This window comes from Ornithodoros turicata, chromosome 9, assembly GCF_037126465.1.
Source record: "Ornithodoros turicata isolate Travis chromosome 9, ASM3712646v1, whole genome shotgun sequence".
Classification (NCBI taxonomy): Eukaryota; Metazoa; Arthropoda; class Arachnida; order Ixodida; family Argasidae; genus Ornithodoros; species Ornithodoros turicata.
In genome coordinates, this window is record NC_088209.1 from 3743311 (window position 1) to 3815075 (window position 71765).

At 48.7% G+C, this 71765-nt stretch overlaps 5 protein-coding genes across 5 annotated transcripts in view; 1 reads left to right on the forward strand and 4 right to left on the reverse strand.

The window, feature by feature from the left end:
* Nucleotides 1-12847: 12847 nt before the first annotated feature.
* Nucleotides 12848-16861, reverse strand: LOC135369144 (uncharacterized protein K02A2.6-like). Its single transcript, XM_064602805.1, has one exon. It carries the CDS (start codon nucleotides 16859-16861, stop codon nucleotides 12848-12850), a length of 4014 nt encoding a protein of 1337 aa, XP_064458875.1.
* A 2326-nt stretch (nucleotides 16862-19187) lies between these two features.
* Nucleotides 19188-20885, reverse strand: LOC135369145 (uncharacterized). The gene has a single exon (XM_064602806.1). The coding sequence runs from the start codon at nucleotides 20883-20885 to the stop codon at nucleotides 19188-19190; it is 1698 nt and encodes a 565-aa protein (XP_064458876.1).
* Nucleotides 20886-21065: 180 nt separating this feature from the next.
* On the reverse strand, nucleotides 21066-24464 carry LOC135369146 (uncharacterized). The gene is made up of 2 exons (XM_064602807.1): nucleotides 24083-24464; nucleotides 21066-23869 (listed from the first exon to the last, which is right to left on the reverse strand). The coding sequence occupies exons 1-2, from the start codon at nucleotides 24462-24464 to the stop codon at nucleotides 21066-21068; spliced, it is 3186 nt and encodes a 1061-aa protein (XP_064458877.1).
* A 44211-nt stretch (nucleotides 24465-68675) lies between these two features.
* LOC135369147 (uncharacterized) lies at nucleotides 68676-69800 on the reverse strand. Its single transcript, XM_064602808.1, has one exon. It carries the CDS (start codon nucleotides 69798-69800, stop codon nucleotides 68676-68678), a length of 1125 nt encoding a protein of 374 aa, XP_064458878.1.
* A 345-nt stretch (nucleotides 69801-70145) lies between these two features.
* The window catches only part of LOC135369208 (uncharacterized), a 10917-nt gene continuing 9297 nt past the window's right edge, over nucleotides 70146-71765 (forward strand). The window contains exon 1 of the mRNA XM_064602840.1: nucleotides 70146-70181. The gene's annotated coding sequence lies outside the window, so the exon portion shown is untranslated. The remainder of the gene's footprint in view (nucleotides 70182-71765) is intronic.

Genomic DNA, 71765 nt, shown 5'->3' on the forward strand with positions numbered 1-71765 from the left:
CTTGTCACTGAGATGCAATAATTTCCCTAGTCACTGGAAGTCATCCGTTGTGATTCCTGTCCACAAGTCAGGAGACCGGCATATTGCGACCAACTACAGACCGATCAGTATTCTACGTGCGCCTTCTAAGGCGTTTGAGCACATCATATATACGCACTTGTCGTAGTTTTTCAAACGCAAGCTCGTTGACTCTCAACATGGCTTCATGACAGGCAGATCTACGGTAACAAATTTGGTATCCTTCATGTCCTCCGTTGCCCCTGTCGTCAGTGCTTGCAGTCAGATTGATGTTGTCTACTTCGATGCATCAAAAGCTTTCGATTTAATGAGTCACGGCCTCCTACTAGATAAGCTACGTACATCCGGTGTTTCTGACCCGCTGGTTGCATTCTTCGAGTCATACCTAAGTCAGCGTTCCTGTTCTGTTTTTGTCTCGGGCGCGTACTCAGATGCATATGTTCCCACATCTGGGTTCCCTCAGGGATCCAACCTAGGTCCTCTGCTTTTTAATATTTTTGTGAATGACATGTCATCCTGCCTCAAACATTCTACTCTACTTCAGTATGCGGATCTCTTCGGTTTCCGACTGCTTACAGCTACAGGCAGATATATCCAATATACTGTCATGGTGCAGTGCCAACGGTCTCAAAATTAACAGCGCAAAGACGAAGGTTGTCTCGTTCACACGCAAGACAAATATCTCAGTGTTTCGATACTTCTCCGACATTGCAATATGTCGTGTTGACAGCATCCGAGATTTAGGAGTTATTTTTGATGCCAAACTGCTATTCCATGAACATGTCACAGCGGTCCGTTCTTCCGCTCTTCGCACGCTGGGCCGCCTGTCATATACATGCAAGGAGTTTCCGACTCCTGCTGTCTTCGTTAAACTTTACAAGTCCTATGTTCTTCCTAGGCTTGAATATGCCTCTGCTGCTTGGAACTTCAGGTACTGATACAAAGCGTCTTGAGGCTGTACAAAAACGAGCGCTCCATATCATACACAATGGCTTTTTACGAAAAAAGTTATTGTATGACTATGACACACTATTGCAATATTTTCACCTTCACCCACTGGCCACACGTCGCTCTATCGCCGACGCCCTATTTCTGTACAAATGTGTCCATGCCCGTGTTAATTCGCCACTCCTGCTGAGCCTCCTAAACTTTTGTATTGCTCGCGCGGCTTTTCGTAATCCACCAGTCTTCTACGTTAAACGCTTCTGCCCCAGCGATCCAATTACCCGATGCCAAATTCTTCTGAACTCGCTTCCCCCCACATGTGATATTTTCTACGCCTCAAGCGCATCCCTTAAACGCGACGTTATTTCTTTCCTTCATCAGTGAATTTTCAGTCGTGATATTCTTTCCTTTGTTTTGTACACTACATCGTCTCATTCCATCTTATAACTTATGTGCTGCGCGTAATCTATGTATTGTAGTTTTGTTGCTGATATTTCATTGCATGTACTGCGTGGTATACTTGTCCGTAAATATGTAAGTACGTATGCGTGTCATGTAGTTTTGTTGCTGATGTTTCATCGCGTGTACTGCGTGGTATATTTGTCTGTAAATATGTAAGTACGTATGCCTGTTATGTTTGTAATGTACCTCTGTTAGTATCCCACTGTATATGTATTATATATATGTCTGTGCGTTTATGTCTGTATTGTATCCACTGTGAGTTATGTGTATTGTGTGCGCCAACACCATGGCCTTAGCGGCCGTTCTTGGGCACTAATAAAAATTATTATTGTTATTATCACCGACTGCTGTTCCGGCACGCGCTTTCTAGTGGGCAGTGGCGCTGAGCTGTGCGTCATTCCAGCATCCGCTGACGACATTCGACGCTGCGCACCTTCTAACACCCTGCAAGCTGTCAACGCAACCCCTATCACCACGTTCTGCGAGAAACTCATGCCACTGATCCTCGGGCTACGACGTGTTTTTCTCTGGGTCTTCATCCTCGCCAAGGTCCCCCACGCCATCCTGGGAGCTGACTTCTTAGCCCATTTCGGCCTACTTGTCGACATGAGCCGCCGCCGTTTAATCGACACCAACACTAACCTGTCTGTTCAGGGCGCCGTCCTTCCAGTCGTCGACCCAACCCTCCGGCGGCCGCCACCCCGAACCGCGTACAAGGCCGTTCTTCAAGACTTTCCGGCGCTTACTCACCCCCCTTACTGGAAGTTACCGGTCCAGCACGACGTCGTGCATCACATCGTGACCACCGGGCCGCCTGTGCATGTTCGCCCTTGCCGCTTGGCTCCGGAGAAGCTGAAAGTGGCCAGAGCCGAGTTCGAGCACTATGGCTTGACCTCGGCATCGTCCAACCGCCCTCCAGTAACTGGTCTTCACCTCTCCACATGGTCCCCAAGAAGACCGGGGATTGGCAGCCATGTGCAAACTACAGAGCCCTGAACCGTGTCACCGTGCCAGATCGGTACCCCATTCCGCATGTGCAAGATTTCACCGCTCATCTTCACGGCACCAGACTTTTCTCGAAGGTCGACCTGGTACGTGCGTACCAACAGATCCCGGTCGCGCTCGAAGATGTCGGCAAAACTGCAATCACCACGCCGTTCGGATTGTTTGAGTTTCTGCGGATGCCTTTTGGCCTGCGAAACGCGGCACAAACCTTCTAGCTATTCATTGACTCAGTCATCAGAGACCCCCTGTTTGTGTTTGCATACATCGACGATCTACTCATCGCAAGTTCTACGCCGCAGAAGCATGTCGAACATCTCCGTGCACTTTTCACCCGGTTCAGTGACTTTGGCATTGTACTCATTGCCGCTAACTCCGAATTCGCCGTAGAGCGGCTCGAACTCCTTAGCCACCTTATCACGAGCACCGGTATCACCCCACTACTACCCAAGTTTCAGGCCATCCGAGACTTTACCCAACCGCCTTCGGCACGCAAACTCTGGGAATTTCTCGGCCTTGTCAACTTTTATCGTCGATTCATACCCGGCTGCGCATCAACTCTTCAGCCTTTAGAAGCTTTACTTGTCTCAGCTACGAGTCGCTCTGCCGCCCACGACTAGCCGCAGTCCGCCATGGATGCATTTGCCAAGATTAAGCTCGCCCTGGCAAACGCCACTCTTCTGGCCACCCGACGCGCCCACTGTCATCATGGTAGATGCGTCAGCCTTGGCCGTCAGCGCTGTCCTGCAGCCACTACACCCCTCGGGAAATCCGCAAACTCTCATTCATTTCTGAATTCTCCAGTGATATCGCTGTCCTGTAGCAGCAAGTTTCCAACCAATGACAGCCCCTATCTTTCTTTTTGCGCAAGCTCAAGGACAGAGAGGTGCGCTATAGCACGTTTTCAGGTGAACTCCTCGCTGTCTTCCTAGCCGTGAAGAACTTTCGCCATTTTCTCGAGGGTCGGCCCGTCACCATCTACACAGAACACAAGCCGCTAACATAGGCATTTGTGTCATCTGGCACCGATTACATCCGTCGGGAAATCCACCAACTCTCATTCATTTCTGAGTTCTCCACTGATATTACTGTCCTGTAGCAGCAAGTTTCCAACCAATGACATGCACTATCTTTCTTTTTTCGCAAGCTCAAGGACAGAGAGGTGCGCTATAGCACGTTTTCAGGTGAACTCCTCGCTGTCTTCCTAGCCGTGAAGAACTTTCGCCATTTTCTCGAGGGTCGGCCCGTCACCATCTACACAGATCACAAGCCGCTAACATAGGCATTTGTGTCATCTGGCACCGATTACACTCGTCGGGAAATCCACCAACTCTCATTCATTTCTGAGTTCTCCACTGATATTGTCACGGGTAATAGGCGAGCGTGAGAGGACGAAGACGTTCTCTGGCACGGGTGGCGCTCTCTTCCTCTCGTGCTGGCCCGATAATAAACAGACTGAGTCACCTCCGTTTCTCTTAACATTTGGTGGAGGTGCGATTCCTTCCCCACGGCTTGCCCAGTACGTTACAGCCGTCGCCTTCGCGGCTTGTCTCCTGACACCACCATGCCGGCTGATGCCAATGGTCAGTCCATGCCAACCAGCGCTTCCGCGAACTATGTCTTCTCTAGGCGGGATAGAGAAGCCTCGACTTTTGCTGGAAAACGAGGCGAAGACCCCACCACCTGGCTCGAAGAATATGAAAGAGTCAGTGACGTCAATATGTGGGACGACTCGTTTCGCCTCGCCAATGTCATCTTTTATCTGGCGGGAACAGCAAAGGTGTGGTTTGAAAACCATGAAAACTCCATAACGTCCTGGGATGCATTTAAAACCCAGCTATCGGCCATATTTGGAAACGCAAAAAAAGGAGGCCGAAGGTTTACTTGCCACTCGGGCCCAGCAGCCCCAGGAGACCTGCACAGATTACATCGAAAACGTCCTGAAGCTCTGTCGAATCAGCAATCCCGCAATGTCACAAGAAGAAAAGGTAGGCCACCGGTTAAAAGGCATTGCAGAAGACGTATTTAATTTTCTTTCGGTGCGGAACGTAACCACTGTCGAAGCGCTAGAGACGGAAACACGCAAGTTCGAGGCGATGCGGCGAAATCGTATACGAAGCCCGGCCTTCGAGCGCCTGCCTAACGTTCACAACATCGCCGCTGTGGATCAGTGCGGTCCTGACCTGGAGACCATGGTGCGTACCGTCATTCGTCAAGAATTACAAGCACAACCAACACGGTACCCCTTCCCCTTTGCCGAATATCCGACAAGTTGTGAATGAAGAAATGCGTGAGTTTGGAGCCGACATCAGTCCCCATATCACCCACAACCAAGAGCTACCGTCTCCAGGCCCATTTCCGCAACAGCAACCTCGACCACCTGCCTGGCAGCCCCCAACATCAATTCCTGTCCAATCGAGCTTCCCGGTCCCTATGCCACAATATCAGTCCTTTCCTCCTAACGGCCCTTGGACTCCTTCTGCATACTACCCATCATATGGAAACTACAGGAGGTCCGGTACTTACGGACACACTCCCGACGACCGCCCCATTTGCTTTGGATGTGGACGTGTAGGTCACATTCGGAAGTACTGCCGCTCCTCTCCGCCTAAGCCTTGGAATACTCTGAACCCACGTGAAGACGCTTGGTATGACTCTACTGCTTTTGGAGGCATTTCGGGAAACCCGTCGTCCACTCCTCGCAGCATGCCACGACGTCGGTCCCGCTCTCTACCGCCACCCTCGCCTGTTCCCTACTGACCTACTTCTCCGTCACCGTCACGGCGCTCTAGGTCCCCAGCGGGAAACTAGCGAAAGCGACCTTCGGGGGCCGGGCCGCTACAAGTATTGACCAGGAAGTGCCCCTCAGCAACGTGCTTCGCATGTCCAAGAACATTGTTGATATCCACATTGACGGTACCCACATTCATGCTCTCATTGACACAGGCGCATCGGTTAGCGTGATGAGTGATCGTCTGCGGAGAAAGTTGAACAAGGTTGTGACCCCATGGACCAGTTCTTGCCTTCGAGGCGTTAATGCGCACTTATTGGACCCAATAGGACTTTGCACAGCACGTATCACCATCTCATCGCACGTCGTACCCGCACAGTTTGTCATTCTGGAACACTGCTCCCATGATATCATTCTAGGAATAGATTTCCTGCGTGCACACCGAGCCCTCATTAATTGTGCTTCGGACGAGGTGGAAATATTGGCATTTTCTAATCTGGAATACGAAAGCGACTTTAAGCGCGCAGGTTGTGATATATACCAGCTCACTCTCGACAGTACTACCGTGCTTCCCGCACAGGCGGCTCTCTGTGTACAAGCATCATCATCCCTTATGGCCGCACAGACGAACCCTCAAGACGTTATTACTGAACCAAATGATCGCCTCATGCTCCAAAAAGGGATTGTATCTCCCCGCAGCCTAGTGACGCTGGCAAACGGCCCAACTTCTCTTTGGCTCGTTAACCCAGGCTTCTCTCCACAAACGCTTCCTAAGGGCGTAACAGTCGCTTCATTTACAATGCCGATATTCTGCGCCGATGTCACCTGTCTCTCTGACGACTTACCTCCAGCTACATCACCGCCTCCTGACCCAGCTGAGGACATACTCCCGGAGCGCCTTCTGTCCATGATCGACGGTGCGCTCGACGACGAGAACCGAGTGAAAATTATGCGACTTCTGCATCCTTACGGTACTATCTTTGACTTCGAGAAGAGGCCCCTGAGACGCACATCCGTCGTCAAACATTCTATCGACACTGAGGGTCAGGGTCCCATAAGACAGAAGCCGTATCGAGTGTCCTTCGCTGAACGCCAGGTCATTCAAAAAGAAGTCGATGAGATGTTGAAAGGCGACATTATCCAGCCCTCTTGCAGTCCCTGGGCTGCACCAGTTGTTTTAGTACGCTAGAAAGATAACTCATGGCGCTTTTGTGTCGACTACAGAAAACTCAATAAGGTCACTAAGCGGGGTACCTATCCAATGCCACGTATTGATGACGCACTCGATTCCCTACAAAATGCAAAATACTTTTCCTCGATCGATATGCGATCTGGATACTGGCAAATTGAAGTGGACCCTAGGGACTGTGAAAAAACAGCTTTCGGACTTTTACTTTACTTTACCTTTTGCTTTACGGACTTTACTTATATGGACGACATTGTACGGTTGTCACTGACCATCACGCGCTTTGTTGGTTGGTCAACATTAAGTCTCCCTCTGGGAGGCTCGCTCGTTGGGCCCTTCAGCTTCAAGGATATTACTTTGATGTCAGGTATCGAGCAGGACTCAAACATCAAGATGCGGATGCACTGTCACGGACCCCCCTACCAGCTTGCGGAAGCAGCGGAACGGTCTCATTCATTGACAACCTCGATCTATGCACAGAACAAGCCCGTGACCCTGATCTGATGGAAGTGATTACCATCCTTTCTAGTCGTGAGCCCGTGACAAAGCAGCAAGCATCACTGGTGCGAAATTTCGTCCTTCTTGACAACATACTTTATAAGCAGAACTTTAACCCTTTCGGCCGACCGTATTTGTTAGTTATTCCCCACCACCTGCGAAAACCGCTCTTGCAGCACTTTCACGATGACCCCAGTGCCGGACATCTTGGATTTGCCCGGACGTACGGCCGCGTCACCAGTCGTTTCTTCTGGCCAGGCATGCGACGATTCGTCTCCAATTATGTGCGCACCTGCCTAGAATGTCAACGTCGCAAACACCCGTCGACTGCCCCTCAAGGTCTCCTGCAGCCCATCCCGCCGCCCCCAGCCCCATTCCACCGTGTTGGAGTTGACCTGTTGGGATCGTTCCCCTCGTCTTCTGAAGGGAAAAAGTGGATCATAGTCTGCATTGACCATCACACCCGTTACGCCGAAACGTCCGCTCTTGTTTCCTCAACGGCACCAGACCTCGCCAATTTTCTGCTGCATCAGGTCATTTTTCGCCATGGTGCCCCTCGTGAAATCTTAACTGATCGTGGAGCTGTCTTCTTGTCCACAGTCATTTCCGAACTCTTGCGTGCATGCAACACTGTCCATCGGACGACTACTTCATATCACCCTCAATGTAACGGCCTCACGGAGAGACTCAATCGGACGCTATGTGATATGTTGTCCATGTACGTGGACGCCTCTCATTCCAACTGGGACCATGTCCTCCCGTATGTCACCTACGCGTATAACACCTCCCGGCAAGACACTACTACTTTTTCTCCGTTCTTTCTGCTATACGCCCGGGAATGCGAGACCATGCTGGATACAGTGCTTCCGTATGCTCCTGACCACTGCCCCACCGACTATGTCACTGAGATTCTGGCCAGGGCTGAAGAGACGCGGCAACTTGCACGCACATATGTGCTGCTTTCCCAGGATAAGCGGAAGACCCGCTACGACTTAACGCACACGCCCGCTCTATTCGCGACGGGGCAATTGGTATGGATCTGGAAACCGGAACGGAAGGTTGGCCTGGCGGAAAAATTGCTCCGTCGCTATTTCGGCCCCTACGAGGTTGTAAAGCAGAACTCAGCTGTCAATTACGTCGTCGTTCCCACAAGCGCATCTCCTCCCGGCCGTCGCCGTCAGCGTAAAGTCGAAGAGGTGGTACATGTCTCCCGGATGAAACCTTACAGCGCCCCACTGCCGCCGTGATCAGGATGATCACACGCCTCAGCGGGGGGGGGGGGGGGGGGGGGGGGTATTGTCACGGGTAATAGGCGAGCGTGAGAGGACGAAGACGTTCTCTGGCACGGTTGGCGCTCTCTTCCTCTCGTGCTGTCCCGATAATAAACAGACTGAGTCACCTCCGTTTCTCTTAACAATATTACTGTCCTGTAGCAGCAAGTTTCCCACCAATGACAGCCCCTATCTTTCTTTTTTCGCAAGCTCAAGGACAGAGAGGTGCGCTATAGCACGTTTTCAGGTGAACTCCTCGCTGTCTTCCTAGCCGTGAAGCACTTTCGCCATTTTCTCGAGGGTCGGCCCCTCACCATCTACACAGATCACAAGCCCCTAACATAGGCATTTGTGTCATCTGGCACCGATTACACCTGTCGGGAAATCCGCCAACTCTCATACATTTCTGAGTTCTCCACTGATATCGCTGTCCTGTAGCAGCAAGTTTCCAACCAATGACAGCCCCTATCTTTCTTTTTTCGCAAGCTCAAGGACAGAGAGGTGCACTATAGCACGTTTTCAGGTGAACTCCTCGCTGTCTTCCTAGCCGTGAAGAACTTTCGCCATTTTCTCGAGGGTCGGCCCCTCACCATCTACACAGATCACAAGCCGCTAACATAGGCATTTGTGTCATCTGGCACCGATTGAACCCGTCGGGAGATCCATCAACTCTCATTAATTTCTGAGTTCTCCACTGATATTACTGTCCTGTAGCAGCAAGTTTCCAACCAATGACATCCACTATCTTTCTTTTTTCGCAAGCTCAAGGACAGAGAGGTGCGCTATAGCACGTTTTCAGGTGAACTGCTCGCTGTCTTCCTAGCCGTGAAGAACTTTCGCCATTTTCTCGAGGGTCGGCCCCTCACCATCTACACATATCACAAGCCCCTAACATAGTGATTTGTGTCATCTGGCACCGATTACACCTGTCGGGAAATCCGCCAACTCTCATACATTTCTGAGTTCTCCACTGATATTACTGTCCTGTAGCAGCAAGTTTCCAACCAATGACATCCACTATCTTTCTTTTTTCGCAAGCTCAAGGACAGAGAGGTGCGCTATAGCACGTTTTCAGGTGAACTCCTCGCTGTCTTCCTAGCCGTGAAGAACTTTCGCCATTTTCTCGAGGGTCGGCCCCTCACCATCTACACATATCACAAGCCCCTAACATAGTGATTTGTGTCATCTGGCACCGATTACACCTGTCGGGAAATCCGCCAACTCTCATACATTTCTGAGTTCTCCACTGATATTACTGTCCTGTAGCAGCAAGTTTCCAACCAATGACATCCACTATCTTTCTTTTTTCGCAAGCTCAAGGACAGAGAGGTGCGCTATAGCACGTTTTCAGGTGAACTGCTCGCTGTCTTCCTAGCCGTGAAGAACTTTCGCCATTTTCTCGAGGGTCGGCCCCTCACCATCTACACATATCACAAGCCCCTAACATAGTGATTTGTGTCATCTGGCACCGATTACACCTGTCGGGAAATCCGCCAACTCTCATACATTTCTGAGTTCTCCACTGATATTACTGTCCTGTAGCAGCAAGTTTCCAACCAATGACATCCACTATCTTTCTTTTTTCGCAAGCTCAAGGACAGAGAGGTGCGCTATAGCACGTTTTCAGGTGAACTCCTCGCTGTCTTCCTAGCCGTGAAGAACTTTCGCCATTTTCTCGAGGGTCGGCCCCTCACCATCTACACATATCACAAGCCCCTAACATAGTGATTTGCGTCATCTGGCACCGATTACACCTGTCGGGAAATCCGCCAACTCTCATACATTTCTGAGTTCTCCACTGATATTACTGTCCTGTAGCAGCAAGTTTCCAACCAATGACATCCACTATCTTTCTTTTTTCGCAAGCTCAAGGACAGAGAGGTGCGCTATAGCACGTTTTCAGGTGAACTCCTCGCTGTCTTCCTAGCCGTGAAGAACTTTCGCCATTTTCTCGAGGGTCGGCCCCTCACCATCTACACATATCACAAGCCCCTAACATAGTGATTTGTGTCATCTGGCACCGATTACACCTGTCGGGAAATCCGCCAACTCTCATACATTTCTGAGTTCTCCACTGATATTACTGTCCTGTAGCAGCAAGTTTCCAACCAATGACATCCACTATCTTTCTTTTTTCGCAAGCTCAAGGACAGAGAGGTGCGCTATAGCACGTTTTCAGGTGAACTCCTCGCTGTCTTCCTAGCCGTGAAGAACTTTCGCCATTTTCTCGAGGGTCGGCCCCTCACCATCTACACATATCACAAGCCCCTAACATAGTGATTTGTGTCATCTGGCACCGATTACACCTGTCGGGAAATCCGCCAACTCTCATACATTTCTGAGTTCTCCACTGATATTACTGTCCTGTAGCAGCAAGTTTCCAACCAATGACATCCACTATCTTTCTTTTTTCGCAAGCTCAAGGACAGAGAGGTGCGCTATAGCACGTTTTCAGGTGAACTGCTCGCTGTCTTCCTAGCCGTGAAGAACTTTCGCCATTTTCTCGAGGGTCGGCCCCTCACCATCTACACATATCACAAGCCCCTAACATAGTGATTTGTGTCATCTGGCACCGATTACACCTGTCGGGAAATCCGCCAACTCTCATACATTTCTGAGTTCTCCACTGATATTACTGTCCTGTAGCAGCAAGTTTCCAACCAATGACATCCACTATCTTTCTTTTTTCGCAAGCTCAAGGACAGAGAGGTGCGCTATAGCACGTTTTCAGGTGAACTGCTCGCTGTCTTCCTAGCCGTGAAGAACTTTCGCCATTTTCTCGAGGGTCGGCCCCTCACCATCTACACATATCACAAGCCCCTAACATAGTGATTTGTGTCATCTGGCACCGATTACACCTGTCGGGAAATCCGCCAACTCTCATACATTTCTGAGTTCTCCACTGATATTACTGTCCTGTAGCAGCAAGTTTCCAACCAATGACATCCACTATCTTTCATTTTTCGCAAGCTCAAGGACAGAGAGGTGCACTATAGCACGTTTTCAGGTGAACTCCTCGCTGTCTTCCTAGCCGTGAAGAACTTTCGCCATTTTCTCGAGGGTCGGCCCCTCACCATCTACACAGATCACAAGCCGCTAACATAGGCATTTGTGTCATCTGGCACCGATTACACCCGTCGGGAAATCCGCCAACTCTCATACATTTCTGAGTTCTCCACTGATATTACTGTCCTGTAGCAGCAAGTTTCCAACCAATGACATCCACTATCTTTCTTTTTTCGCAAGCTCAAGGACAGAGAGGTGCGCTATAGCACGTTTTCAGGTGAACTGCTCGCTGTCTTCCTAGCCGTGAAGAACTTTCGCCATTTTCTCGAGGGTCGGCCCCTCACCATCTACACATATCACAAGCCCCTAACATAGTGATTTGTGTCATCTGGCACCGATTACACCTGTCGGGAAATCCGCCAACTCTCATACATTTCTGAGTTCTCCACTGATATTACTGTCCTGTAGCAGCAAGTTTCCAACCAATGACATCCACTATCTTTCTTTTTTCGCAAGCTCAAGGACAGAGAGGTGCGCTATAGCACGTTTTCAGGTGAACTGCTCGCTGTCTTCCTAGCCGTGAAGAACTTTCGCCATTTTCTCGAGGGTCGGCCCCTCACCATCTACACATATCACAAGCCCCTAACATAGTGATTTGTGTCATCTGGCACCGATTACACCTGTCGGGAAATCCGCCAACTCTCATACATTTCTGAGTTCTCCACTGATATTACTGTCCTGTAGCAGCAAGTTTCCAACCAATGACATCCACTATCTTTCTTTTTTCGCAAGCTCAAGGACAGAGAGGTGCGCTATAGCACGTTTTCAGGTGAACTGCTCGCTGTCTTCCTAGCCGTGAAGAACTTTCGCCATTTTCTCGAGGGTCGGCCCCTCACCATCTACACATATCACAAGCCCCTAACATAGTGATTTGTGTCATCTGGCACCGATTACACCTGTCGGGAAATCCGCCAACTCTCATACATTTCTGAGTTCTCCACTGATATTACTGTCCTGTAGCAGCAAGTTTCCAACCAATGACATCCACTATCTTTCATTTTTCGCAAGCTCAAGGACAGAGAGGTGCACTATAGCACGTTTTCAGGTGAACTCCTCGCTGTCTTCCTAGCCGTGAAGAACTTTCGCCATTTTCTCGAGGGTCGGCCCCTCACCATCTACACAGATCACAAGCCGCTAACATAGGCATTTGTGTCATCTGGCACCGATTACACCCGTCGGGAAATCCGCCAACTCTCATACATTTCTGAGTTCTCCACTGATATTACTGTCCTGTAGCAGCAAGTTTCCAACCAATGACATCCACTATATTTGTAGTATCTTGACGTCTTCACTCCAGACAGACCAGCGATATCCAAAAGGTTAACGTAGCTTTATTTCTGCCCAAGTCGAAACATGCGGCTACAGCAAAACAGGGCTGCTGCCCAGAACGAAGATAGATGACGAAGTGTTCACGCGATGCACGCGCAACTGACCAGCTCGGCGAAGCGCCAACAAAACAAACACCACATTTCCTTCCCCTTAACAACGAAGTACAACTCGTACATAATTGGAGAAAATACTATAAGTGGGCACCTCGCACTTTCAGTCTAAATATTGTTATGACATGCACAAAAAATGAGTTATTTCTAAACCACCAAAACACTAAAGCTTTCACTGGTAGCACACTTCTCTTTTTTTTCTCTTTTTTTCTTTTACCACACAACACTTCTATGTACTTTGGAAACGTTCTGGTGGATGTCGCACACGTGTAGGGTACCTTCGAACCTGAGCCCCATTGATTGCTGAAGGTGACCCAACAGGCTCCTCTGTCAGTGCCGCTGCTGCCCTGGCAGGTGATGTGCTGACCAGTGGCTGATGGGACGAAGTACATTCCTGTGCGTCATTCTCCGATGTCAAAAGCTCCGGGACTGATGACACTGACACACCCCCGCTGACCGTCAAAGTTCTGCGTCGCAGGTGATCCTGGTGTCTCTTCCAGACGAATGGTCCCCTATCTGTACTGATGTGTACGCGGTATGTAACAGGTCCTGTCTTCTCCAGCACAGTTGCTGGTAACCAACGTGGTCCATTTCGGAAATTCCTTACATACACATGCTCTCCAGTTGCAAAGAAACGTTCCTGTGAACGTCTTCCCAGCATTTGCGTGAATTGCTTTCGTCGGACGACGTCTTCAGTTGACGGTTTGAGGCAATCTAGCCGCGTTCGAAGATTTCTGTTCAACAAAAGCTGCGCAGGTGACTGCTGCGTCGTGGCGTGTGCTGTGTTCCTGTAGCTTAGTAGGAAACTAGCCAGTCGAATGTCGGCCGGTCGATGCATGTCTTTGCGCAACGCTTCCTTTACAGTGCGCACAAACCTCTCCGCCAAACCGTTGCTCGACGGATGATAAGGAGCACACCTGACGTGCTTCACCCCATTTATTTTGAGGAATGCCTCAAACTCTCGGGAGCAAAACTGGGGGCCATTATCCGTGACTATCGTTTCTGGCATCCCGAATCTTGCGAACAGTTCACGCACGTTTCGTATTGTCGCCTCTGAAGTTGTGGACTTCATCTCGAACACTTCGGGCCACTTCGAATGGGCATCTACCGCAACCAGGTAGTTAGTTCTTTGAAATGGTCCCAGAAAATCTAGGTGGATGCGTTGCCACGGCTTCGTCGGCCAAGCCCAGGGGTGCAGTGGCGCGACGGTGCTGACGCTCCGTTGTTGTTGGCAGTCTTCACAAGAAGATACCAAGTCTTCGATATCGCAGTCTACCGATGGCCACCATACATAACTTCGTGCTGTCTCTTTCATTCGAACTACGCCAGGATGCCCTTCGTGTATTTCCTGGAGTACTTCCTTCTTCAGTTTGTGAGGAACCACTACTCGTATCCCCCACATAAGACAACCCCTGAAGTATGTCAGCTCCAGCTTCCTCACGTAGTATGGTTTGAGGTCACCATCAGTGGCCTTGCGTGGCCAACCTTTCAGGACGTAGTGTGTAACCCGTGCTAATACGTCGTCACGAGCTGTCTCTCGAGCTATATCTGAGCTCTGTACGGGAAAAGTATCCAAGCGAATGGAATAAAATTCGCTCACAACATCCGTCACCTTGCTTCCATCATTCTTCACTGGAAGGCGGGACAGACAGTCTGCTTCGTAGTTCTGCTCCCCTGCTCGGTAGCTGAGCGTGTAAGTGTAGGCAGATAACGTTATTGCCCACCTCTGTAGACGCGCCGCTGCAATGGGCGGAATCCCTGTCTTTGGACCAAAGATCGTCACTAGTGGTTTATGGTCCGTGACCAGACAAAAGCTTCTCCCGTAAATGTAGCAGTGAAAACGCTTCACTGCAAAGACTAAAGCCAACGCTTCGCGCTCAATTTGGCTATAGTTCCTCTCGCTTTCTGTCAGAGTTCTTGAAGCATACGCTATTGGCTTCGCAGTCCCATCACTATCCACGTGCGCTAATACTGCTCCAACGCCGTACGGTGAGGCGTCAGCAGACACTTGAAGCGGCAAACTAGGATCGTAGTGCTGAAGCACCGGCGCAGATGCCATAGCCTTCTTGAGGGCCTCGAATGCGCGTTGAGATTCTGATGACCACGTCCACTTTACTTTCTCGCTGAGAAGTCGATTTAATGGGTACGCAATCGAAGATAGCTTAGACAGGAACTTGGCATAGTAGGTGACCATGCCCAAAAATGAGCGAAGTTGCTTCCTGTCACTGGGAGCTGGCGCTTCAAGAATCGCTTGCACCTTCTCTGGTGCCGTGGAAATGCCATTCATCCCGATTACATGTCCTAGGAACTGCAGTTCTGACTTCAAAAATTCGCACTTCTCTTTCTTGACACGCACTCCTCTTGAGCTCAAACATTTCAACACGCTTTCTAAATTCGCCATGTGTTCGGCTTCTGTCCGTCCGGTTACCAGGATATCATCTAGGTAGCAAACCACTCCATCTAAGCCTTTCAACATGGTGTCCATGATGCGTTGAAATAACGCCGGGGCCGAAGCAACTCCGAACGGCAGGCGATTGACTTCAAACAGTCCTTTGTGCGTATTCACGGTTAAATACTTCCTGGACGCAGCGCTCATCAGTACCTGTAGGTACGCTCGGCTTAAGTCAATCTTAGAAAACAGTTTTCCTCCAGCCAGAGCACTGAGCATTTCGTCTACCTTTGGTAACGGGTAGTTTTCCACACTCAGGTATGGATTTAACGTGACTTTGTAGTCGCCACACAGGCGTACTGATCCGTCTTTTTTTACAACAGGAACAATGGGAGTGGCGTACTCACTGTTGGTAACTGGTGTCCATACCCCCATTTCTACCAGCTTGCCAATTTCTTGTTCAACTGCTGGCCTTAATGCCAACGGAAGGCTACGTGCTTTGACGAAACGTGGGGTTGCTCCCTCCTTGAGGACCAGTGTAGCCTCTACGTCCGAAATTTGGCCCAGTGCCTTCGAAAAAACGTCTTCAAACTTGTCCAGTAAATGAACGACGCTTTCTTTCCCACCAACACGGACGGTGTTCAAACTTTGCCAGTCCAGCTGAATACTTCGCAACCATTCTCTTCCGATGAGAGGAGTACCATTTTGTTTCAATGCGTACAAAGAAAGGTCGTCTTCACAACCATTGTGACTAACTTTAACTTTCACGACTCCGCAAGGCTTTACCGCTTCTCCTGTGTACGTCCTTAGAGTCAGTGACGTAGGCAGTAATGCCTTACTTGAAAATAATGACCTATAGTCATTCAACGAGATTACCGACACGGCTGCTCCCGTATCTAGTTCCATGCGTAATGGAATGTTTTCGACTACCATAGTGAAAATGATGGGACGTTCACCAACTCGAGTACCGAGCGTTTTCAACACCTCACTCGAGTGTTGTTCTGACGCCATGCGTTGCAACGTACGCTTCGCTCGCCCTTTCAGTCTCGAGTTCATGCCCGACTTCCTGCCCGACTGGCAAACCGAAGCTATGTGCCCTGTCCTTTTGCACTTGAAGCAGGTCGCGCTATGGAAAGGACATTTCTTGGAGGGGTGCTTATCGGACCCGCACCGATGACATTTCGCTTCAAAAACTTTCTTCTCAACACTGATGTTCTGAAGGGTGCTATCAGGTTGATACTTCACATCACATTTCTTTGAGTGACATTCTGCCGCATTCCTTGTAGCTCTTTCCAACGACATCGCCTTCTCAACCGCCTTTTTAAACGAAATCGTTTCAGGTTCCGTGAACAACGACTTCTGAATGTCGAGTCGTAAAAGGCCTGTTACAAATCTGTCTCTCAGCATCTCATCGAGAACAGTTCCGAAATTACATGTCTCTGCCAATCTCTTGAGTTCGGCTACGAAGTCCGCAATGGGCTCGCTGTCATGCTGAGCTCTGCTGTGAAACTTTGCACGTTCTGCAATTACGGATGGTGTCGGCGAAAGATGATCGCGAAGCAACTTTAACAGGTCGTCTAGCGACTTTGTTGCAGGCAATTCAGGAGACGCCAAATTTTTCAAAAGCTTGAATGTCATGCCTCCTACTATGCTCAGAAAAGCATCGACGCGATCGCTCTCTGGGATGCGATTAACGCGCAAAAACGACTTCAGTCGCTCTTCATAGGAAGGCCAATCTGACGCAGACTCATCAAAGGGTTCTACTTGCCCAATTAGAGCCATGCTTCTTTGCTGGACGCTGCTGTCTGTCGCCTCCGTAGATGTCGCCGCTGCCCTCTCGTCGCCGGCACTCATCCCGTCCTCGTCGCCAACATGTAGTATCTTGACGTCTTCACTCCAGACAGACCAGCGATATCCAAAAGGTTAACGTAGCTTTATTTCTGCCCAAGTCGAAACATGCGGCTACAGCAAAACAGGGCTGCTGCCCAGAACGAAGATAGATGACGAAGTGTTCACGCGATGCACGCGCAACTGACCAGCTCGGCGAAGCGCCAACAAAACAAACACCACAATATTTCTTTTTTCGCAAGCTCAAGGACAGAGAGGTGCACTAAAGCACGTTTTCAGGTGAACTCCTCGCTGTCTTCCTAGCCGTGAAGCACTTTCGCCAATTTCTCGAGGGTCGGCCCCTCACCATCTACACAGATCACAAGCCGCTAACATAGGCATTTGTGTCATCTGGCACCGATTACACCCGTCGGGAAATCTACCAACTCCCATTCATTTATGAGTTCTCCACTGGTATCACTGTCCTGTAGCAGCAAGTTTCCAACCAATGACATCCACTATCTTTCTTTTTTCGCAAGCTCAAGGACAGAGAGGTGCGCTATAGCACGTTTTCAGATGAACTGCTCGCTGTCTTCCTAGCCGTGAAGAACTTTCGCCATTTTCTCGAGGGTCGGCCCCTCACCATCTACATAGATCACAAGCCGCTAACATAGGCATTTGTGTCATCTGGCACCGATTACACCCGTCGGGAAATCCGCCAACTCTCATACATTTCTGAGTTCTCCACTGATATCGCTGTCCTGTAGCAGCAAGTTTCCAACCAATGACATCCACTATCTTTCTTTTTTCGCAAGCTCAAGGACAGAGAGGTGCGCTATAGCACGTTTTTAGATGAACTGCTCGCTGTCTTCCTAGCCGTGAAGAACTTTCGCCATTTTCTCGAGGGTCGGCCCCTCACCATCTACATAGATCACAAGCCGCTAACATAGGCATTTGTGTCATCTGGCACCGATTACACCCGTCGGGAAATCCGCCAACTCTCATACATTTCTGAGTTCTCCACTGATATTACTGTCCTGTAGCAGCAAGTTTCCAACCAATGACATCCACTATATTTCTTTTTTCGCAAGCTCAAGGACAGAGAGGTGCACTAAAGCACGTTTTCAGGTGAACTCCTCGCTGTCTTCCTAGCCGTGAAGCACTTTCGCCAATTTCTCGAGGGTCGGCCCCTCACCATCTACATAGATCACAAGCCGCTAACATAGGCATTTGTGTCATCTGGCACCGATTGAACCCGTCGGGAAATCCATCAACTCTCATTCATTTCTGAGTTCTCCACTGATATTACTGTCCTGTAGCAGCAAGTTTCCAACCAATGACAGCCACTATCTTTCTTTTTTCGCAAGCTCAAGGACAGAGAGGTGCGCTATAGCACGTTTTCAGATGAACTGCTCGCTGTCTTCCTAGCCGTGAAGAACTTTCGCCATTTTCTCGAGGGTCGGCCCCTCACCATCTACACAGATCACAAGCCGCTAACATAGGCATTTGTGTCATCTGGCACCGATTACACCCGTCGGGAAATCCGCCAACTCTCATTCATTTCTAAGTTCTCCACTGGTGTTACTGTCCTGTAGCAGCAAGTTTCCAACCAATGACATCCACTATCTTTCTTTTTTCGCAAGCTCAAGGACAGAGAGGTGCGCTATAGCACGTTTTCAGGTGAACTCCTCGCTGTCTTCCTAGCCGTGAAGAACTTTCGCCATTTTCTCGAGGGTCGGCCCCTCACCATCTACACAGATCACAAGCCGCTAACATAGGCATTTGTGTCATCTGGCACCGATTACACCCGTCGGGAAATCCGCCAACTCTCATTCATTTCTAAGTTCTCCACTGGTGTTACTGTCCTGTAGCAGCAAGTTTCCAACCAATGACATCCACTATCTTTCTTTTTTCGCAAGCTCAAGGACAGAGAGGTGCGCTATAGCACGTTTTCAGGTGAACTCCTCGCTGTCTTCCTAGCCGTGAAGAACTTTCGCCATTTTCTTGAGGGTCGGCCCCTCACCATCTACACAGATCACAAGCCGCTAACATAGGCATTTGTGTCATCTGGCACCGATTACACCCGTCGGGAAATCCGCCAACCCTCATATATTTCTGAGTTCTCCACTGATATCGCTGTCCTGTAGCAGCAAGTTTCCAACCAATGACAGCTGTGAAGAACAGAAGGACTCAAAGCCGGTCCAAGTATTCGCTTTAATCCGAACAAGTGAGCGTGCCCACGCTAGCTTAACTAAAAGAAGAAGCTAAAAGTCCATGCAGGTGAGCTGGCCACCAGCTCCTCTTTTTTTTCCACATACGAGTTTCAACATCCTCCCGCCGCGAAATATGGTGTTCATACTTCAAGATGGTAGAGATGCTGTGCGGGCGTTTTCGTTGTCTTGCCATCTTGGCGTTTAAGGAGGCACGATCTTACGTGACCATCCTGACCTTCGTAGGTTTCCATGATTCTGCCGATGTCCCATAGGTTCCTCGGCCTGTTGCTTTCAATCACAACTACGTCGCCCGGTAGTAGCCTCTTGGAGGACGTAGAATCAAAATGATGTGATGACCGGAGCTGCAAGAGATACTGGCGTCTCCAGCGTCTCCAAAAGTGCTGCATCAACTTTTCTCTGTAGAGCATTTTACGCGTCAGTTGATCTTTCGTTGATTGGTTTTGGTCGTCGTACTGTGTTGCTGGCTGCGTCGGCAGGGCGATAACTCTCTTGCCCACGAGAAAGTGAGATGGACATAATACGTTTGAGTCGTCCGGACTGCAGCTAGCATACGTGAGTGGCCTGGAGTTGACAACCGCCTCAACTTCGGTCATTACTGTTCTGAGTTCTTCAAAGCCGAGTGACGTTTTCCCCAGAACTTTACGAAGAGCAGTCTTCACTGTCCGGACGAGTCTTTCCCACCAGCCCCCCCACCAGGGGGCTCCGGGCAAGATGTATCTCCAGGTGATGTTTTGATGTGTCAGGTAGTCATTCACCTGAAGATCCTTTGTCGTGTTCCAGGGTGCCCGCAGCTCCTTGTCCGCTCGCTTGAAGCTGCGGGTGTTATCCGAATAGATAGTCGTCGGTACACATCTTCTTGCCACGAACATCCTTAAGCTCATGAGAAATGCTTCAGCTGTAATAGATGGTGTGAGCTCAAGGTGTACAGCCCTCGTCACTGCGCAGGTAAAGAGGACGATATAGTACTTGTTTGTGCTCTTTCTTCCATACAGGGGGCCCGCAAAGTCAACCCCAACAGTGCGGAATGGTTCACTTGCTGCTACGCGGAAGCCAGGTAGCGGAGCCGTTGGTACGGCTACTCTCCGAGCTCTAAATCGTGCACATAAGGTGCACTTCTTGGGAACTCTCTTGATCGTCTGGCGGGCCCGTTGCACCCAAAACTGTTCTCGTAGTTCCGCCAAGGTGGATTCCACTCCTCCGTGAAACACTCGCTCATGAGCCCACTGTACAAGCAAGGTAGTGAAATGATGCTCGGCAGGTAATATAATGGGGTACTTCACTCGGTCGCTATCTTCTAGGTGTTGCAACCGTCCCTTTAACCGAATGACTCGTAGTTCGTCTTCAAAAAATGGCAGATCTTTCAAGAGAAACGATTGTGAATTGTTTTTTCCTTTCTTGAGGTCGTAGACTTCATGCTGTACAACGCGGACCCAATAAAACTTCGCTTCATGCAGCTCGTTCGTAGAAAGAGGTCCCTCTAACTTCTGATTTAGGTTCCTGCAGTTTGACGTAAAACGGAGGGCGTATGCGGTCACTCTCATAAGCCGGTCCAACGAACTAAACCTCTGGACATCTATAATAGCTTCGACGAATTGCGAATAGACTTGGAGAACGAGTTCGTTTTGTTTCCCTGCGGAAGATTTTCGCAACTCGACGTCAGTGTCGTTGAAACCATTGGCATTTGGCCACTCAGAAGGATCATCCTTCAGCCATTTTGGACCGTGCCACCAAAGATCCTCCTCCACCAAACGATGTGCCGAGATCCCTCTGGTTATCAAATCTGCGGGATTGTCTTCACCGACACAATGCTTCCACATATCAGGATCGCTTAATGTGCGTATTTCTGAAACTCGATGGGCTACGAAAGGATTCCAACTGGACGGGTGGTGACGGATCCAAGCGAGCACAATTGTCGAATCCGTCCAGTAATGGCATTCAACTACGCAGTCCTCTAAGGCTGTTCGAACATAGTTGACGAGCCTTGCAGCCACGAGCGCTCACATCAACTCCAGCCTGGGAAGTGTGAGTTCTTTCAGAGGGGCAACCCTGGACTTGGACACCAGTAGATTAACATCTGAATGTGACTCTTGCGCGCAAGCGTACACGACTGCTCCGTACGCATGCATGCTGGCGTCTGAAAAAGCATAAAGAGTAACGTGTCTGGCTCCGTTCGAAGAGTATATCCCAACGTGTCGGCACACGCTGACGAGACGCAGAGTGGGCAATTCTGTGCACCACGCCTTCCATTCCAACTGAGCTTGGTCTGGAAGTTTGGCATCCCACTCCACTCCATCGATCCAGAGTTGCTGAAATAGTCTCTTCACGCGTATTGTAAACGGGCTCATGAAGCCCAAGGGGTCAAAGACCCTAGAAGAGGCTTGTAAGACGAACCTTTTTGTGTCGCCTGTCTCCAGGAGGAAGGTAAACAAAGACTTCAAGGACACTTGCAACAAGTCCCGTGCCTTATCCCACGACACTCCCAGAATCTTTTGTGGACTCAAGATCTCTGATACCGATGATGTTGCCTCGCAGGATAGCCCACCATCAAACATGACTTGTAAGTTCACGCTGTTGCTCGTCCATTTACGAAGGTTCATTCCAGCGGCTTTCATTATAAGCATTGTGTCTTCGTACAGTTTCCTTGCTTCTTCTTCCGAATCGACTCCAGTGACCAAATCATCGACATAAAAGGACTTCCGTAGCTTTTCGGCTGTTGCCTTTAGATTCCCGTCGATGCCATTGAGATGATGTTGAATGGTTGCTGACAGAAGGAACGGACTGGACGTCGCTCCAAAGGGTACTCTTGTCATGCGTAGTGTTTGGAGCCCTTCTGAGTCACCCACGTATGTCCCACAGTCCGGTTGTTGTTCAAACCAAATGTAACGGAATACATCCCTATCCTTTTCACGAACTTGAACCTGAAGAAAGGCCTTTTCAATGTCAGCCGTAAGCGCAGTCTTGAAACTCCTGAATCGGATTAACAGCTGTAGTATATCAGGGTTCAAGTTCACGCCTTTGTCCAAGCACTCATTCAACGACGGACACTGGGGGGCGTGAGATGAGGCATCAAAGACGACCCTAACTTTTGTCGTAGCGCGGTCTTCTCGGATGACTGCGGAGTGTGGCATGTAGTAGACCGGGCCCTTGCTTTTGGCATCAGTATCGACGACCTCTGCGTGGCCGAGGTTGAAGTATTCCCTTATAACGCCGTCGTACCGAAGAAGCAATCCTTCCGTCCGCTTCAAGCGCGCAACAAGCTTCTTAAGGCGAGTCAGAGCAACTTTATAGTTGTCTTCAAGGAAACCAACCGGATCACGTTTCCACGGTAGGGTTACGTCGTACCTTTGTCCATCTTTTTTTATGGTTTGCGAAAAGTGTTCAAACACTGGGTGGTCTGAAGTTGCCTTGCCGGTCGTCAGACCCATGGTTTCTATGTCCCAGAACGCACGAAGAGTTGGTTCCCATGTGCTGCTGTCGTCGGTAGAGCCAAGTACTTCCACCGAAGAATGAGCACGAAGAACACAGGCAACTGTTGCCATGTGACTCTGGGCGTGCCCTTGAAACTCGATCTGTGAGGAGAGTGGCGTAGGCCCTTGGATGGTCCAGCCTAATATAGAGTGCAAGGCCACAAGCCGCTCAGATTCACTCTTCCTCAAGATTTCACCGGTAAGAATGGCCCACATGTGATCAGAGCCGATCAAAATACTAACATCTTCGCACGACATGTCTCCTGGAAAGCAGAGCTCATCTGCAAGGTCCTTGCCTCTTTCTTTGAGCTCGTTGACGAACTGCAGATCAAAAGACGCCGATCGGATATCATGGCAGATCACCGGAATGACGACTGCCTGAATCTCCCGCTCTTGCATGTCATACTGAGATCGAAGTCTCAAACTTGCGATCTTCCTTCTTTGCGGCGACGTAGCCTTGTTAGAGCCGAAGGTCGTAATACTAAGGGATATTTCATCGACTATCGGCAAACGCAAAATGCTCGCCAAAGCCTCGGACACGAAGGTGCGATCGCTCCCACCGTCGATTACTTCCCTGACGTACATACATCTTCGCGGGGTGACAGCCCAAGCTCTGAACGTCTTCGGGAGGACTTCAACAGCATTTTCTAGTGAAGCGGTAGGCCTGGACCTCTCACAAGGTGTCGACTGTGCTGCAAGATTTGTACTCTCTCCAGCGTGCTTGGGTACACTCTCTTTCCTGCACACGGCAAGTGCATGCTTTCCTTGACATCTGGAACAGAAAATTCGAACTTTGCAATCCTTGGCTCTGTGACCCTTTAGCGTGCAACGGAAGCAGCGAAAGTCCTTTGATAATAAGGCTGACTTTCTATCCCAGAGCATGGGAGATGCACAGGTCTGAGTCTTATGAGCCTGCTTGCAGAACAAACGTTCCTCTTTTGTAGCAGACGATGAGTGAAGAGCAGAAGCAGATGGGAGGGCTTTAGGGCGCACTCCTTTCTTGTGGCCCTGCTCGATTTCATCTGTTTTATTATTTTGTGACCATTGGGACCCTTCTCTGGTCTCAACCTCTATCCTGAGGAAATTTAAGAGCCTTTTCAGATCTGCTTGGGCCACACTGGCTTCAGCTGAAGAACTTTCCTCAGTGCCAGCCACAGTGGCTGTGGATGAGAGGCTTGACTGAAGTGCCTGACGTTTGTACTCCACAGCCAGTTGACGAGGTAGAGACTGGGTAAGGATTTCTTCTAGCATAGCTGCATAAGAAGCAGGCTGCACACCGGCTGTTTCCAAGCTTCTCATATGAACATCGACGTGGTCGTAGAGGTTCCGTAATCCTGCAACGTCGTACACTCATTTAACAGTAGGTAAATTGCGGATCCGTTGAAGATGCAACTGGCGGATCTGTTTGATGTCTCCGAAACGTTCTCGTAGAAGACGTATTGCATCTTCATAACATGAAGCTGTGTCAGGTAACCCTGCTATGGCTGATGCGGCAAGACCAGTCAGATGAAGGCGCAGGTAATGAAACTTATCCGAGACGGACAGACCTGCGTTATCGTGAATGGTACCCTTGAACTGTTCCCAGAACAATGTCCATTGCCCGTAGTCCCCGTCAAAGGGGGTTATTTTAAGTACGGGCAGCTTGGGACCTTTAAACCTAAGTTCTGATCTCTGGCTTGTGACGTCCGTTGCTGTCGCGTCCTGTCCTAAAAGTCGCTGTCTGCTGCTTTCGCTTTGTGCTTGCAGTCGGCTGTAGTGCGCTTGCAATGTCGATATCATTCCGATAGCCTGATCTTCATATTCGGCGATTGCAAGGAACTCCGCTTCGGCTTCGGCTGCAGGTATGAACTCCTCATACTGAGCGTTGATTCGGTCAAGTTCTCCGTTGCTCTTTTCAAGTCGATCCTTGAAGGACTTGACCGCTTCCATTGTGAAATTCGGAGTAGCCAGAAGAGTAGTTGCATCTCGAATAATCTTGGTGTTCCGCGCTCTCCTGGACGCGCGCTTCGCCCTCAAATTCTCCATAGCTCTTTGTTCAACGGAAGGTGAAAGCCTGTCGCTGTAAAACTTGAATCGATGAAGAAAGGATGACGGCTTCACTCCCCGATTCCTGGTTTCGGCACCAAAATGTGAAGAACAGAAGGACTCAAAGCGGGTCCAAGTATTCGCTTTAATCCGAACAAGTGGGCGTGCCCACGCTAGCTTAACTAAAAGAAGAAGCTAAAAGTCCATGCACGTGAGCTGGCCACCAGCTCCTCTTTTTTCTCCACATACGAGTTTCAACAACAGCCCCTATCTTTCTTTTTTCGCAAGCTCAAGGACAGAGAGGTGCGCTATAGCACGTTTTCAGGTGAACTCCTCGCTGTCTTCCTAGCCGTGCAGCACTTTCGCCATTTTCTCGAGGGTCGGCCCCTCACCATCTACACAGATCACAAGCCCCTAACATAGGCATTTGTGTCATCTGGCACCGATTACACCCGTCGGGAAATCCACCAACTCTCATTCATTTCTGAGTTCTCCACTGATATCGCTGTCCTGTAGCAGCAAGTTTCCAACCAATGACAGCTCCTATCTTTCTTTTTTCGCAAGCTCAAGGACAGAGAGGTGCGCTATAGCACGTTTTCAGGTGAACTCCTCGCTGTCTTCCTAGCCGTGAAGAACTTTCGCCATTTTCTCGAGGGTCGGCCCCTCACCATCTACACAGATCACAAGCCGCTAACATAGGCATTTGTGTCATCTGGCACCGATTACACCCGTCGGGAAATCCACCAACTCTCATTCATTTCTGAGTTCTCCACTGATATTACTGTCCTGTAGCAGCAAGTTTCCAACCAATGACAGCCCCTATCTTTCTTTTTTCGCAAGCTCAAGGACAGAGAGGTGCGCTATAGCACGTTTTCAGGTGAACTCCTCGCTGTCTTCCTAGCCGTGCAGCACTTTCGCCATTTTCTCGAGGGTCGGCCCCTCACCATCTACACAGATCACAAGCCCCTAACATAGGCATTTGTGCCATCTGGCACCGATTACACCCGTCGGGAAATCCACCAACTCTCATTCATTTCTGAGTTCTCCACTGATATCGCTGTCCTGTAGCAGCAAGTTTCCAACCAATGACAGCTCCTATCTTTCTTTTTTCGCAAGCTCAAGGACAGAGAGGTGCGCTATAGCACGTTTTCAGGTGAACTCCTCGCTGTCTTCCTAGCCGTGAAGAACTTTCGCCATTTTCTCGAGGGTCGGCCCCTCACCATCTACACAGATCACAAGCCGCTAACATAGGCATTTGTGTCATCTGGCACCGATTACACCCGTCGGGAAATCCACCAACTCTCATTCATTTCTGAGTTCTCCACTGATATTACTGTCCTGTAGCAGCAAGTTTCCAACCAATGACAGCCCCTATCTTTCTTTTTTCGCAAGCTCAAGGACAGAGAGGTGCGCTATAGCACGTTTTCAGGTGAACTCCTCGCTGTCTTCCTAGCCGTGAAGAACTTTCGCCATTTTCTCGAGGGTCGGCCCCTCACCATCTACACAGATCACAAGCCGCTAACATAGGCATTTGTGTCATCTGGCACCGATTACACCCGTCGGGAAATCCACCAACTCTCATTCATTTCTGAGTTCTCCACTGATATTACTGTCCTGTAGCAGCAAGTTTCCAACCAATGACAGCCCCTATCTTTCTTTTTTCGCAAGCTCAAGGACAGAGAGGTGCGCTATAGCACGTTTTCAGGTGAACTCCTCGCTGTCTTCCTAGCCGTGAAGCACTTTCGCCATTTTCTTGAGGGTCGGCCCCTCACCATCTACACAGATCACAAGCCGCTAACATAGGCATTTGTGTCATCTGGCACCGATTACACCCGTCGGGAAATCCACCAACTCTCTTCATTTCTGAGTTCTCCACTGATATTACTGTCCTGTAGCAGCAAGTTTCCAACCAATGACATCCACCATCTTTCTTTTTTCGCAAGCTCAAGGACACAGAGGTGCACTATAGCACGTTTTCAGGTGAACTCCTCGCTGTCTTCCTAGCCGTGAAGAACTTTCGCCATTTTCTCGAGGGCCGGCCCCTCACCATCTACACAGATCACAAGCCGCTAACATAGGCATTTGTGTCATCTGGCACCGATTACACCCGTCGGGAAATCCACCAACTCTCTTCATTTCTGAGTTCTCCACTGATATTACTGTCCTGTAGCAGCAAGTTTCCAACCAATGACAGCCCCTATCTTTCTTTTTTCGCAAGCTCAAGGACAGAGAGGTGCGCTATAGCACGTTTTCAGGTGAACTCCTCGCTGTCTTCCTAGCCGTGAAGCACTTTCGCCATTTTCTTGAGGGTCGGCCCCTCACCATCTACACAGATCACAAGCCGCTAACATAGGCATTTGTGTCATCTGGCACCGATTACACCCGTCGGGAAATCCACCAACTCTCTTCATTTCTGAGTTCTCCACTGATATTACTGTCCTGTAGCAGCAAGTTTCCAACCAATGACATCCACCATCTTTCTTTTTTCGCAAGCTCAAGGACACAGAGGTGCACTATAGCACGTTTTCAGGTGAACTCCTCGCTGTCTTCCTAGCCGTGAAGAACTTTCGCCATTTTCTCGAGGGCCGGCCCCTCACCATCTACACAGATCACAAGCCGGTAACATAGGCATTTGTGTCATCTGGGACCAAAACCATCCTTCGGGAAATCCGCCAGCTCTCATTCATTTCTGAGTTCTCCACTGATGTCGCTGTCTTGCAGCAGCAAGTTTCCAACCAATGGCAGCCCCTATCTTTCTTTTCGCGCAAGCTGAAGGACAGGGAGGTGCGCTATAGCACGTTTTCAGGTGAACTCCTTGCTGTCTTCCTAGCCGTGAAGCACGTTCGCCATTTTCCCGAGGGTCGGCCCTTCACCATATACACACATCACAAGCAGCTAACCTAGGCATTTGTGTCATCTGGGACCAAAACCATCCTTCGGGAAATCCGCCAGCTCTCATTCATTTCTGAGTTCTCCACTGATGTCGCTGTCTTGCAGCAGCAAGTTTCCAACCAATGGCAGCCCCTATCTTTCTTTTCGCGCAACCTCAAGGACAGGGAGGTGCGCTATAGCACGTTTTCAGGTGAACTTTTCGCTGTCTTCGCAGCCGTGAAGCACTTTCGCCATTTTCTCGAGGGTCTGCCGTTCACCATCTACACGGATCACAAGCCGCTAACCTACGCATTTGTGTCATCTGGCATGAACTACAGCCCTCGGGAAACGCGTCAACTCTCATTCATTTCTGAGTTCTCCACTGATGTCGCTGTCCTGCAGCAGCAAGTTTCCAACCAATGGCAGCCCCTATCTTTCTTTTCGCGCAAGCTGAAGGACAGGGAGGTGCGCTATAGCACGTTTTCAGGTGAACTCCTCACTGTCTTCCTAGCCGTGAAGCACGTTCGCCATTTTCTCGAGGGTCGGCCCTTCAACATCTACACACATCACAAGCAGCTAACCTAGGCATTTGTGTCATCTGGGACCAAAACCATCCTTCGGGAAATCCGCCAGCTCTCATTCATTTCTGAGTTCTCCACTGATGTCGCTGTCTTGCAGCAGCAAGTTTCCAACCAATGGCAGCCCCTATCTTTCTTTTTGCGCAACCTCAAGGACAGGGAGGTGCGCTAAAGCACGTTTTCAGGTGAACTCCTCGCTGTCTTCCTTGCCGTGAAGCACTTTCGCCATTTTCTCGAGGCTCTGCCGTTCAGCATCTACACGGATCACAAGTCGCTAACCTACACATTTGTGTCATCTGGCATGAACTACAGCCCTCGGGAAACCCGCCAACTCTCATTCATTTCTGAGTTCTCCGCTGATGTCGCTGTCCTGCAGCAGCAAGTTTCCAACCAATGGGAGCCCTATCTTTCTTTTCGCGCAAGCTCAAGGACATTGAGGTGCGCTAAAGCACGTTTTCAGGTGAACTCCTCGCTGTCTTCCTTGCCGTGAAGCACTTTCGCCATTTTCTCGAGGCTCTGCGGTTCAGCATCTACACGGATCACAAGCCGCTAACCTACACATTTGTGTCATCTGGCATGAACTACAGCCCTCGGGAAATCCGAAAATTCTCATTCATTTCTGAGTTCTCCACTGATATCGCTGTCCTGCAGCAGCAAGTTTCCAACCAATGGCAGCCCCTATCTTTCTTTTCGCGCAAGCTCAAGGACAGGGATGTGCGCTATAGCACGTTTTCAGGTGAACTCCTCGCTGTCTTCCCAGCCGTGAAGCACTTTCGCCATTTTCTCGAGGGTCTGCCGTTCACCATCTACAAGGATCACAAGCCGCTAACCTAGGTATTTGTGTCATCTGGCATGAACTACAGCCCTCGGGAAATCCGCCAACTCTCGTTCATTTCTGAGTTCTCCACTGATATCGCTGTCCTGCAGCAGCAAGTTTCCAACCAATGGCAGCCCCTATCTTTCTTTTCGCGCAAGCTCAAGGACAGGGATGTGCGCTATAGCACGTTTTCAGGTGAACTCCTCGCTGTCTTCCCAGCCGTGAAGCACTTTCGCCATTTTCTCGAGGGTCTGCCGTTCACAATCTACACGGATCACAAGCCGCTAACCTACGCATTTGTGTCATCTGGCATGAACTACAGCCCTCGGGAAATCCGCCAACTCTCGTTCATTTCTGAGTTCTCCACTGATATCGCTGTCCTGCAGCAGCAAGTTTCCAACCAATGGCAGCCCCTATCTTTCTTTTCGCGCAAGCTCAAGGACAGGGAGGTGCGCTATAGCACGTTTTCAGGTGAACTCCTCGCTGTCTTCCCAGCCGTGAAGCACTTTCGCCATTTTCTCGAGGGTCTGCCGTTCACCATCTACAAGGATCACAAGCCGCTAACCTAGGCATTTGTGTCATCTGGCATTAACTACAGCCCTCGGGAAATCCGAAAATTATCATTCATTTCTGAGTTCTCCACTGATATCGCTGTCCTGCAGCAGCAAGTTTCCAACCAATGGCAGCCCCTATCTTTCTTTTTGCGCAAGCTCAAGGACAGAGAGGTGCGCTATAGCACGTTTTCAGGTGAACTCCTCGCTGTCTTCCTTGCCGTGAAGCACTTTCGCCATTTTCTCGAGGGTCTGCCGTTCACAACCTACACGGATCACAAGCCGCTAACCTACGCATTTGTGTCATCTGGCATGAACTACAGCCCTCGGGGAAATCCGCCAACTCTCGTTCATTTCTGAGTTCTCCACTGATATCGCTGTCCTGCAGCAGCAAGTTTCCAACCAATGGCAGCCCCTATCTTTCTTTTCGCGCAAGCTCAAGGACAGGGAGGTGCGCTATAGCACGTTTTCAGGTGAACTCCTCGCTGTCTTCCCAGCCGTGAAGCACTTTCGCCATTTTCTCGAGGGTCTGCCGTTCACCATCTACCAGGATCACAAGCCGCTAACCTAGGCATTTGTGTCATCTGGCATGAACTACAGCCCTCGGGAAATCCGAAAATTATCATTCATTTCTGAATTCTCCGCTGATATCGCTGTCCTGCAGCAGCAAGTTTCCAACCAATGACAGCCCCTATCTTTCTTTTTGCGCTATAACTCGTTTTCACGTGAACTCCTCGCTGTCTTCCTTGCCGTGAAGCACTTTCGCCCTTTTCTCGAGGGTCGGCCATTCACCATCTACACACATCACAAGCCGCTAACCTAGGCATTTGTGTCATCTGGGACCAACAACATCCCTCGGGAAATCCGCCAACTCTCATTCATTTCTGAGTTGAGGTGCCAATTCGGCGCTCCGTTTTGAGGACCTGCTGCTCCCAGGAGCCACATCGACTGTCGTTTGTGACACCTCTCGCATCCTCTTCGTGACACCTCTGTGCAGCCCGCGGCCTTTCGTGCTGGTCACTCTCCACCGGCAAGTTTTCAACACCCTCCACGCGTTGTCTCATCCTTGCATACGAGCAACGCAAAAGGTGATCGCATCGCGCTCCGAATGACCTCGCATGCGCGCCCACATCAAGCAGTGGACACGTTTCTGCTTGCACTGCCAACGGGCCAAAATACACCGCCACACTTCTGCACCTGTCGCAAGTTTTCTTCCGCCGGATCAACGTTTTCACAAGGTGCATCTCGACATCGTGGGCCCTTTATCTTCTTCGCAAGGCCACCGCTACCTGCTTACTGTTATTGACAGGTTCACGAGGTGGCCCGTGGCCGCTCCCATTCCTGACATCCCATCCTGACATCCCATTCCTGACATCCGTGAAGGCAGCACTGTCGTTGCTGCCTTCGTATCGTCGTGGGTGTCCCGTTCCGCGGTCCCCTCCACCGTGACTACCGACCGGGTAAGGCAATTTAAATCATCCATCTTTCCGCCCTCACTGCGCACCTTGGCACCCATCGCACTCGCACCACCGCCTACCACTCCGCATCTAACGGTCTGGTGGAGCGTTTTCATCGTCCCCTCAAAGCCGCCTTGCGAGCCCACTCCATCCCCTTAGCCTGGACTGAGGCCTTACCAGTCATCCTTCTCGGCCAGCGGTCGGTCTTGAAGTCTGACTTCGGATGCATCACCGCGCAGCTGGTGTAGTCACGACCCTTCGCCTTCCTGGCGAGTTCTTCGCGCCTGCGTCTACCAACACCGTCCCCGACCCCACAGGCTACGTCTCTCGGCTGCGAGCCGTCTTCGCCAACCTGCTCCCGACGCCCCCGCGTAGCAACTCTGGCGCTAAGGTCTACTTTCATCGGGACCTGCTCACGTGCACGCACGTTTTTGTGCGTATCGACCCTGTACGCAAGCCCCTTCAGCCGCCCTCAAATGAACCCTACCCCGCCATCAGCCGTACGCCGAAGCACTTCACGCTGCGCATCAACGGGAAGGACGACTCAGTTTGCATAGACCAGATTTTTTAGCCTCGGGCGCGCGCGCACTGTACTCTAGACGGCGTCTGCCGGCGCCAGAGGTCGGCACTTTGGACCGCCGCTCACTCATGCTCACTCACCAGCAACTCGACTCATTGCCCGCTCACTCATGCTCACTCACCGGCAGCTCAGCTCACTGCCCGCTCACTCATACTCACTCACCAGCAGCTCAGCTCATCGCCCGCTCACTCATGCTCACTCACCGGCAGATCAGCTCATCGCCCGCTCACTCATGCTCACTCACCGGCAGCTCAGCTCATCGCCCGATCACTCATGCTCACTCACTGGAAGCTCAGCTCATTGCTCGCTCACTCATGCTCACTCAACGGTAGCTCAGCTCATCGCTCGCTCACTCATGCTCACTCAACGGTAGCTCAGCTCATCGCTCGCTCACTCATGCTCACTCAACGGCAGCTGAGCTGATCCCTCGCCCACTCATGCTCATTCACAGGCAGCTGAGGTCATTCCCCGCTCACTCATGCACACTCACATGTTCATCGCTCGCTCACTCATGCTCACCTTCTTCAGGATGCTCACTCATGCTCACCTGCACAGGAAAACTTGTATTACACGTACGTACGAGGGCCGTGGTCGGAACTCGGGAGATATAGCTCCCGTTGGGGCGGTGGTAATCTTGCGGGATACAGGTTATAGAGTGTGGCGGCCCGGTGACGACGATGACGACGTGCCTCTGCTTCCACGCGCTACGGCGCTGGCACAGCAGTTCTACCGGCACTGTCCTAGCGTGAGGCCACGACCATCTGCCCGCTGGGACATTCCATCATCGCCGCTCAGGACTCATGTATAGGAACACCACCTCCTCTACATTTGGTGACCCGAACAACGAACACCATGTTCGCAATGCAGGACAGAGGAGTAGCAACAAGGGGGGGGGGGGGGGCTGAAGCCTTCTCTCGAAACCGCACCTTTGGTAGTACATTTCGGAGAGGTAAGAGAGAGAGAGAAATCCTCCCCTCCCATATAAACCGATTTTTTTTTTCTCTGGCTACGCCCTTGATGCAGGACGCTTATCACCAAAATGTAATGGGCTACACTCTTATGAAAAAGAGAGTCAAAATGAAGTCAAATGGTGCTCGGACACCATCGCCTACGGAGAGGGCGTTGCAGCGACTTCCATGATTGTATTTAATTAAGGGTGTATGCAACAGTGAAATCCCGTACTTTTATTCATTTGTTAAAATTATCGAGAGACACCTGCAACTAATGATAGAAGAGATGAATGAAGCGTTTTCATCTCAGTTCAGGCAAGCCGGTCCCCTTTGGTCCTCCGATTTCGTTGATTCTTTTTTATGCTAAAGCCACAGCTCTATGATGAACAGTGCCACTGTTCCGAAACTTGAGACCGCAGCAGTTGCCGGGAAAAAAATTGACGAGCGTGCCTGGATGGCGTCGTGCGCTTCACAGAATCTTCCTCGGGTGGTACTTTGAGGCCGTCTCGTCCGCACCACGAACGCGCTAGAGGAGCGCGAATTTTTTTGCGCGTTCTACGGATGCCGGACTACCACACAATTTTAAAAAACGGGCATTTCCTCTCACGAACTGTTCTATAAAAAATCGCGAAAACGCTCGTGAGCGCGATTTTGCGCACATTTTAAACTTCTATTACGGAAGAAGTACGCATGGTAGAATTACGACCTCTGCACCACATGAAAGATAATTAATTGCTCTTTCCAACGACGTATTACGCATAAATGTGAGTGTTACTAGAGAATAGGTAGAATGAGACGAACCATGCTCCCTCCGTGAAAATATGCGAAGTTCGTAGGTCAATTCCTCAAAAACCCCACCTTTAATTTTGGCAAAAAAAAAAATGCATGGAATCCTGATTATATTACCTTTCCAATGGTGTAAAATTTGGGTATTCTAAAAGTTTAGAACCGAAATGCTAGCGCGCATAAGGAGAGCATGTACAACGCGACCATGCGATTCCAACTCCGGCCACCCTCCGGCGTTTGTTCTGATCGTCGACTGGGGGAACCTGACTTCCACGTATCTATGCTACACTCCATTTCATCACCTGTTGTGGCTATGATGGAGATTTCATGCCATATCGTATTTCGACTACGGACAGGCTGCAAAGAAGAAACTTTGGTTCAGGTTGCGTGACGCGGAGGCTATATTCTCTTTCACCCAAACTTTGTGCCCGCGTCCCATCGCCTTTGCCGGATGTACATACGGATTATAAGTAATAAACAAACCCGCACTGGGGACACCAGACGCCAGACTTCCTAACAAAAATGACCTTGCTGCGGTGTGGACAGGTTCCTTTGGTCGCCGTGTGTGGCCAATAATGCACGGACCTGCCGTCGACGATGCAGCGGTTGAGTGAGGTGTCTGAATAACTTTGGGTTCGTCAGCGTTGGAAGTCGTCTCCATGGCTCGGGACATTTATAGTGAGGAACGTGTGTTTTGTGCTATTATGCACGTCGACATCGGAAAAGGATTCTTCGCCAGAGTGGATTCACAACAGTGTCAAATCTTGACATCGGCGCGCTGAAGGCGCTTTTCGACTCTGAGCGACGTGATGAAGTCAGCGGTGAGGACCAACTATGTAAGAATTGTGCTGCGCACTTTCGTTCAGCAATTAGTGACCTATCGTTTATTAGTGATCTAGTCCTCGCCCGTTGCTCTATCTGACACAGACTATGTTCAGAGCGAGGACATTATTGAAGAAATTGATAAGAGTATTTCGACGGCAAATATCGACGCAACTCCGCTGCGGCAGCCGGCGTCTCTCAAAAGGAAACAAATGCCGTCGTATGCGTCACGGAAACGGAGAGAAGTTGGCGACGCATTGGGCAGGTCAATAAGCCGCAGAATACGTGATGCATATGACGTAGACGAACCGACCACCTCCGGAACAGACAGCACGAGATGTTCTAGCCTTTTGCGCAACATCAGGACCGCTTATCAGAAGTGCACCTCCAATCAAGAAAGGTACCATATTCTTACGCTTCTTCCTGAAAACATGACGAAAAAAGAAATAGTAGGACTGATCCCGGATGCAACGAAATATGTGATAGAAAAATCAAAAAGTCTGAGAGGGAAGCAGGGCGTGTGGGCGATGCCGGACAAGTATGGTGGGCATCCTGTCAGCGAGAACGACGTACAGGTTGCACTCCGGTACTATCTTGAAGACGAAAAGGACTGTTCTGTCCAAAGTCCCAACAAAAAAGACGTAATTCATGTCACCAGAGACTGGAAGAGAGTCGCTGTTGCAAAGCGCTTTATGACTCGTTCAATACGGGAAACGTTTAGCCTGCTCAAGAGCGCTCATCCGGACATCAATATAGGACTGACGAAGTTGTACACACTTCGGCCTAAGTGGGTTCGCACAGACCCACGTCCGGAACAGTGCGTGTGTTTGTACTGCGCAAACTTTGATTTGATCATCGCGGCCATAAACAGTGCGTCATCCATCCAGCTAAGCAGAGACCAACTGAATGCGATGTCTGTATGTCCCGAGTCACAAAGGACATGCTTTTTGCAAGAGTGTCGCAGTTGTCAAGGGGTCAAAAGGATCAACCTACAGAAGCTAAGGATGGACCGTGCCAACGACGTTGATATGGCTCTCTGGGAATCTGGTGACCTCATTAGGAAGACGCTAAAGGCATCGGTATTCCCGAAGGCGGTCAGGAAATGTGCTGCTCTGTACACAAAGCATGAATATATATACAACATACAAAGAAACGCCATTTGGAACGAGAAGGCCTTCGTGGATCCAAGACATGTCGTCATGCACTTCGATTTTGCAGAAAACTGGAGAGTCAACTTCTCAAGTGAGGTCCAAGGGCGCTATTGGAAGGCGGACCAAATATCCTTATTCACCTGGTGTTGCAACCACCATGTCTTCGACAAAAAGTTTCGCAACAGTGAGTGACGACCTATCTCACGGTACTGCACATGCCCATCTTCCCTCCAAAACATAACCAAGGCTATACAAGACATCCTGCCCGCGTTTTCCCATGTGATATTCGTGTCCGACAGTGCTGCAGCGCACTTTAAGAACAGGTACCAGCTCTATGAAATGGGGAAAAACAACTTGTTACTGCGATAGATTTTCTCTGCCAGTGGCCATGGAAAAAATGCGTGCGATGGGGTCGGGGGCTCTTTGAAACATATCGCAAGCTTGTATAACTTGCGATGTCCACCTGCTGAAGCTATTCAAACCGCTGAAGATTTTGTGTACGCTCTCAAAAAGAAGGAACACGCCACGGAACTGCTGCACATTCTGTCGGCTCAGGTTGCAGCCTTTCGAAATTCGAAAAAGGATGAATGGGAACTGGTTCGGCCAGTGACAGGGATCCGTTCATGCCATGTGTGGTACAAAGCATCTGAAAGTCATGCAGTATCAGGAGTTCAGCTAGCAAGAACCGCCGAGGACATGTTTGAACCTCGGTCATAGCTGCGTTGTTTTCAGCACGTCGAACGATCCGCACACTATGTCTGGCTGGTGATGTTTTCGAGAATGTGCATACAAATCTGTTTTCCAACAGAATCAGTTTGTGATGCCGCTCACACATAGGTGACATTTGTTCCCGATTCCGCTTTCAGAGCTGTGTTTTGTATTTAAAATGTATGTATGGCTCTTTCATGCACCGCAACTATATCTTACTCTTGTTTTAGTGTCTTTCGTAAATTCTCTCTTAAGGTGAACAATAGCAAAGCCAGTCACCAAATAAACCACTCTACCGTCTTGCAATGTTGTATTATTCCTGTACTTCTATGCGTATCAATGTATTAGGCCAGCTGCCCTGCTTCAAGGTAGTTAAATACGGACCACATCTCAAGCGCCTGTCGACAGAAAACAAAAGATTAGAACGAAAGATGGAACCGTCGGGCCGCGTTGTACCTGCTCTCCTCATGCACGTAACATGATAGCAACGTTTATTCTTTGCACCCTGTCCTTAGTCGAAATACAATATGGCACGAAATGTCCACAGGAGGTGATGAAAGCCAGGTTCCCTTCGTCGACGATCAGTACAAACGCCGGAGGGTGGCTGGACTTGGAACCGCATGGCCGCGTTGTACATGCTCTCCTTATGCGCGCTCGCATTTCGGTTCTAAACTTTCGGTTCTAAACTTTTAGAATACACAAATTTTCCACAATTGGAAAGGTAATATAATCAGGATTCCATGCAATTTTTTTTTGCCAAAATTAAAGGTGGGGTTTTTGAGGAATTGACCCACGAACTTCGCGTGTTTTCACGGAGGGAGCATAGTTCATCTCATTCTACCTATTCTCCAGTAACACTCACATTTATGCGTAATACGTCGTTGGAAAGAGCAATTAATTATCTTTCATGTGGTGCAGAGGTCGTAATTCTACCATGCGTACTTCTTCCGTAATAAAAGTCTAAAATGTGCGTAAAATCGCGCTCACGAGCGTTTTCGCGATTTTTTATAGAACAGTTCGTGAGAGGAAATGCCCGTTTTTTAAAATTGTGTGGTAGTCCGGCATCCGTAGAACGCGCAAAAAAATTCGCGCTCCTCTAGCGCGTTCGTGGTGCGGACGAGACGGCCTCAAAGTACCACCCGAGGAAGATTCTGTGAAGCGCACGACGCCACCCAGGCACGCTCGTCAATTTTTTTCCCGGCAACTGCTGCGGTCTCAAGCTTCGGAACAGTGGCACTGTTCATCATAGAGCTGTGGCTTTAGCATAAAAAAGAATCAACGAAATCGGAGGACCAAAGGGGACCGGCTTGCCTGAACTGAGATGAAATCAAGTTGTATCCCTGAAGATCTTGCTCACTCATGCTCACTCAGCTCGCTGTTTGCTCACTCATGCTCACTCAACTCGCCACTTGCTCACTCACTCACTCAACTCGCCGCTTGCTCACTCATGCTCACTCGTCTTCCGCTCAACTCTTTGTTTGCTCACTCATGCTCACTCATCATCCGCTCAACTCCTTGTTTGCTCACTCATGCTCACTCATCCTCTGCTCAATTCTCTGTTTGCTCATTCATGCTCACTCATCCTCTGCTCAGTTCTCTGTTTGCTCACTCATGCTCACTCACTCGTCCCCGGCTGTCCGTTCGCTCACTCATGCTCCGCTCATTTGCCAAAATGAGCATGAGTGAGCGTGAGTGAGCATGCTCATGAGTGAGTTTTGCCGAGGTATGGCCGGCGCCTGTACTGCGGGTTGAGCCATTTTGGTTGAGCAGCTGATAGCCGGAGGCAGGCGTCCATGTGCTTGCTGTGTTGCAGAAACATTATTCGTCTGGGTGCCTCTGTTCCGTTGTTGGTTGCACAAATAATCAACGAAAGCGAAAGGTTCCTCTGGAAGAATTTTGCGACGTGCATAACGGGAAAAGGAGATCCTGCATGTGCGGTGTTTACTCGCTGCATCGATGTCCCGCAGCGCCGGAAAGACGTCGGCCATGGTTAGTAGCTGTCAACAGGAAAGACTTTGCATCCAGCAAGTCGCGCACGGGTAGGTATCGTGCGCATAGGTTTCACCTGTGCCGCTATAATATTCGACGTTTTTTCCAGGTATGTTCCGTTCACTTCGTAGACGGAAAGCCAACCGAGCTCAATCCGTGCCCTATGCTGCACCTTGGCTACCCAAAGAAGGTAAGCGTGAACGACCAGAATGTGTGACAGGTTCTGCTATTTCTGTTTCTTGAAACTAAGATTGACAAGGACTTTGTGAAACGTAGGTCACGCGTGGTAGGAGGCGAATAGCCAAGCATATCAAGACTAGGGCAGATGCCACTGCAGCAGCTTCAACTGAAGGTGATGTGAACTCTCAGGTATATGAAGTTACCAACAATATTCTCGTACCAACGTTGTAACGCACACATCACACGTGGAATCAAGTTCGGTCTACATTCTGTACTGAAAATACTCGGACAACACAAGAAGTTGCAAATGTGTTGCATCCATGATACCGGTTCGTTGAACTGTTTATGCCCATATTCATCGTTGTAGCAACATATTTGTTACTGTGTTTATGCTATGTTTCAAAGGCTGCGTAAAGCCAACATTGCAATGATGCTACTGAAGTAATGTTCAATATGTTACACTGAGATAATGTGTTGCAAGGAATATCAATGCTATGTTGTAAACGCATTTCTTTGAAAACGCTTAATCAGCAACGTAAATTAACGTTGGTGCCATATTTTTATTGTAATTTTTTTGCTGCACTTCAAGAGATGTGTAGAGCTAGCAGTGCAGTGTGATTGCGTTACTGAAGCAGTGTTGCGTGTGCTACACTGATGAAATTTCACAGTTACATTGCTGATGTGGTGTTTGGCAATTTTAATGCAGTGCTGCAATAGGCACTGCTCACAAAACACTGCATCAGCAACCTAATGTTAACATTGCAGGACTATATTGTATCAATGCTGTTGTATTTTATCTGCTGTATTTCAAAGCATGCGTAGAGCTAACATTGTGCTTTTGTTGGGAGAGCAATGTTGCACATGGTACGTTGAAGGAACGTCGCAGCTACAATGTGGAATAGAGATGTTACCTCTGTAACGTCTGAAACATTCCAGCAGAAACAAGCATATTGCTGTGGTGTTGTACTTTTCGCATGCAAGGTTCCCAACGCGCTTCAGTGTTTGAGTAAGCCAAGACACCAAGGCTGACATCTCTCACCCCCTGCTACGCAAGCAAGCAACACAATGGTTGCACCATGTTATTCTGTGATTCCCACCAATAAGCAATGAAATGACATTTTTGAAACTTCAGGAGATGTTCACCCAGCATTTATGAGCTAGTTGTTTATGATGCATTCAAAAGCTGCAGCAACGTTTCATGTGCAAATGGAATGTTACAGTAGTGATTCTCTTTAAGTGTTGGTGCAGCATTTCAGATGTCGCATTTTAGATACATTACGATTATGTTGCTGAGGCAATGTTTCACGTGCTGCAGAGAGGGAACATCACAGTTAGATTGCTGATGCAATGCTGTTGAAGTAATATTGTTGGAAATGTCAAGTCAACAACAGACCCATAGTGTTGCTTTGGTAACGTCGCTACAATGTAAAATAACTGGTCATGAGCACTGTTGCATCAACACCAGTGTCACACTTTTGCAATGTTGTTTATAGCACTGTTGCCACATAACAAATGCAGTCATTAGTAACATAAAATCAATATTGCGTGGCAATCGCACACTGCAATTCACGGGAACAGTTTGTGCTGATTGGGTAATTCCTTCTAAACATATATTAAAAGATTAATTAGAACAAAGTAGTTCACTACGGTACATCAAGGTTATAATCTAATAGTGTACATGAATATTTTGCTTCCTTCTAGGTAACTTGTGACACGCAGTCAACCCCTGATATAACTGCGGTTGCTGTGTCACCAGACTGTTCCACCAGGCGACCCTCCAATGTCATCTACTTCCCAAGTGGAACAAAGCTCAAGCACTGATAACAGCTGAGATACCTTGCGGCCAGGCGGACGCTCTGGACTTCAGCACTGGCAGGCTTACAACTCTAGTGAAGTGTGTCCATGAATGTGAGAAACATGACCAGAGTTGCCAGGCTCTGCCTACCATGCACAATGTCTCCGTTCAGTGGGAGGACACATGTATCAGTGTGCTAGAAGATCACTCATATGCTGCAACACTACATGCAACAACTACGTCATCAGAGACACAAACTATGCCCAGGCCATTATCTGAAGGCATGCCACAGTCTGCATGCAGTTTTTACACTGGACTTTCCCTGGATGCCTTTCACAAGCTTGTGACGACAGTGTCTCTTTCCGCGCATATATTAGTGGTAGCCTTGCCATTGCTGACCAAGTCCTTTTGGTCCTAATGCGCCTCCGGCTAGGACTCTTGTATTTCGACCTGGCTCTTCGATTCGGCGTATCAGTCACACAAGCAGGGAAAGTGTTTCGTGGAATGCTCCTGACCTTGCATGGCATTATGAGGAATGTGGTAGAGCGGTTGCCACTTGAAACTATTTTTGCGACAATGCCAACCCAGTTCAGCACAAGTGGATAATGCTAACACGACGTGCATGATAGACTGCGCTGGAGTTCAAATGCAACGTCCAAAACGGCTTTATGCAAGAGGACAGAGCTACAGCCACTACAAAGGATGCAAAACCGTCACGTTTCTGGCGGCAGTAGCCTCAAGTGGTTTTATTATGTTTGTGTCTAATGCCTACGGAGGACGTGCTTCGAATACGTTTATTGTTGAAGACTTTGGATTTGCGGACTACCTCAGTGAAAACAGAGAAGTCATGGCAGACAGGGGGATTGGACTTCGCAACACAGGCATTCGGCTGAACGTGCAATCATTTTCAAAAGGCAGGCATCAGTTTGCAGAAGTAGTAGCAACTGTATCAGGAAGGATTTCGCAAATGGGGATTCACGTGGAACGTGCTATTAGCAGGATTAAGACGTATCGTATGTTGAAGAGCTCGCTTCCAATCCAGCATAAGAAGCTGATGAACAGTATAATATTAGTGTGTGCTGGCCTGTGCAATTTAAATGGAGCACTCATTGCACCTCAAAAGGATGACTCTGTTCATGGAAAGTGGTACACGTGTCGGATTTCTCTCTGCATAATGTTGCAATACTGTGTGACATAAAATACCAATGTTGATTGTACATGTATTCTGTACAGTCTCTCACTGAGGAACAGACAACAGACATTTTATTTGCAAAAGGGAATTACATACTCCAAACTGCCTTGTAGAGATTTCTTGTGTGGACAGCATCAACAAGCCTGGGCAGATAATGCCGAAAATAAATTCAGAGAACCTTGTGATGTGCATGATGATTAAATCATTGTCATAAGGTACATCAATTAAGACTCTATTCACTGCAGACCACAATAAAAAGTGACACTTAGACGTTCCTGTGCAAAACGTGATAAACTGTACTTGGTAATAATAGCAATTTTTGACATCCTTTGCAAGGCAGTGCTGTCCGCTGCAGTCCCTTTGGATATCATATTTTTTGATCCTACAAGCTTTAAACAGTCATCAGTATATGGGCACTTTATTTCTAAAATCCTATCATGTCCAACAAGTTCGTCTGGGCTGGCGGAGAGGAAACTCTGCGTTTCACAAATGCCAGCGCCGCACCTTTGAACATGCACATCATATTCTTTTTCATATGTTTGCCTTGCAACAGGCTCAAATCGATGTCCATGGATTGTCGCCTTGTTACCCTTAAAAGCGCTAAAAAGGCATGGCTTGACAAACTTATCTGGAGGGGTGTCCTTTTTACGTGGCACCTTTGAAGGAACTGATGCGGTAAGCCTAAGCTCGCGACTCGTCTCCCACAGGTAACGTGAGCGAGCCTGATACTTGTTTCTTCTGGGATTTGTACCCATTGCACATAAAAATCAAAGCATGCATTAAATGCCAAAGCATCGTGTTCATTGTGAGACCCATGTATTCTTCCAGGTGCTATGATGTTGTGTTGATTAGCAGCAGTACTCGTGCCTAGCGGAACCCTAACACACACTGTTTGATGGAGAAGGCTACTCCTGATGTCGAAAAGTGGTGCAACCACAGATTCCTCCATTTCTTTAACATACGTGGCATGTTTTTTTGTACTGGGGAAGCCGCATCTTCTTCCTGGTTGGCAGTGGTGAAAGTGTGTGTGTGTGTGTCATTTTACCGAATGGCGTTAAAGGCTTTGATGTGTGCAGCTTGTTTACCAGAAAATAAAAAAACGCACATAAACATGGGTCCGCGCCTTCAGCCTTAACTCGCAACTCCGGTTGCGGAACTGATTAAACACATCACAGCCGACCGAGTGTTACCATTCGCTCTCCCAGTTGTTGAAAATGGAGGCATAGGACTTTTTCATCTGTTAATAGATAATAAAAGCTGAGCAACGAGGAGAGCTGCGCTTGTGGGTTCGAGATCATAACTTTAAAGCGCTACAGAGGCAAGGACGGAGAGAGATACACAACACGTAGGCGCACTTCCAACAAAGATTTATTGAAAAGTATTATTAGTAAAGGGTTTATTGAAAAGTCATTTAAGCAGTTCGTGTACTTTTCAATAAACCTTTGTTGGAAGTGCACCTATGTGTACTGTATCCCTCTCCGTCCTTGTCTCTGTAGCGCTTTAAAGTTATGAATAAAATCTGCACGCCATTCAATGAGTAACATAAAAGCGACATCATTCGCTGCACTAGTTCGCTAGCGATATCGTTCGCTGGATGCTAGTATTTCTGTACTGTTGATCAGGCATGAGTTATGAGTTTATAAGTTTGAGCTTGAACGTAAAAGAAAAAAAAAGAGACACGAGTTTTACAGTTGTACCCTGCATCTTTTCGGTGCTGACGTTTATGAACAAGAAAAGCTGTCGCCCTCTCATTCCTCGTTTCATTGGTTTTACAACTCCGCTTCTGCTGAAGATACGGTTCATCGCCATAGCAAGTATGACAGAACAGCTGTAAAACCTGTCTGACAAACAATAGGAAAACACTAGCATCCAGGTTGAATTGGGAACTACATCAACGACCCCCCCCCCCCCCCCGTACAGCGAGTGTGAGGTCGGCGCAGGCTAGTGAGCTCAGTGTAAAGCGTTTATCTGTGTTTTATTTTATTGGTACTAATACAGAAGGTAACGTGCCTCTTTGCTTACTCCTCTGTAATCCGTCCTGTTATAAAGAACACGGGTGCCATTTTTCGTACATATCTGCAAGAAATCGCATGGTCTGTACTCCACAACAAACAGAGAGAGACAGAGAGGAACAGAAGGAACATACACAAGGCGCTCAATAAACCGGTGCAGCGAATGTAAGCGCTTTCATGTTCCTGATTGAACGCCGTGGAGCGTTTATTGGTTCATGAACATCAATGTTAAAAAATCCTATGTCTCCCAATGTTCACAAATTACGAAGGCGAATGATAGCACTTCGTTTGGTAGGATCTATTTCATCGCCTCTCCAGAACGACAGCTGTATTTTTGGGCGCACGGAACCCCGCTTAACCATTATTTCCCCCCACGCAACCAGAGACCATATTTTTCGAGACTCGAGAATGCCTAGAGTTCTTCGTTTTCGGGTCAAACCCGATTTTGCACGATAGTCCCTCCCCGAACAAATTTTCAAGAATTCGGGTAAAACCCGGTATCTATACCCGGAATCTTCGCGGTCCTTCAACTTGTCATTCTCGAAACCGTCGGAAAAGTGAATCATAATATCAGCAAAGACGGCTATTTGTGACAACCTATTTGTCCTCTTCTTATAATCAACTCCTGCATGAGTAAGAGACGAGCTTTTATGGGGCTCGAGCAGGTGTTTGAACACGGCAGTCATTCACTGCCGCAGTTACGAGCGGAAATATAAAGATTCTTGTTTCTCGTCCACATGTTAGAGCAATGGATTGTTTCATATGCCTTTCGTTTCGCCCGAAAATTCCCCGATGACGTATCACATAGTGATTATGGCGCCCGATTTCTCCCCCAATTCTCGTGTGCAAATAGCGCCTGATTTTTAGCCCCCGAATTTGAAAAATCATAAAACCCGAAAACGAAGAACCCAAACTGAATGCCCCGCCGGGAACAAGGTTCTCCAGTTTTCCGCCAAATCCGCACGAAGTGTACAGGAGAAGAAGATGGGTGTCGGGCGTCAAACGTACGTGTCACAAAATAAGCTACTCCGTGGATTCTTTCTTCTTTTATGCCAGTCATCCTAATTGGTTGCCGTAATCAGACCGTATACCGTTCGTGTTGTGTCGAGTGACGTTGTGATGTGTCTTCTCAAATCACACACGAAACTTCCAACTAGCTTGGACCTTGTCGCTTTGTCCGACTCAGCAAATGAGACTTCTGCATGCCTTTGCTGTAGGTGCAGCTTGCTGTGAAAAGTACAACAGAAAAGACACGCAAGTGCGGTGTGCCCGAAGAAAAGCTAAAAAAAATGTAATATCGCTGACATGCCTGCTTCTGCATATAGTCTTATGCCTTATTGACTGCTGAGGACCGAAAGTAGTCATTCGGAGTTTAAAGTGATTGAAATCTGCAAATTTACACAATGGATTCACACATTTTCGGTTTTCATGACGCCCGCCACATACACTTCTGACTGGTTTCGATGTCGGACGACTCACACAAAAAGTTCGCTATCCCAGCGCTACGTGGCCGCGCCAAGCGTAACATTTGCTGTGCACGAGGCGTATAGAGTGCCTCAAGTACAGGGGTGACGGACAACCAACCACACTATTCCCTCACTCACTCTCTCTTTCACGTGGGAGGTAAGGCGGCTGGTAAAAGTTGTAAACAGTGAGAATCGGCTGAGGCACGCCACAATTAACCCGCTCTATGCAATAATGGGATAAGTCAATTTATCCCTTCTATACTATTTTAGCTGTAATGACTAGAGCCCGGATTCTTGTTTGAGGCGCCTATAAAAGGGGCGAAAAATCCACAATTTAGGCGCAAAAAATCACATATATGCACTATAAAATGTTGCGTTTTTTCGTCTGTAGCACTGATAGCGCAAAAACAAAGCGAATACATCACTTTTATCTGCAGGAACAATTGTGTAAATAATGTTTGTGAGTGTTTTCATAATTTTTGGGTGCACGAAATGCAAAATCCTATTATGGTCCTACTATGGTCAAAAGACAAGACTTCTAGCCATTGCCACCGGTTTCACGGCACTTTTCTGGAATACTTTCCGTTGTACTGCTTCGCGTTTATTTATATCAAGTTTAGCGTGTGGGTCCCACACCATGCTTTGCATACTGTAACTTTGACTATATGATGGAATTAAAAGCGAATACCTTGACATCAGGCCGGGCTTTTCGATGTTTCTCTTTCAGATACCCCAGATTGCGCATGGCGGCAGCGCAAATTAAGATAATGTGTCTAGACTATTTGAAATCAGATATAAACGTAACACTAAGGTATTTAAATCCTTTCGCCTCCTCTACTGGAACATCCGCAATGAAGTAACTTGCTAAATTGGTAGCCTTTTGGCCGTGATTCGGAAAAGAACAGTTCTTTCAAAATTCACCCTCGTACCCCATCTCTCACACGAATCGGAGATGCCAGATAGACTATGATTCAGCAGAACTTGTTCATCATGCGAATAAACTAGGCAATACAACACACAATCCTCTGCAAACAAACGTATTTGGACTCCGCTGCTGACAACATTAACAATATTATTACGAGGCATTAAGGGCCGTTTGTTCATTAAAATAAATATATTCGTTAGAAAAAGCTGTTATTTGTGGTTTCAGTTTCGTACAAGCCTGCTTCCCTTTTCTACATAATCGCCGTTCACTTGTAAGCACTTTTCGTAGCGCTCTACCAGTTTTCTTAGTCCCTGTCCATATAGAAGTCCGCCGCCTGGGAATCGAAGCAGTTGACAACAGCGGTCTTGAGTTCCTCGTCGTCTTCAAACCGTTGTCCACCAAGCCACCACTTCAAGTGCAAGAAGAGGAAGAAGTTGCTGGGTGCGATATCGGGACTGTAGGGTGGGTGATCAAGTTCCCAACCAAAATCTTCAATTTTCTCCTTGGTTCGGGCGGCGGTGTGAGGACACGCGTTTTCATGGAGGAGGACGATTAAGGATGGCAGTTTCCTGCGCCGTCGATTTGGGATCGCGCGTCTCAGTTTGGTGAGCGTCTCGCTGTACACGTCAGCTGTTATTGTGGTCCCACATTCCATGAAATCAACCAAAAGAACGCAATTTTTGTCCCAGAAAACGGTAGCCATAATTTTCCGACTCTAGTAAGGACACAGCTTGAATTTTATTCGTATTGGTGAAGTTGAATGGCGCCACGACATTGGCGGTTGTTTTGTTTCTGCGTTGTTGTAGGATATCTACGTCTCGTCACTGGTAACAATGTGGGAAAAGAAGTCACATCGGTTTTGTCGATAGCGGAACAAAAACGCTCGTCCACTTGACATCCTTTGCTCGTGTTGGTCGGTAAGCATTTTCGGTGCACATCTTGCGCACAAATTGTGATACCTGTTAACAGTGGTGCGTCCGACATCAGGAAATTTATCAGACAGAGCACTAACCGTCAATCGTCGATCAGATCGCAGCTCCTGGTCCGTTTGTTGAGCGATTTCATCAGTCTGGGTACTGGGCCTGCCACTCCGCTCTGCATCATGCACATTTGTGCGACCATTTTTGAAGTCTCGACACCATTCTCTAACCTTCCCCTCACTCATTACCCTAGGCCCATAAACTAGGCACAGCTCCCAATGAATTTTAGCCGCTGATGATCATTTTGCTCACAAAAATCGAATCACAGCACGCACTTCACAACTGGCTGGAGCAGCGATTTTCGCGGACATTGTAGTCTGCAGTACTGTACTATACTGTACTGTGCAGTACAGTATTGTATGTTGTACATAAGAGCGTGCCTGTGAAATTTTGAAGCTGCTTTGAGGCAACTTGGAGGGGAGGGATACTCGTCATTCGCTAAAAGAAAAGATAACCTCTACCGACCCCCATGCTTCAAACAGTTTTCAATGTCATCTACCATGCAGCTCAGCTCAAAAGCAGTGTGACGTCGCAAAACTGGGGGCTGCGTCGCTTCTACTATTTTCGCATTAGTTCATCGAATGCGCCCCGACGTGGCCTTCACAGCACAGTGGCGCCACCGCTTGAGACAAGTTGCCTCTCGCCACTGCAGCCACTGCGGTGCTGTTGAAGATCTCGAGCACATTCTTCTCCATTGCCCACACTACCAACCTTCCCGATCCGTACTCTCCGAGTCCCTCAGCTAGACTCCCTCTTACAAAATTGCTTGGTCCCTGGCCACATCCAGCGCACCACCGCGCTGCCCTCAAAGCTCGCTTCACCTTTCTGGACGCCACAGGACTTCGATCCTTTTGTGAACGGGCTCATTATTTCATTCCCCGCATCACCTTTTGCAATGCGCTAGAGTATCGCCCCCGGCGACCAAACTCCCCACCCATCACCCCGAACTAAAGTTTAATTTTGAGGGATGACCGTCACTGCGTTTACCGAGTAAATTTGCAGTAGCAGTAGAGCGTTTTCAGGCGCACGCAATTGGATGATATAGAGGCAGTGGTATTGTGGTGGCAGTGTACGAGACCGTCACTTTTAAGGAACTATGATACCCGTCTCGCCACAAGCGCAGTGTCGAAGACAAACCCGCAAGGCGATGTGGGCACCTGCGTGTCCTACAGAATTCTACATATCGTCCCCACGTGAACGTATGTCCCAATTTTAAATACCTAATGATTGTACCTCTGCAAATAAAGCAAGGGAACCCCATATAAGAGAAAATGATTTGCTGAAGCGACATGTTAAAGGCGCCCTAGCATCTAGTATGCAGGTTCCCCGGTGTCCCTTGTATTGAATCTTCAATATATAGGGGTTCAATATAAAGATATTCTACTGTGTCCGATACGACTTCAGTAGTAAGTACTGACCACGTTTATCCGGAAACGCACATCTTCGTCTGGACGCCATTAATGAGCAATTAGAGCTAATCGGGACCCCCCACATCAATCAGCACCCTCCAGGGAGCCATCACACTAATTGGGGAATGTCTATCTCGCGTCCAGACCAGTTGTGCGTTTCCGGATAATCGTGGTCATAAAAAATAAAAAAATAGGCAGAAAATAAAATAAGAAGATAGAAATAGAGTGGAGAGAAACAATTTATTCGAAAATCAACGATGCCGCGTCGAAGAAGCCGCTCCGCAACACCCGAGTGACCAGCGCCCGCCATGTTGGTAGTTTGCACCCAGCAGTTGCAGAGATCGTCGACAGGTGGCCACTTAGTTGCAAGGCATCACACCAGATGGCGCCACCATCATAGCTCTAGACGAGAAAGATAGAGAACAAGATACTAGCGGCAGGTAAAAATGACAGCACTGCTAAACAAGTCTAGGCATGCGAGAGAAAAGGTCTAACCGCTACTGCTAAACAGAAAACAGTACACATCGGGGAAAAAGGCTTACGGGGACGATCGCTTAGGGCTAACCACAACACTACGCAGCTAACACAAGGCGGGAACCACACATCGCTAAACATGCGCCAACAGGCTTGCTCACCGCAAAACAAGTCTAAACATGCGAGAAAAGGCTTAACACGAGCGCGGTCAAATCACTCGTTGGTCACCGCTAAACACGGCAAACATACGAGGAAAGAGGCTTACGGGGGCGATCGCTTAGGCCTAACCCCAACACTACGCAGCTAACACAAGGCGGGAACCACTGGGCACACATCGCTAAACATGCGTCAACAGGCTTGGACACCGCAAAACAAGTCTAAACATGCGAGAAAAGGCTTAACACGAGCGCGGTCAAATCACTCGTTGGTCACCGCTAAACACGGCAAACATACAAGAAAAGGAGCGCGTCAAATCACTCACCTTTTCCCCCGCGGCAACTTCCAGGCAGAAACTCAGCGAGCGCGGAGAACACACGTCTGCTCTCTAGGAGAGCCAGCCAGAAACTGAGCGAGCGCGCGGAGCGCACGTCCGTCTTCCGCGACAGCCCGAGAGAAACTGAGTGAGGCGACGCGCAGCGGCAGCTATGGATGCGCGCGCGCCCTCTGCTGCACCCGTCCGCGCATGCGCGCGCGCGCGCTCCTAGCGCCCTCTGCGCCGGCCGCGGGTGTTTTCGGTTTCGGCTCTCTGCTGCGCGCGCGCGCTCCTAGCCGCGACGGGTGGCTTCTGAGTTTCAGTTTCGTTTCTTTGCGCGCGCGTTTATCTCTATAAAGGCAGCGCGCACCGCACTCGCGTCATCACTACGTGAAGATGTTCAGCAACCACTCTTTACAAAATTGTTCCTGCACCCACGCTTCTTGGGAAGAAGTCGAGAAGGAATGTTTCAACGGCGAAAGTCCCCGCAACGAGCTCGTCATCACTGCTTTTCGCTACGTGATAGACATGGTAGGCTTTGGCAATATAGGAGAGATCTCGCCGGGGCCGCTGCAGGAGATGGTGCGTCGAATTTACGCCCGTTACAAGAACGTCTGCATAACGGTTCCTGACGGACCCCTGGGACTAATGAGCGAATTTGTGAGCTTGGCCAACGCAGAATTCAACTACATCGCTGCAGACATCGTGGACCTTCTCGCTCGTGCCATCGCTCCTATTAAGCACGCCCTGCGGAAGCAGCGACATTTGCAAGCAGTCTACATCGTCAACCTTGTCACTGATTTATTGAAATACCGATTGGTTATTGACATGCAACGCATTAAACAGTCCGAATAACTTTGACGAGACTCTGTGTGTTCTTTCACTGAAACATCTTTATTGAATACAAACAAAAGAGTTGGTCGATAGGTGCCTGCTCCTTGTTCCACGGTCACTCGATTCACAAAGACGCTCACGGTCTTCCTTGCCCAATGCTGTACAAGGAGGGGTCCTACTGCTATACAGGAAGGCAGTTGGGCCTAACGGGGAGGTTGCTGGTCGGCGTTTCCTGTGCTGCATGATGTGCGACGACAGCGGCTACCGCTTCCTGAAAAACAATGTCATACATAGAATACACTCTCACAGCAGAGACGGTCAACTTACATTTTGCTCCACGAAATGCCTCGCGTCGAGGATGAATGCCCCTCTCACAGCAGAACCACTCGACTTACATTTTGCTCCACGAAACGACTCTCGTCGTGGATGAATGCCCCTCGTGGGCTTTCGATCAACCGTCGTAGAACCAGACCGTCTCCTCCCCCTCTCATTGCGCTGATGGCGTCTGTACTTTGGACACCGCGCCATGTCTTATTCGACGCCTTTGCAATAACGCATAGGATGTCGACGATGACAACCAAACGAAAAATGAAAGAAGGTTTTAATTTAACCCCAATTTGAAATAATTCTCCCTTTAAGAACTCCTTAATTTTGCATAATCAACATGGTCTCTAATGAAATTCGTGTTATGCACGAATTCTCCCCCCCGTTTTGGAATCTATAACGAAAAATGAAAGAAGGAGTTCAATTTTGAATAAGGCCAGATTAAAATGTATCCCCCAAATCTTCCCAATTACGCCTAATCAGAATTCATGTTTCCCATAAATTCTCTTACCCATTCCCAATTTTGACTGGTGCAGGGGACGCCCCGCAATTCCCCATTACGCCTAATCAGAATTCATGTTCGCCATGAACTCTCGTCCCTCCCCAATTTTGAATAATGCGGGCGACGCTCCCCCTAATTTTGAACTTAGCGGAGCCTAATCGGTCCTCATGTTAGGCATGAAGTCCCTCCCCCAATTTGAAATAATTCTCCTGTGTGCACCTAGCAAATAGAGAAAAGGAGGCATTAATCAAACATCGATCTAAACACATACAAATGCACTTACCTCCTGCGCAAACAGATCCAACGTTGTGGTGACATCGTCGACATCATCATCTTTAACTGCGGCCTATCCCACGCTCGCTTTTATATGCAGGATCCGTGGTTTCCTATTCTTCTATTGTATTGGGGCAGAGAGAGAGAGAGTCGCGTGATACGAAAGACGATATGCATTTATTGGCTGACGTGTTTACATGGGTGCTTCATGGTCTTCCATAAGAACCCAGGGATCCAATCTAGTAATAAAGGACCAGAATAAGGATTCTACGAACAAAAACCACAATCGAAAAACACTCACGGTATTTGACTCGCCATCCAGCGTTCAGCGAGTTCTCTCCAACCCGCTGCACTCGCTCTGTTCCATTGGTGCACCAGGGAGTAGAGGAGGTGCTCCGCTTCCCCGAAGCTTAAAGGAGCAGTACCTTCTAGCGGTAAAGTATGCTCCTCTAAGCTTCGGGGCACTCTGAAAAAGAGTTCTCCCTCTAGTCCCCGCTGCACAGCGATTTCTCGCCACTCCCTGGTGTAGCACGCCATGAGCACTTCTGTGGTAGCCGTCTCAATCTCCTCTTCGCCTACGATGGCGAACGTTTGCAAAAACGTCTCCATATCCAAGCGGGGCACATCTCCCACCGCACCGGGGATCAGCTGGAAAAATAGCTGCACAATGTGTGTCACAGTGAAACCTACAGAGGAACGTTAGGTATTAGAAAATAACTATTTCTAAACAAGAAGAGATAGAGAAAAACTTACCAAACGGCGGACGAATGTGGACCAGAAGGTCCAAAATAGTCTGGAACGTATGCAGCATTGTCTCGGCGCTCTTGATTCGAGAATAGTGGACAAGGGGGGGTACAGGGGATGACCATCTTATAGTACAGGGTTCTCACGCTCGCACTAACCCCATTCACGTCATATCCATCAATTACGTAAATCCGCCACTTTGCTTCTGACAAGATGCCGCCCTTTGTTCCTCCAATATCGTGCGAGGAGGAGGAGGAGGAGGAGGAGGGGAGACACAGGGGGTTCGAGACCAGACACGTCCAAGGACTACAAAGACGGAGAGAGAGAGAGAGAGAGACGACCCGCTGTCACATCCTGTGTAACCGTCCCAGAGTGGGATTCGAACCCAGGAACCTCCTACACTGGGCGCGACACACTAATCACCAGTCTAATTCGTACTGCGTGACGTTTTTCGTATTGCGGGGTTCGTGTCTACACACGTCACAACATGTTCAAACACATCCAAACATGTTCAAACATGTTCAATGACGTCATAGAGAGAGAGAGGAAGTAGTGTGTCCAGGGACGACTTCGACGCCTGTGTCTAAACACGTCCAAACACGTCCAAACATGTTCAGACACGTTCAATGACGTCATAGAGAGGAAGAGAGAGGAACACAGTGTGTCCTCTTAATAAACCATTAGGCCTCTTAATAAACCATTAGGCCACAGAGTGTGTCCAGGGGCGACTTCGCCGCCTGTGTCCAAACATGTTCAAACACGTCTTAACATGTTCAAACACGTTCAATGACGTCATAGAGAGTGAGAGGCAAAGCTTTACTATAAATGTCGAAGCGAATGGTCGATCGTCATTCCATCATGATCAGCTTGGTAGATCCTCGTAAGTAATACCCATGACGTCGTCATCATCGCCGAAATCTTTGAAGAGTTTCGTTTCCAGTGTACAACACTTTTGATGCGCGTGAAGTCGGTTTTTTTCCGCCTCACATATTTCGGGAGATTGGCAGCGCCCGCTTCTTCTGCACCAATTGCGGTGGATTGTGGTCCAAAGGTACGCTTCCTCGTTATTTTTTAATACGTTCTATAATCGTTCACATTTTTTCAGAGCAAAAGCATTGGACGGACCGATTGATTCGCCCGTTTCTCGGCTGTCGGACGGTACCGTTCGACGTACGTTGCGAAGGACTTCGACTATTGAAGGAAGATGGAGAAGATGGACCATCAGTGTCACTCTGTGACTGAAGAAGATTGTACGTGTGTGTGTGTTTGAGTTAAAAAAAAACACGCGTTTCTCACACTCCTTTCGTTGCAGATTACGAATGGCTACTGACGGGAGATCTACCCCTGGTCCTAACCTTCAAGCCTCCTCCAAAGACCTTCTTTTTGCGAATCGGCGATCAACTGACTACCTGTCGTTGCGGTGGACTCTGGTCGAGAAACCCCAGCCATTGGTTAGACTCGAGCCTTCGTCCGTATTTGGGCTGCCTTCCCGGCTACGAAACCAAAGCTGGAGCCTAAGTCGTGTGTAACGAGAAATAAATAAAGGTTGTCTACTCTCATTCCGTCTCAGTCATGATGACGCCCGAGCAGAGGTTTGCCACCTTTGTGCAAACACGAATGTATCGGGACTTGCTGCGATTACGCGATTATATTCACGACGATAGCTGCGAGGGAGACTTTCGCTCGATTCTCAAGACGATACCCTTACGTCTGTTCACCGTCAGTGGGAAGATTGCAAAGAAAATGAAGCGTTTCGTAGATTACAAGCTCGAGCTGTTGAAACAGTATAGACGAGGAGAGACAGTCGACCCGTGTCTCATCAACGCGGGTTTCAACCGACCTATCGTCCGTCGCTACTGGCTTCTCCACACATCCCTCGACGTCACGGTGCAGACCGGCGACGACGGTGAGCGTCGGGTCAGCACGTTGGAAGATCGTCTCGCAAGGGTCTTGTGTATGTCGTGAAAAAATAAATAGACTATTTTTTACGAAATGAGTTCGCTCACGAGGAGACGTTTTATTGTTTCGTCATTCTCTTCGAGGTTACAGGAAAACATGGATACACAACTTTTCAAGCTGTAGCGTTTCGACATGCGCGTGGCTACGTAGATACAAAAAAGCCCGCAGTAAGGCGAAAAAGGCGATTGAATACACTTGTCGTTATACTCGTCCACTACAGGTAAAGTCCTTCGAAGGTTTGCTTCGATGGGGGGAAGTCCGTAGCTGTCGAAAAGCACGGCAGACCCGTCGTAGTTTTTCAGGTAGAGCACCCAGTGCTGCCCGCGCCTTCTTCGCTCTTCCGTATTGATGATTAAATAGCCGGGCTTGCGTAAAACGAAGGCTTCGTCGGAAGCGCAAATGCCTCTCAGCATGGAGGAAGCGAGGGGGTTCAGGGACACGAGTTCCAAGATGTCGCTCTCGTACATCTTTTCTTATGGGAAGGTGACCGTACGGTCCTTGTCGACGTACATGAGCTTGGGACACTCGGAAATCAAGAGGACGGTGACCGCGTGTGGAAGGGCTTTAGCGAAGCGTAATTGCAGGCGAACGTTTCCTTTTCGCCACTCGTTCAAATGCGGAGGAGAAGAACACTTGTCCACGTCCAGGTTGAAGTAGAGGAGGAACCCGTTCGTTTTAAATCGCTCGTAGCTATACTTGAAATGTTTCTCTCCCACTTCTTGCAAGAAGTTAAAGTAGGGAATTTTGACGAGGTCGTTCTGAAAGTCGTACTCGGCTCGCACTTGCTGGCCGTCCACGGAGAGCATCGAATGAGACAGGTCGTAATGACGGAATTTGTAGGGGTTCGATTGGATGTCGCCGAGAAAGTCGGACGTGGCGAGCAGGGCGACGCATAATTTGGAAGGTACCCTTTCGGGGTAAACGTTTTCAAAGTGAGCGTCCAAGCTCCCAGCACTCAAGCTCCGCACCTTGGTTTCCAATCCGCGTAACACGTAGATGGCCGGCGTGGTCTGAAGCCGCCGCTCGTATTCCAAAACCAGGGAAGGTGCCAGCGTCACCTTTTTCAAGTGTAACATCATTTCTTTAATGTCCACCTCGTAATTGTACGTTTTCTTGTCTTTGGGGACGGATACGAGTTTAAATTCGTCGTTGTTTAATAGGAAAACGACGCGAATTTCGACGGCAGGTACAATCAGGCGCGGCTGTTGAAACAAGTCAGTATTGATCTGACCGACCAGGTTAAAGTATTTTCCACCCTTCGTCGCTTCGTAACGTTGTTTCGGACCGCGAGACGAGACGTCGTAATCGTCCTTTAAATGTTCGTCGTCCTCGACATAAAGTCCAGCCGCGTGCACTGTTTCTTGAGCCATGGGCGTGGAATGAAGCACGACGTCCAAAATACTCCTGTAGGCATACAACTCGTTGGAACTGACGAGCTTGTTGTTCGCATAAACGGTGACCGTCTTAAACATGCCGCTCAACAGGTGGTTTATTGGGAAAACGACATCTTTCTCGTCCATTTCTTCCCCGTCGTCGCGAACAATGCGCACGGTCAAAGACACGAAACTGCCGTAGAGATCCAAGTGTGCCCTTTGCAAATTTTGAATACAAAACTCGATCACGGAATTATTTACCCCGTTGACCGGATAAAAAAGTTGGTACGAAGTATCTTCCACGCCGTATTGAATGGAAGGGGGTTCGAATATCATCACATCACTCGTTAGACAGATCGGCGTCTGTATTTTTCCTTTCGTTGACGTCATGACGGAGAGCGCGCAGCGGATGTGTGACCTTCACGGCGTACCAAAGATATCTGCAGGTGCGTCGTGTGTCGGCGCCTTTTGTTGTCGTTTGCGGCGTTTCTTCCCATTGTTGTTTCCAGAGCCCTCCATGGAATCCAGCACGTCTCTCCCCGTTGCTATGGCCGTCTTTTTTACTGCGCGCGATATTCCTTCGACATCGGCCAAATTCCGCGCCAAGCGCTTCAACGTTGTCTTGGCGATCGGTTTTATTTGCTGCCAGATGGGAACGATAAACTTGGATATGTTGCTCAACACACCGCCCCCTCGTTGGAAAAGGGGTCCCGTGTACACGGGAATTATTTTGGGGGAATTATGGTACATATTTGAAATGCAACGTTAGATTCGTTCTGCCTTTGGACCGCAACGGCAAACGTCTTCCCGTTTCGTCCGCGAGAACGATCGTCACTGAGGGAATTTCGAATTGAGACAAGTTAAAATACTGGATGTTATCTAACGTGTAGGTGACGACGTGCTTGTCTTTCTCGTAATAAAAGGGTAGTATTTTTAATATCGGTTTTTTCCCGCTCCCCACGTACGTGGGTTCCACGATATCCGTGTACACGATTATGTTGTGAAACGGGGGTTCCAGGAGTACCTCGACGGAGCTCGTGACATCCTCCCCCGTGAACACGGTACGCGATTCGAAGCCGAAAAGCACGGCCAGGTACTCGGAAGGTCTTAGGGTGGAGGTACCCTCGGAAAGCCGAATTTTATATTTCTGTTCGGTTCCGTCGAAGCTGAAGCGCGCCCGTTCGCCTACGCGCTGATTAATCGCATCCAGAAGTGCTTGCGGCATCGCATAATAGCCGGGAGGCACATGTACTTGCAAAGATCGAGGAATTTTCGTCTTGATCGTGAAAGAAAATTGACGCGCTACGGGGAGAGAGACGCGTAGCGTTTCTTCGTGTCCCTCGACGGCTGTGAGATGTAGCAGCTTGACAAAGGGTTCCGGTACGTGCAACCCTTTCGGTGTTTTCAGAGAGTACACGTTATCCGCGAATTCTAGCGAGGCGTCCAGCTTGTGCGTCTGGAAATACTTGTTGAGTGTGTTCCGTAGGGACGTGGTTTCCGAATTGAGAGTGACGTCGCCGAAAGCGACGGGTGCGGCGTGCTTCAATAAGATGGAGGTGGCTTCGCGTTCGCTCAATTTGGGAGGTTTCACCGCACGACCTGCTTCGCGGGACGCTAGCGAGGCGTCGAGCGCCTGTGCGAGCCGAGGGTCTAATTCCACGGCTTTCACGTCCACGGGTAAGACGAAGTCGTATCGCGATTTATTGTACGCGAAAGAAACATCGAATTCCGAAAGAGCTTTTCCCAAATCCCTCTCGAGATCCGAGGTGACACGAAAAGTTCTGCCGGCTTCGACCGTGTCCTCGAAAGAAACCTCGATTTTCGCATCTTGCCTTTCGTAGCCGATATTTAAAAAATCGTTACTTATGCTGAGATCCATCAGACCGACTTTATACCGATTCGAGAGCTGAAGTGGACTATCGAAAGCTACCGTGAAGGCGTTGAGTTTATTCGAGGGAAACTTATCCATGCTGGCGTTCGAGAGCAGGTGGACGTAGATGTCTGACATCATTTCCCAATCTTGACCACGTCGCTGCTCGGAACCCAACTGTCGTGTTCTTTGTCGTAACCGAACCAGCGAACCAAGGAGAAGCTCTGACCGTTCAGTTGCTTCTTTCTCAGCACTTTCGTTACTGGCCAAGGCTGATTGGCGTCTCGGGTTACGACGAGTACCTCCTCCGGGTAGAAAGATCCGTCCACTTCCTTACCCCGGTAATCTTCTAGGTGTACGACGGGAGGAGAGGTGTCTCTCAGGCGGGAGACGGTGAAAATCTGAGGCGACCAACTCCCTTCCGAGCTCTTATGAAAACCTTTTCTGTGTAGTAGGACCCTCACTTTATCCCCCAGTTTGAGCTTCTTTTTCACGGAGGGTACGACGGGCTTCCCATTTATCTTATTGAACAGCTCCAATTCGTTTTCGGGCGTGACTTCGGACGGGCTGATGCCCAAAGTCCTGTGTTTGGTGGTGTTGTAGTCGCGCACGATCTTGGGAAGCGCGGAAACGAAGTGGTATTTTCCCGTTACTCTAAAATAACTGAATATTCTGTCGCGTAAAGTGCGTATGACGCGTTCTGCCTGCGATGTTTTGATTACTGGAGAGAAGGTAGAATACATGTGTACCTTCTTTCGTGAGAGATACTCCTTGACGGTCTTGTTGTAGAATTCCCCGCCTCTGTCGCAAAAGATGCGTGTAGGTACGTTACCTCCCCGAAAAAGTCTTATCATGGCCCTTTTCATTTCGGCGGGGCGCTTCGTCTTTAGTGGGAGGGTGCGCAGAAAGCGGGAGAGGGAATCGATTGCCACGAGAATGTAGCGGTAGCCACCGTTGAATCTCTTGTATTTTGAAAAATCGGCCAGATGCATTTGCCACACGTCGTTGATCTTGAGCGCGATGATGCGTCTCCTATTAAACTTTCTTCTGACCTTCTATTAGACTTTCTTCTGGTGGAGCGTGTAGGCATCCAGCTTTCTGAGAATGGCGAGAACCTTCTTTTTGCTCAAGTGATGCGCTTTTCTATAGCGTTCCACACCCCCCAAACCACCCTCTGGTTTCTCATATCCCTCCATAAGTCGTCCACGCTGCTGCTGCTGCTGCTGTTGGGGCTCGCAAGATTTGGGTAGAGAAATCAGACGCAATAGTTTCGAGACTTTGGGGAACCAGGAAGGTTTCTTTCCCGTCTTACGTTGCAGCAAATAATTGACGAGTTCGTAAACGGAGGAGTGTCTGATGGGCTTGCCCGACACGGAGACACAACCCTCGCGATCCCAGGAAAGAACCTTCTTTAATTCCGAGACGACCCTTTCCGCTTCCTCTTCGTCCACCTCTGGAGAGAGGAGCGAATAGTCAAAGTCATTTGTAGCGTCGGACGCCTTGTTTTTATTGTCGTAGGGGTCGAATCCGTACTGCTTGAGTATGCGATACAGTGCTTGCAGTATGAGTTTCACCTTGACGTCGTCACTCTCTTTCGAGGAAAGAATGTTTCCGATGGAGGAGGAGGTGGTCACTTCAATTATCTTGGCCATTGGCGAAAAGGTTCAACACGGCGGAAAGCAGGAGAGGAACCACCGACGAAAGAACGCCCTGTCCTCGCTGCTGAGACAGATAGCGCTTCAAACGTTGCGGATTCTTGTGAATCTTTTTGTAGGCGAGCCGTTGTAAAAAGCGTTTGTGCTTCTTCAAACGCGCGAACGTATCTGGAGCTAGAGCCACCTTTCCGTTCAATACATTGAGGCAAATTTCGGAGAGGTGTTTCATGTCGGACGAGGACGAACGTCTCAAGACGTCACGACGGCGTGGAGGGGGTAGAGTGGAGAGTACTTTGAGTAAAGTGAGGTGAGGGCGGAGATTCATTTCGGAGCGTAGATATATTGACGTTCTCCGGGAAAGATATTGCTACGCAACCTGTGATCCTCGTGCGTATAGTTGTGAAGATCCACGAGTAAATATGCGTGGGGCGACGACATCGCTTGTTTATATGCGTCCAGAAAATACTCCAATCTTTTTCCGCCAAATAGCTGTTGGCCGAAATGTTCCATCTGGTGCACGCTGCGCACGGTGCGCCACAGGACGACGTATCTGGCGTTGTAGGATATTGTTCTAAAATGGCTACTGTCGAAAAAGATGTTTTGAACGAGTAAGAAGATCGAAGCGTTGGCGTGGTGAGAACCCCGAATGAAAAGATCGGCCACCTCCTTCAAGGAACTGGCGTCGGTCATGTGATCGTCGACGATGATCAGCGTAGCGCGCGACGTGTCCCACTCTCGCGGTAGCTCCTTGGTAAATTTTACGGAGTCCCCGAATTCGTCCTGCATGCTCGGCGAAGCATATTTCTGCACGTAGAATATTTGTGACGGAGGCTTTTCTACCACGTCGTTGAGGTTCCTCAACACGTTAGCAACGAAAGTAGATTTGCCGCACATGGAGGGGCCGCTTAAGATACAGCGAAAGGGATGACGGAAACGAAAAGGTTCGGGGGAAGACATGTTACGTGCGTACACGTTGCACGAAGAAAAAGAAGAGACTGAGACTCGAAGAGAAATGCATCGCTTTTATTTACACATCCTCGTCGTCGTCCTCTACATCGGAACTGCGTTCCCAATACAGATTGTCCAGGCTAAAGTTGGAATTCTTTTTCGCCAGTCTGTCCGCCGCTAAGATGCGGTCGAGCGTCTTCATCTTGTCCTGACACATTTCTTGACGTGATTGCAACCATTCCAGACGGTGGACTTGAAAGGCTTCCTCCACGATGCCGCGTATAAATTCGCGAAGTTCTTCGTTTTTTGTCTTTTCCTTGCGACGACGAGAAACGCAGGAGAATAAACCACACATGGCTCGCGTCATCATTCTGACCGATACGTGGAAAGTTTTCCACGTATCGGTCAGAATGATGACGCGAGCGCGGTGCGCGCTGCCTTTATAGAGATAAACGCGCGCGCAAAGAAACGAAACTGAAACTCAGAAGCCACCCGTCGCGGCTAGGAGCGCGCGCGCGCGCAGCAGAGAGCCGAAACCGAAAACTCCCGTGGCCGGCGCAGAGGGCGCTAGGACGGGTGGAGCAGAGGGCGCGCGCGCATCCATAGCTGCCGCTGCGCGTCGCCTCACTCAGTTTCTCTCGGGCTGTCGCGGAAGACGGACGTGCGCTCCGCGCGCTCGCTCAGTTTCTGCCTGGAAGTTGCCGCGGGGGAAAAGGTGATTGACGCGCTCCTTTTCTCGTATGTTTGCCGTGTTTGGCTGTGACCAACGAGTGATTTGACCGCGCTCGTGTTAAGCCTTTTCTCGCATGTTTAGACTTGTTTTGCGGTGAGCAAGCCTGTTGGCGCATGTTTAGCGATGTGTGGTTCCCGCCTTGTGTTAGCTGCGTAGTGTTGTGGTTAGGCCTAAGCGATCGTCCCCGTAAGCCTTTTTCCCGATGTGTACTGTTTTCTGTTTAGCAGTAGCGGTTAGACCTTTTCTTTCGCATGCCTAGACTTGTTTAGCAGTGCTGTCATTTTTACCTGCCGCTAGTATCTTGTTCGCTATCTTTCTCGTCTAGAGCTACGATGGTGGCGCCATCTGGTGTGATGCCTTGCAACTAAGTGGCCCCCTGTCGTCGATCTCTGCAACTGCTGGGTGCAAACTACCAACATGGCGGGCGCTGGTCACTCGGGTGTTGCGGAGCGGCTTCTTCAACGCGGCATCGTTGATTTTCGAATAAATTGTTTCTCTCCACTCTATTTCTATCTTCTTATTTTATTTTCTGCCTATTTTTTTATTTTTTATGACCACGATTATCCGGAAACGCACAACTGGTCTGGACGCGAGATAGACATTCCCCAATTAGTGTGATGGCTCCCTGGAGGGTGCTGATTGATGTGGGGGGTCCCGATTAGCTCTAATTGCTCATTAATGGCGTCCAGACGAAGATGTGCGTTTCCGGATAAACGTGGTCAGTACTTACTACTGACTTCATGCCAGAATGCAGTTTGCCTTGGTGGCTTACAACAGCTGTCACTAGGCTACACGGCAATAAATGATGTGTAACACCTTGTCGGTTAAGATCATCTTCCTTGCAGAAATACCAAGAGAAATGGAAGTAGGACCTGCCAAGGTTTTCAGTTACTCTGGCTTCATTTTCGAATCGACGAGCAGACCATGACGATCCAGGAAACGGCTCTTCGGTTACACTGAAGTCTGTACCTTGGGTTTCGGTAAAAACCGAACTAGGAGAATCACTGCTTGCTGCTGACTCAAGTAGGTTCAAGCTCTCCACAGCTGCTTGCCTCACATGGCGGTGAAAGGTTGCTTTTGGATTTCTCCATGGAGTGCGTCGACAATGCGCCGCACACTCCAAAGCATTCGCCACTTGACTAGCTATCCACACTATCTAATTATTACCCAAGTTAAACCAATGTTGGAAACATTTTATGTTAATAAAGGTGAAATACGTACCTGCTTCGCCGCCCATTGCTCCCGCTCGTCGCATCACCTCACTTAAAGGTACTGTAAAGCAGTAGACGAGCATGATATGCCGGTGATATGACTAGAGACTATGTTGCTTCTAAATACCATATGCGGAACCATAGGACCGACAACGCGCTGTAACTATTTTTAATTTGCCATGAAAGATACGGCGTAGTGGAGGGGTGCGACGCCTGGTGTCAAACAATTTCCTGTACAGCGGGCAACACTGAAAATTGGTATTACACACTGTTACGTCGGAACTTTGTTATTTTAGTAACCATATTATTAGTTTTCCTGTTTACGTATGCATTCTGAAACCTTGTTGTCTGGTTAACAGTGTTGTTTGCGAAGTAACCCAGTGCTGGCCGCTGTTCAATGGAGGCCCTCCCTACTTCTCTGCTGCGCCTGCGCGCTCCTTCTGTTCGCGGCCTCTTTCGAACTAACAAACTCTCTCTGTGACTCTGTTAACAAACAAGTCCCGACGCATTTTGTCGACATTTTGTCGACACATTTTTTTTCAACGGCTCAGCATTTCATTTCAGTTCGTTTATCCGTTTATCCTCAGATGTGGATCGTTGTGTGTATTGCAGGGGCGGATTTTACTGTGGATTGTGGTGGATTGTTATGTCGGTCCCAGTGTTATACGCATGCAATGTGGTTGCCGCCGTATGTGTCAGGAGTACGGATTCATTTCGAATACCTAGTACAGTGTTGCCCGTAATTTTTAATCGTAATTTTCCAATTAATTGCACCGTCGATTGGAATGAAACTTGCGCAGTTTTTGTCCTGGTATCTTGGACTATCGAATAGCCTCACTAAATGACATTTGATCGGTGCTGCTTTACAGTACCGTTAATACTTGAAGAACAGCGCGCCGTCAAAACGGAGCACAGGGAAACAAAGGAGGTCGTTTTTCCCGCCTCGCCACGCTACAGCCGTAGTACCATACCTTAAACAATTCACACTAGCTTTCAAAAGGGATGAAGTTAGTGATATACATATCTAAAGAAAAGTAAATCCCACACACGCTATTTATTTCTATGCCGTTCTAAGACCAGGCAAAATGCAGTTGTGAAGGGGGATTGTCAACCTCCAGTGGCACTACTGTCGTGCGACTCCCGCTTCACCTCTCTCTCCTCCCTCATCTCCGCAAACTTGGGAAAGGGCGCACATGAAAGAGAACAAGAAGAGAAAGAGAGGTGCGCTTTTTTGTCAGGTACGTCCCGTCAATATCTTAGGAAGAGCGCTCTTAGTACGTGGGACGTTGGGACCTTTTGGGAAATCCGAAAAATGTTTTGTGTTGTCTGTTCTTCCTCAGGAAAGAAATGCTTACGCTCGTCCCATCCAAGAGTTGGCAATACGAGATCCGTTGTGAAACATACGAGCAATAAATAAAGAATGATAAATCGTTACCTTATGCCGCGAGACAATGGTGTATGGATAACGTCTATCCAACGTCGAGCTTACTGCTCTGACTGTGGGGCCCATGGTTGGCCCATCAATAAAAATTGATTGCTAGCTAGGGTGAAGCCAGGGAGACCCCGAGCTGCAACCTATCTCGGTTTTATGCTGACACTACCTTGGCCTTGTGTCGTTTAGGTCGGCTATGTACGTTGGCCCAACCTCCCCCAGATTAACCGTACACCGTACATTGGGCCGACTTTGTGCCGACGTCGCTTTTCTCCTTGGGTGTTGAGGTTCACGTCGCTCCATGAGAGAGTTTAAGTTCTTCCAGACCACCGATCTATTGCTTACTTCTGACTGGTTTCTGATGTACGCCATCTTGCTTGCTCCAAGCTCGCTATTGCAGGAACTCCTGAATTGTTTGTATTTGAGCGAGTTGGCTTGTGTGCGATGTTCTAAGAATTTCGCAAACAACTTGTTGCGCTTACGCATTTTGCGCAAATGGAGTGACATTATACCCCAGTAAACCAGAAATATCCCCAGGTACGTCCCACAAAGGTCGCACACGTCGCATATGTCCGCCACGTCTATGCGACGTTACCTGTACATCCACAATGTGACTTCAAAAAGTGTCTTATTTCTATATCCCTGGGACATCTCTTTCATGTAAAAATAAAAGAGCAAGCGCGCGCTATTTTTCGTAGACGGGTAGGACACGTGACCCTTAGTGTCATGACGTCAACAAACGGGGAAAATTTTGGGGTTTACTACTTTATTTACCAAGTAATCACATTGCAGACAGTAGCTTGAGTTAAAAACATGATATTTGCCAGGATGGGGTGTCAAGAACGTTCGCATGTATACACTGACGTCGTTTGCAGACTCACAAGTTGACTGCATAGACGTTGTCACCGTTGCAAACGTGATACGCAACACTACACTTGATGAACATACTTCAAAAATTTGTATTTCGGTATATGCTCGCACTGATATCTCTTAAAATCCGCGTACGCGGTGGAGGGACCAAAAAGGAAGCCTGCGTCTCGTATGGTGAAAGGCGAAAGCGCATTTAATTATGGGTGGTATGCAATGGTCTTGGATTATGGCCGAAAGGTCGCTGGGCACACCTCCCCAAGTTGTGCGTGCTGCCAAAAGCAGATGCCTTTTTGTTTTACTTAAATTAGTGTGTGCAGCATTCATTTGCTATGGCAATCAATTATTATGAATTTGAAATTGATTCAACACAAAAATAGCATATATATCCCCGGAACATGCAAATACCAAAAATAGATGTCTATGCGACGGTTCTGGGATGTGAAAACAATAGGAACATGGCAGCCGCATTAATGTACTTAATATGTGAACGGGCTCTCTGTGAAGCTCCCATGGATATCCTGACGTCCAATTTGCGATATCGCCAGGATGTACCTGGGATGTATATGGTTTGCTGGGACAGGACTTACGTGCAGTTCTATGCGCGACCTAGCTCAACATGATGTTAAGCACCACATCAGGGTCATTTTGCACCAGTACATCAGTAGTAATGAATGGACACAGCTCCCGCAAACACACAGGTGGCCTGAAAACCATTAAATGAATTTTAAAATGAAATTTGACCCCCCTGATTCTTTGTGCGACCTGGTAGTGTTTGCCTGTGTGATGCCACACATAGAGCCTAAGCACTCAAAGCAGGTTAATTATTACACAACATAAACTAGAAAAATTAAATTGGATGGTAGGTTGCGCCCCGTAACAGCTAAAAAAAGTCATGATGGGAGTACTCCAGTCACGTGATACCTAAGTAATACACAATCAGCTTACGACCGGCTACTAATCTCCAATAAACACTACTTTTAGAATCACAAGAATTACTGAGACAATTCTTCAAAATATCGAAGAAACAGTATAGCAAAATACTGTCAGCACGGTCGTCAGCGCCCTCTGTTTGCTCTCCTCCAAACCATATTGCACGATGACAGTGTTTAGTTTATTACGGCCTTGCGAGGCTTGTGTACGCAAAAAACTTTATTTCCTGCCAAAATTGAACAAAGCTTCACCTGACAGCTATGCCAGGTATCTACTGTAACGTTCGGGGATACACCAAATGTGCTCTTTCGACAGGGGACGTTGTGTACCACAAGATCCCAACAGAAAATGCACGGAAACAAAAGTTGTTGCAAGCGCTTGGTCAAGACATTCGTGAGCCACGCCGTATTTGATTAATCCATTTCTCTGACGGGTTGTACAAAATGGTACCAGAGGACGGTCAAAAACTTATCACACGGACAGCAGTCCCGACACCAGTGTTTCAACATGTGACGTCTGACGATGCGAACACCAGTGCAGATGAGGTATATGTTTACCAATACACAGGAATGATACATTACATGTGGTTCACTTGAAATTCAAATCGATTTTTGTGATGCCTACGTTGTGTAATGTACCAAACGCAATATCCCCCTTCCCCTGGGGAGCCCTGAGCTCTCGCAGGAGAATATAAGTGTCAAATAAATTATGCGCTATAGATACTGACTGCATTCTTCATTCATATCAGTGACACAGGCTTCCATCGTGACTGACAGGAATGTGAAACTCAGAAGTAAAAGCGTGTCAATGCATGATTTACCGTCAACACCTCTAAACCTTTATCCAGTGATGAATTCAACACCTATTGTCCATACACACTCATGCTCACAGTTGGGTCAAGCTCTCGTTTTGTTTAACATTTTAACTTCTCCATGCCTTGCAGGTGCATGATATGACAATATCTGCAGCACTGGTGGAACCAGATGTTGAGTCATTCCGGAAATCTGAAGACAACAGTTTTGAATGGCCTGCTGATACAAGTTTGCAGATACCAAAGCTCTTCGACTTTGCAGTGTTGTGCCTTCTGCTTCACCAGACCAGAAGAAGTACATCAAATGTGCATCATATTCAGAACTTCTGGTGCATCTCACAAAGCGGTCACTGATGTTCGCATCACGCTTCTGACCACAAAAGCCGAATGCCCAATTGAAAACAATTTATCTTGGAAACTTCGGCCAGAAGTGAACAAGATGGCTGCAGGGAACGTCCTGCAGAATCCTTTTCAATGGGACCAGTGCAGCCAAGGTGTGAATTCATAGAGCCTTATGCTGTCACAGATTCAAATGACATCTTGTAGTATTTGCTGTTGAACAGGTTCCGTGATTACTCGAGCTGATTAATATTAAAATCACCTCAATAGACCTCACCAACAAAACCTACCAGAAAGGTCGCAGGCTCCCTTTACTGACACAGGTAGGATTATCAGAACTCATACTCATGAGAGACTGAAACAACCAAATAATCTTACTGAAACACAAGCATTTGAATAGAGTCTGTCCTTCATTAGGCATGATACAAACACACATGGTACATATACTTATACTGATGTACATTAGAGAAAGGGAACAAAGGAGGTAGTGTGGAGAAAATCCAACTTCTTGTTAGAAAGTATTGAGGGCACAAAAAATAATACAAAACAACACACACAGGCTTTGTGTAGTTGATTTTTCTGTTACAATAATTCTATCTGCAACAATGACATAAAAGGTAGACGTAATAAAAGGTAAAAAGAACAAGCTTGTACAATTGCAATATGCAAATGCCATGCTCGGGAATGCTTAGTGGCAATGTAGTCCACAAGAGGATCTTGTAACTGAGGGTTCAGGAAACAATGTATACAAGCTTCGAGATAATGTGTCTAGGTTTGACCTGGCACGCTTTCAACAGCCATGACAGCCATGAGGGACCACGTTTCGATATAAAGAGCATAGGGAAGACACTTGGCCATTACCATATCTCATCTTCGCAGAGGATGTAGATCACCTCCTGAGTGAAACACCAACAACTTGCAAAGATATGAGCTACAGTGTAATAGTAGAGGTCTGCAAAATGCCTGAGCCTGCACCAATGGCTGCAGTTGGACTGGTAAGAGGGAAAACATGGGAAATTTATAATAAGAAATTGACAAAGTGTTGCAAAGATTGATGTGCACAGGCACAGAAAAGGTATAAAACTTTTGTTAACGATAGGGATGCCTCTGAAGAGAAGCCTCTGTTGATGCTATTGGCATGACCCCACCTAAGGCCTTCGTATACTGATAAAGTCATGAACGCGAGATGTTTTATTTATGTGTGTATTAATTTATTTCTATTTTTCTGGTGCACATGAACGGCCGAGGGCCTTCCTAATGGTGCACCATAACAACAGTCAATACAAAGAAATGAGTTAAAACACGATAATTACATAAAATAAAACAAAACAAATACTACGACAAAGACAAAACCATGTACATGGCGAGGCAACAACTGGCCTAGCTTCGGACCCATCGTGAAGGAGGGATCGACCCAATGGGAAAAACAATGTTGGCACAAAGTCGACCCAATGTACAGTGTCAGACTAAAAGTTGTCGGCCCGACCTACATAAAAGTCACTGGGCCAAGATTGGGGATTGACATTGGCCTAACGTGGCCTGACTTAATCTGCTGTAGTTTGGGCCAACGTGTATGGCCGACCTAAACGACATAGGGCTACGTTAGTGCCAGCATAAAACCGAGATTGGTCACAGCTTGGGGTTTCCCTGGCTTCACACTACGCAGCAATCTATTGTTATCGATGGGCCGACCATGGGCCCCACAGTCATAGAGCAATAGGCCCGACGTTGGATGGACGTTATTCATACTCAATTGTCTCGCAGCGTACAGTGACGATTGATCATCCTTTGTTTGTGCATGTATTTCTCACAGGGGGCACTGGGCATGCCTCTAAAGCACAGAAATTTCGCACAATGAAACAGCATTTCAAAGTGCAAAATATAGAGTGAGAATCATAAAAGCTTCCAATATGCCTGTGACCACCAGAATCAAACAGATCACAAAGGAAATCAATTGCATTCCTCGTATTGTCATCTCTAGGACGGGACAAGCGTTAGCATTTCTTTCGTAAGCAGGAACAGATACCCAATTGTATAGGTTGTCCCGCGAGCTTCCACAAATTCGAGAGACCTGTTCATGTGCAAGTCAAAATGAAGGGTGAGGTGTCTAAGTTTAATTCAATGCGTACACAAACAACACTGAAATGAGGAATTGCTGATCGTATTAGCTCACCATGAAGATAACGTGTCTGTTTCTTACTCTTTGGGTTCGAGACAATGTCGTGGCCAAACCAAAGTCGAACTTATGAAGTGCTACACCATTCCACGCTTCCCTCTCCCCAAGGAAACATACTGAGATTGGACCAAGATTGGACCAAGCTTGGCAAGAGTTCAGCTGGCAAACCTAGCCGTGCTTGGCAAGTGCTTAGCCAACGAGCTGGTTCTTGGTACAGGTCTGCCCCTTCGCCGACGGCTTGCCAAAACTCGCTCTGCCTATCAGTATGCAACATTGCGCCAACGTTGGCCGGCCGAAAGAGTCGATGGCCAATATTACATAAATGAGTCAGGCAGACCGAAGCTCCAGGTGACCAACACCAACAAGTGCCTTGAACCCCAACTCGAGCGAGGAGCCGCGCGCTAATCGCAATCGCATGCACCTAGTCGCCCATCGTCCTCCTCTAAGTTATGCAACATCATCCCGCGCAGAGACTTGGGGCGCGTCAACTTCGAGGCGACAAAGCCTTTGGACGGGTCGGACGATCGATGACCCGTTGGCCAGGCGCAGCGAGCACGCCCGTACGACGTCGTCTCGCCCTCGTATGACGCTTGACACGCGAGCCAACTTCCAAAACGATGGACGGACATGGTCTTCTTGCACTTGCACGACGTCGCCTTCTCTCAGTTGAGTCTCTGACACTGCTGGCGAGGTGGTTGCGTGCGCTGACCGCAGCTGAAGGAGCTATTCGCGCGTCCAGCGCTTCCAAAACTGCTGCCTTGCCTGTTGAATGACACGAAAAGTGAGTCGCAGGTCGTTCTGGCGTGATGCATCGGCGGCGAATTCATCAGGCAAAGCCACTGCTCGTTTCCCTAACAGAAAGTGGGATGGGGTAAGTGGCTCAAGCTCCCCGGGATCAGCTCCAATATGCGTGAGTGGGCGGGAGTTGACGATGGCTTCTACTTCACAGAGTGTCGTAGTCAACTGTTAAATGGTGAGGCGCTTTCTCCCAAGGCAGCGTCTTAGGGCTTCCTTCACAGTTCGTATGAGCCGTTCCCACCAGCCTCCCCACCAAGGAGCTCGCTCAACAATGAATCGCCTGACGATGCGATGCAGGGTGGCAAAATCTAGGACATCTCTTGCGCTAACCAGGGAGAGGAGGGACAAGCATTTGCGAAAGGTGCGAGCGTTGTCGGAAAAGATGAGGGAGGGTACCCCACGCCTAGAGATGAACCGTCGGAAGGCAAGCAGGAAATCAGGCACGCTCATAGAGGACACAAGTTCGAGGTGGACGGCCCTTGTGACACCGCACGTGAAAAGGGCTACGTACGTCTTGGGAGAAGCTGACCTTGAGATATAGAGCGGCCCCGCGAAATCTACGCCGACAACTGTGAACGGATTTGCCGGCGTTATACGCTCCCGAGGTAGAGGTGACACTGGGGCTGTCTCAAGGTGCGCGCTTAGTCTGCGGCAGGTCAAGCATGAGTGAAGGACACGCCTTGTTGTTTGCCGTCCGCGGACAACCCAAAATGTGCTTCGGACCTCGGCGATGGTGTCTTGCACGCTGGCGTGTAGGAAGCGCTGGTGAGCGTCGAGTATGATGAGCTCCGTGAATCGATGCTTCGGGGGCAGGAGGATGGGATGCTTGGTCTGGTACGAATCTTGAAGTTGGTGAAAACGACCGCCGACGCTCAGTATTCCGGAGGCGTCGAGAAATGGCTGGAAAACACGTAATGACGAAGATGCTGCAGCAACACTGCCGTGTGTGAGTGCCAAGATGTCGTGCCGAAAGGCTTCGGTTTGGACATGTGAGAGCCATATGGTTTCGGCGTGCCGAAGCTCTTCGGACGTAAGTGGACCCGTTGTACACGGTTGGCGGGGCCTACTGTTGCGGACGAACCGACCCAATAAACCATCAACGTCCCCAGGACATCCACAACTGATCCAGACGTCCTGATCCATGCTGGATTTCCCGTGGACGTCCTCTGGACGTAGCTGAAATATCCATAAAAGTCCCAGAACGATCCGGAACCCATCATCCTTTAGACATCCACAGGATATCGTCGGGTTCTTCTTTTTGTAATGTAGCACAAACTTGCGAAGGGGTATCATCGTATCAGATCACAGCACATTGGTAATATCACAACTACGCTGTCATATATGTAACATTTGCACTACATGGACACGACGTCACACTGACAGATATGCATTAATTATGTTATCTTGATGGAATCTATACAATATTATTTGTAGAATATTAATAAACTAGAATGCGCGGAATAAACTCTCCTACGATGAACTATAAAAGTATTTCTAGATGATCGGCAACGACTCTCTCACAGATACGCGCGTCGTCTGCTCCACGGATACTCTCAAGCGGTTCTGCTTTGAGGAGGGAGCACCATCAACATCGTGATCACCATCATCATCTGCGCGCCTTTTCCTGCCTTTGTTGCGTCAGTTGCGGTCTGTTGTACTTGTTGAGCTTCAAAGGTGAGCTTTTGCAGTTCTATGTGAAAAGATACACGAAGTGGTAACGATGCCAAAGGTGCGTGGTAAGCGCTACGTGTATATGAAGGCGCGGCGGGAAGTGAGAGAGTCTCTCACAGCGATTTCTGCAGACACCTCATACGAAGACAACGACCGTCACGCTTGCTGCTCGATTAACGAAGGAACTGTTCAATACGAACATTTGGAAAGCGATATTGGCGCAGAAGGAACGTCTAGTGATAGCAGTTCTTCGGTTGAATGTGCCGTAAGACCGAATATCGAAGAAGCGGTTTTGACTGCGTCGGCGAGTGTAGCACATTTGGAAACGGAAACGTTGCTAAATGAGAACGCAAACGTGACACCCGGATGGGGTATAACAGAACTGGATACCGAACAACGATCTGAAGACCGCTCAGATTTATTGAGCTCTCTGAGCGCTCTAAGGCGTTGGGCAATTGAGCATAATATAACGCACGCAGCTGTCAGCGCTCTTTTAAAGATTCTGAAAAGTCACCCGTGCCACGCAGAGTTTCCTAGTGATTCACGTGCCCTGTTGTGTACACCTCGTAATACAGCATCGAGAACTTCGCGAATGGGCACTGGAACCTACTGCCATTTTGGCCTTGCTAGCGGGCTAACCACCACCTTATCCCATGTGAGCAATCTACCAGCCTGTATACCGCTGCGCCTTAACGTTGATGGCTTACCAATTAGTAAGAGCTCGAGGCAACAGCTATGGCCTATACAGTGCTTAGCCAATGTACCCGGTGCAGATAGCCCATTTCTTGTTGGTGTCTACGCAGGGATCGAAAAGCCAGCATGTCCAAGTGAGTTCCTCACCCAGCTTGTAGAGGACATGAAAGAGCTCCTCCAGTCAGGACTCATTATTAATAATAAGCACTATACTGTAGTTCTGCAGAGTATTGTGTGTGATGCTCCTGCACGAGCATTCATTTTTTGCACAAAAGGCCACAATGCCCGGGCTGGTTGCCCAAAGTGTACTGTGGAAGGCGAATACTTAACAAACCGAATGTGTTACCTCGAAATGGCAGCTCCGCTGAGAACAAATCACAGCTTTAGGAACCAAGATGATATTGAACATCACAAAGGAGAAAGTATTCTGACAAAGCTTGAAATTGACTGTATGATGTGTGCCCCCTTGGATTATATGCATCTGGTGTGCCTGGGCGTGATGCGAAAACTGCTGAACATGTGGGTTACGGGCCCGAGACCACTATTGAGCCCCACTGATAGACACCTCTTATCAGATCAGTGCGTGGCACTACAACCCCACATGCCTCGTGAGTTTGCAAGAAAACCCAGGTCGGTCGCCGAACTAGATAGGTGGAAGGCCACCGAGTTCCGCACCATGCTTCTTTACATAGGGCCAGCTGTTCTGAAATGTGTGCTGCCTCAAGCTGCATACAATAATTTCATCACCCTCCATTGCGCCATCTTCATTTTGGCAAATCAAGAAATGTGTCAGCATCATGCAGAATATGCTGATGCTCTACTGCGTCACTTTGTAACTGGGTTCAGATCCTTGTATGGAGATCACCACGTCTCATTCAATGTCCATTGTCTTAT

Coding starts and splice junctions, on each gene's coding strand:
- LOC135369147 (XM_064602808.1), bottom strand. CDS start 69,800: ATGATACCCCTTCGCAAGTTTGTGCTACATTACAAAAAGAAGAACCCG.
- LOC135369146 (XM_064602807.1), bottom strand. CDS start 24,464: ATGGAAGCGGTCAAGTCCTTCAAGGATCGACTTGAAAAGAGCAACGGA. Junction 23,870..24,082: donor TACCATTCACGATAACGCAG/GTCTGTCCGTCT, acceptor ACGACGTTGCAG/GATTACGGAACCTCTACGAC.
- LOC135369144 (XM_064602805.1), bottom strand. CDS start 16,861: ATGAGTGCCGGCGACGAGAGGGCAGCGGCGACATCTACGGAGGCGACA.
- LOC135369145 (XM_064602806.1), bottom strand. CDS start 20,885: ATGTGGAAGCATTGTGTCGGTGAAGACAATCCCGCAGATTTGATAACC.